Raw genomic sequence first — 72,089 nt, forward strand, 5'->3', positions numbered from 1 at the left:
ACAACCACATTAAATCATTAATTATCTAATATTCATGGGTGGGAAAGGTGGCTCTGATACCACATTGTTGGTCAAAACAACGGTCCAGGGATCAAACCATGGTTCCCTAGGGAAACCAATTATAAACCAATTAGGGTATTGCACGCCCTGGGTTATCTCATGGTGTCCCATGGGTGCTCCATTTTAATTTTAAGGTTTCCCATGGTCTCCCATGGGAACCCTGGTGCATCCCTAATAGGGTTTCTCCTTCCCTCATTTGTCCCACGCAATTATAAGATACATTAGGGACAGAGAAAATACATCTCTAGTCATCACATGGCAAGAGGGATCTATCCTATACTCGAATGCGCAGCGAAAATAAATCGATTCAAGTTTTTTTCGCATCCCATAAATATTAATAATCAATAAAATGAAGGAATTAATAAAGAACTGCTAACCTGGTGAGCCTCAAGTGTTGCTCCTCCAATAGACAGTGGTTCTTCTTCCAGTGAGCGCTCTAAGCAAATAGATCTGAACCTCCAATGGTGCTACCAAGGTTCTTCAAGTTAAACGCAAATACTCTCAAATTCTCCAGCACAGATCTAGGGTTTCACAAACCCTAACTCTCAATTGCAGTAGAGAGAAAAATAGAAAAAGAAGAGAGATCACAAGAGGGTGAGAGTGACCAAAACTCAGGAGAGAGAGGGTCAGGTTGAAACGTGGAGCATTGCCCCCTTCCTGCGTTTTCTGATCCTTTTATAGATCTAGGGTTTTAATTAAATCCTGGATGGATTACTTTAATCCCAGTGAGAGTCTGTCTCTCTCTCGCACAGTTTTGTAGTTCTGTTTAAACTCAAAGTGCTTCTAAAATGGGAAGAAGTAGAATTTAATAGGGAAAGTATTAATTAGCTACTTTATTTAATCATTAATGGATAATTACAATTAGCACTAATTCCATTAATTAAATAAAGAGCCAATTAAATTAGTAAATTCCAAATAACTCCCTATATGATAACTATTATCATATACAATCCCCCCACTAATCAACACCATCATTATGGAATCTAGGGCATGTACACATACTGCCAAACCCCAATCCATAGTACAAGTCCATATACGAGCGTCTGTGCATATGATCGGGTCCCGTAAAACTCAATAAAATACTTTGTTCAAATAATTATAAATAATGTATCATTTTATGTAAAATAGATTTTTGCAAAACCATTTCCAAAACGGCACTGGATCCAGATTCTGATCCGACCATGTACAGACAGTCTCTATCTTGGTGTTCCCCAATCGGACAGTGGTGACCGTGTTGGATAACTCCTTCACTCACAAAGTGTTCACACATTCTCAGAACATCGACTTTGATTCGTTTGAGTCTCAGTCATTGATGAACCAAAGAATGCGATCACACTTTACTGTGACAGGGTTCCCTCAGGTACAGGGTGTCGGTGACACATGTTTATCCCTTCTTACATCTGGCAGTAATACATGAGGGAATCGACAAAATAGATTCTTCGCCAATGCACACATCAAACATGTGAGCACTCGCATTCATACCCTGACATCACATGTCTAGGCATACCTAATGCGACGACCATATGATAAGGGTGCCCAACCCAAACCCTAGTCGCGACTACCATTTTAAGTATAACTTACGGACACATAATGATCAAAATGTTTATATCAGATGTGACAATATTAAACTAAAATGTATAAATGTTCAATACAAAGGTGAACCGGGTTGAACCAGACCGAACCAGGTGTGATGGACACACACTTGTCCAACAGATATCTATGCTATGTTTACTCGTTTTACTAACATTGTAAACAAGTTGAAAGGTTTAGGTAAGACTTATACAAATGGAGAAAATGTGAGAAAGATCTTGAGATCTCTTTTCAAGGAATGGAGATCCAAAACAACAGCTATCAAGGAGTCAAAGGATATCGACAAGTTGAGTCTAGATGAGCTATTGAGATCACTCCAAACTCACGAAATGGAACTCAAGCAAGACATCAAGGAAGATGAACCAAAAGAGTCTACGAAGAAGGTCGTGGCTTTCAAATCATGCTATGAAATTAGTGATGAGAACTCTCTAATGATGAAATTGCATATCTCTCAAAGAAGTTTTCAAGGTTCCTGAAGAACAAGGGCAAAACCTCATTCAACAAGAGAAGATTCTCTAAAGACCAAAAAGGTAAGAACATTTCTAAAGAAAATGTTGATTCCTCTTTAAAAGACATTGTTTGCTTTGAATGTAAAAAATCGGAACACTACTAGGGAGATTGTCCAAAAATAAAGAAATACAAAAAGGCATACAAAGTCGAACACTCATTTGACTCAAACGATGAATAAGAGGAAGACGAAGAATCTCAAGAAGAAGAGTAAACCAATTTGGCACTCATGGTTCTTGAAGATGAGGACAACCAGAACAAGGTAACCTTTACTCCTCTATTTCCAAATATTAAAGATAATATAGAATTAGAAGAAGCCTTTGAGGAACTTTATCAAAATAGCATAGTGTTAGCTACTACTAAGAAAAATCTCTTGAAAGAGATTAATTTTCTTAAAGACCAAAACATGATTTTGACTTCTTAAGTAAGCAACTTGGAAGAAGAAAAAGAGAAGTTATGTAAAGCCTTAGAATCCTTTACAAATGGCAAAAAGAACCTTGATATTTTACTTAGAACTTCATCAAAAGTATCTTTTAATAAAGAAGGGTTAGACTATGATGTGAACAAGAGTTCAAATCAAACCAAGAAGTCAAGTTCAAGTAAAATAGCAAGTAAGGGACTAAAGAAGAACAAATATTATACTCATTGCAGAAAGAAGGAACATTCTCTTGAGGAATTCTATTCCAAGAAGAAAAATTCTCAAGTCAAGAACCCCAATCCTAAAGGGAAGACTCAAAGACCAAAAATCCTTCAAAGTATTGTATGCAATAATTGCAACAAAAAGGGACATTCAATTTGGGAATGCTATCATATAAATCAAGCATTTTATTACCTTAGAAGACCTTATAATGATCAAAATAGGTGAAATCCTTCAAAGATGCAAAGGCCATCTAGAACTCCACCAAATGTGCAAAAATCATCTAAGAACCAAGGATCATATAGAGTACCCCAAAATCAAAGTCCTTGGAACCTTCAATCATACAATAATTGGTATGACAATCAAAAGGTAAATGAAAATCAAATGGTTTGGAGACCAAAAAAGATGTATGATATTAACCTTGACGGACCCAACATGAAATGGTACATCGATAGTGGTTGCTCAAAGCATATGACATCCCACCCAAAGCTATTTTTCGAGCTCAAGAAGCAAAAAGGAGGATGGGTATCCTTTGGAGACAACAACAAAAGAAGAATCATTGAAAATGGCTCAATCAAATTTGGAGGTACAGTAATCTCTAATGTTAGCTTGGTTGATAACCTAAAGTATAATCTACTTAGTGTAAGTCAATTATGCAACATTAGATATTTTATCAATTTTGATGTCTCTAAATGTGTGGTTAGAGATCATGAAAATCATGTAATTTTTGAAGAAAGTAGGAAGAACAACGTATATACTTGCATATTTAATTTAGAGTTTTATGATGCTTGTCTTATATCTAAGTTTGATGATTCTATCTTATGGCATAGAAAATTGGGACACATTAATTCTAAATTAATTAAATCTCTTTCTTCAAAGAATTTGGTGCGAAATCTTCCTCAGTTGAAATTTGACAAGCAACACATATGTAGTGCATGTCAAAGAAGTAAACTAACATAGGTTTCTCACAAGGCCTCCAACCTTGTTGTCACCTCTAGACCTTTGGAATTATTCCATCTTGACTTGTTTGGATCCATTCCTATCACAAGTCTAGGAGGAAAAAAACATACTTTTATTGTAGTAGATGACTATTCTAGATTTACTTGGACATTATTTCTTAAACACAAGAATGATGCCTTTGAGAAATTTGTATATCTTTGTAAGAAAATACAAAACAAAAAATGATACTTGATCACCACAATTAAAAGTGACTATGGTGGTGAATTTGAAAATATTAATGATTTTGAAAATTTTTGTAAAGAACAAGACATAACTCATAACTTTTCGGCCCCTAGAATACCACAATCAAATGGAGTGGTTGAAAGAAAAAATAGAACAATCCAAGAAACCGCAAGGACAATGCTCAATGAGTATTCTTTACCAAAGTATTTTTGGGTCGAAACCGTTCGTACGGCATGTTATGTGTTGAACCGAGTTTTAATAAGACCTATTCTTTTGAAAACTCCCTATGAACTCTTTCATAATAAACTTCCTAAAGTTGATTACTTTAAAATTTTTGGTTGTGTTTGTTTTATTTTAAACACAAAAGACAACTTAGAAAAATTTGAAGAAAATGCCAATGATGGTATATTCTTAGGCTATTCCACAAATAGTCGAGCTTATAGAGTATTTAATAAGAGAACTCTAATTGTGGAAGTGAATGTTAAATTCGATGAATCTATGGCCAAGGAAAAATATAAAGATTTAGAAGAAGAAGATGAAGACGAAGTACTTGAAATAAGAAACAGAATTGAAAACATTTCTGTAGAAGAATCTAATGAACAACAACTCCCAAAGGAAATAAGAATTGTCAAAGATCACCCTCTTGACCTTGTTATTGAAAACTTAGAAAAGACATACAAACTAGAAGTAAAATTCAAAATGTTTGTTCAAATATAGCCTTTATGTCTACCATTTAACCTAAAAATATAAAAGAAGCCTTATTGAATAGTAACTGGATAATTGTTATGTAAGAAGAGCTCAATCAATTTGAAAGAAATCAAGTTTGGGAAATAGTGCCAAAACTCATGAATACCAAAATAATTGGAACTAGATGGATGTTTAGAAACAAACTTGATGAAGATGGAAATATAACTAGAAACCAGGCTAGATTGGTTGCTCAAGGCTATAACCAACAAGAAGGTATTGACTTTGATGAAACATATGTACCTGTAGCTAGACTTGAATCCATTAGAATGTTACTTGCATTTGCATATCATAAGAATTTTAAATTGCATCAAATGGATCTGAAAAGTGCATTTTTGAATGGTTTCATTAATGAAGAAATACATGTTATTCAATCCCCCGGATTTGAAAATTCTAAGTATCCAAACCATGTCTACAAACTCAAGAAGGCTTTATGTGGTTTGAAACAAGCCCCAAGAGCTTGGTATGAAAGGTTGAGTAAGTTTTTTATTGATAATGGTTTTTCAATGGGTAAGATTAATACAACCTTATTTGTTAAGCATAAGAAAAATGATTTGATTATTGTTCAAATTTATGTGGATGACATTATTATTTTTTCAACTAATGAATTACTTTGTCATGAATTTAGTAAATCAATGAGTAGTGAGTTTGAAATGAGCCTCATGGGCGAACTAAACTTCTTTCTAAGACTCCAAATTAAACAAACTCCTAATGGGATCTTCATTAATCAAACTAAATATCTTAAGGAGTTTTTGAAGAAGTTTGACATCAATGGACAAAAATCCTCTAGTACTCCTATGAGTGTATCAATTAAATTATCCATAGATGAAGATGGTACTCAAATTGACTCTACAAAATATAGAGGTATGATAGGTAGTTTACTTTACTTAACACGGCTAGTAGATCGAACATAATGTTTAGCGTCTGTGCTTGTGCTAGGTTTCAAGCCAAACCTATGTATTCCCACTTAAGTGCTGTCAAAAGAATATTTAAATACTTAAAAGGGACCCCAAGCATTGGCCTTTGGTACCCAATGAATAATGACTTTGACCTTATAAGCTTCTCCGACGCCGATTTCGCCGGATGTCATGTAGATCGGAAGAGTACAAGTGGGACTTGTCACTTCCTTGGATCGTGTTTGGTTTTGTGGTTTAGCAAGAATCAAAATTCTGTGGCTTTGTCAACCACTGAGGCCAAATACATCACAGCCGATCGGTGTTGTACATAAGTGTTATGGATAAGACAAACTCTCCAAGACTTTGGAATAAAGATTGACACTTCCTCAATCCAATGCGATAACACGAGTGCTATAAATCTTAGCAAAAATCCGATTTTACACTCAAGAGCAAAACACATTGATATCCGCCATCAATTCTTACGTGATACAACTCAAAGGGGTGAAATCAGACTTGACTTTATAGAGACCGAGAAGCAACTTGCAGATATTTTTACAAAACCCCTGAGTAAGAAGAGATTTTGTATGCTAAGAAGAGAACTAGGGATATGTAACCCCTTTGAATGATTAATTGTATCTTTATTATTTTCTTTTATATTCCCGCTTTTTGATAATGCCAACGGGGGAGAGAAATGGAAAGAAAAAGTTGTTATAAAAACAAAAATAGATGCAGTTTTCTCTTTGAACTTATTATACAATTAATGTTATACATTTCTTGAATATTGCATTATTTTCGGTTAATATTTATCATCATAAAAAATGGAGAGATTGTTGAGGAAAAGTCCTCATACATAAACTCCAATCATCTATCATGATGATATAAATGTTTTGATGATAACAAATAAATCGAATTGTACTAACTCTTATTTAAGATGCATAGATAAGAGCATGTCACCAAGTGAGGGGGAGCACTCAATTCAAGAGATTGATGCTCAAAGCAAATTGAACATTTGTCCAATCTTTCAAAACATCAAAGAATCATTAAGAATGGAGAACAAGTTTTGAAGACAAAAATCAAGACAAGTTAGAGGAACTCACATTGAAGACATTCATGTAAAGAAATGAAGTTCAAGACTTAAAGAAGATTGAAAACTTAGAATTGTACTAAGTTGTAAAATCATAATTAAAGTCACAAATGATATAATGCACACACAAATGCATGCATTTATTTAGATGGACTTTAGGAGGTTAAAATTAACCCCAATCCATGTGACCAAACCCATTTGGAAATCATCCAAGTAAGTCCAACAAAGGACTTAACATATTTCAGCAGAATTGGCTGATCCGGCACACTGGATCATAAAACAGCATGCCAGATCAGATGCAATCTCAGGAAAATGAATTCAGTAGGCTTCTGGCGTGCGCCGGATTAGGATCCGGCATACCGGATCACCTTTGTCTGATTTACCCTGAACCAGCATGCCGAATCATGATCAATCATACCGAATCCATTTATGACCGTTGGGACTTGACCGTTGAGTCAGGCTATTTTAAGAAATTTGGTGATCTGGCATACTGGATTGGGAAACGGTATACCGGATTAGCTCTGTCCTTTGAATCCGATCTTAAGACAGATTCATAAATAGTTTGAGCTGCCTAGCCTATAAATAGGCACTTGTTTAAGCTCTAATTAATACTAATCACCATCATTAAGAGACTTCACTACAAGCTCTAATTGCAATAGCCTCAAGTGAGCATTCATTCAAGCATATTCTTTCACAAGCTCTTTTACTTCACTTAGCATTAAGCTTCAAGTGGAAGGTAGCATACACTACTAGGGTTGAGGTAACTCCTTCTTTATTACTCTTTATTTAAATATTAGTTTGAGTCCTTTTGCTCGAAATCAAGAGTAGTTGCATGAGTCCTCTTGCTTAGAATCAAGAGTAGTTGTAAGAGTCCTCTTGCTCCTAATCAAGATTATTTATTTAGTGGAATTCTCTCTTTGAGAGGAGTGGATGTAGGCAAGTTTTGGCCGAACCACTATAAATCTTGGTGTTATCTTTGTAATTTATTTGCCTTATATTGATAACATTTTTATTTTCGCGAAAGTTTATAATTTTCACTATGTTCACCTATTCACCCCCCTTTAGGTGAATTCACAGGATGTGCATCCGAACTAGGGCATTGTGCCTAAATGGTTCCTCAAAACTCTCTACTGCAGCCTCGTTGTCAAGATTTACCCTGAAGTGTTGAAATACTCAGGTGAGTAGCCTCCCGTAGGGTAGGATCTTCTTGCTCCAAGACTTGGCCAATACTTGTTCCATGTGTCTGAGGATGACATAGGGTAGACACACTTGCACACCCTCATAAAGAGAGTAGCCTAGAGCAGCAACCATGAGAGAAGGCTCAGTATTGTGACCCTTGATTGGGACTAGGTTGGTCTTAGCCAACATGGTCAAGATCCTCTGTGATCTGCCAAACTCGGTCAAATTCACTTGTTGGTGGAACTTCTCATTAGTGAGTGTGGCGTACAAATGTCTGTACTCTGCCTTAGGTAGGCAAGAGTTTGGGTCCATCCCTGGTGGGTGATAGACTCGATCTCCAGTGGAATCCACCCCAAGGATCACTCCTAGTTCTACTTCATCGAATGAGATGGATACTCCCTTCACAAAAGAGGTGATCTAGGGCCTTACTGCATCTTCGTGGGTGACGGATAGGTTGGAGTAGAAGTGCCTAACCAACCTGGGGTAGTAGAACATGGGAGGTGACAACATGTTGAACCACCCCAGCCTATCAAATCGTTGCCCCACCTTGAAGGCAACCAATTCTTCTGCAATAGCTTCTCTCCCCACGAGAATTTTTCTATTATGGAGGTGCTCATTGAATAGCTTCTCTGCCTCAGCAGACACAAAGAGACTGGCATCGAATGGTGCTGCTGCGGGAACCCTGTGTCCCCTTTGCCTTGGAGCCATTATGATTTACTCACCTACACACAAGTAATAGGAGACAATACACGTGTTTTGTTAGTCTAACTTTGACAAAAAATGTGTATGTAAATTTCAGCAACTAAACAAAATCTAACTAACCAAGAGTTATAAAATTTTAAACGGAAAGGAACTCCCTTGAACATGGGTTTAAGAAGAGGATCTCCAATGAGCATTACTAAGAGATCAATTAAACAATATAACCAAGCATAAATGTATATAATCAGCATGCATATGTGAAGTTTAGAAAGAGATTTAAACACATTCAAGCTTTAGGACTACTTCTTTCCCCAAAACAGTGAGAATTTGGGAGTTTTGTCCCAACCATCATCTAGGAAACCATTCGAATAATTCCACAAAGTAAGAGTGCGTCTAAACTACAGCAAATTTATGGACAAGAATTTAGAACACATCTTCAACTATAACTTGTTTTGCCCAAAACAGTAGGCAATTTTTGGTTTTGGGAAGGGTTTACCCAACCCTTGCCCTAATTGATGGGGGTAGGAATGATTGGGGTGTTCAGCCTTGATTGATAGCAATAGAATTAAGAAATCCACTGTCCCATTGCCCTTTCATGCCACTTAGTACAATAAAATGAAAAGGAAGAGAGAAAAGAAGCAAAAACCCTAGGGAAACTAAGAAAGATAACTTGGAAAACCGAGAATGGAGGGAAGAACCCTTACTTTGTGGTAGGAGGATCGATTCTTGGTTGTATGAGCCCCAAATCCACAAAGGAATGGCGGTGGAACCTCGAACGGACGAATCTGGTGCTCCCCTGCTCTGTGGTTCCGTCCTCTCCAAAAAGCCAAATGAGTTTTAAAACTCACGATTTGTTTTTTTTTTATGAAAATTTGGCGAACGGATCCACTATCGTGGTTCCGTCCGTAAATCCGTCCAACATAAAAATGTAATTTTTTTCGTTCTTTATACTATATGGAACATCGAACGGAACCACAATCAAGGGTCCGTCCGTAGTTCCATACAGCTCGGTGTTTTGTCCAAATTGGGCACCCTGAGAACGGAGTCACGAACGGATTCACGTTGTAAATCCGTCCGTCAGTCCGTCCAGCCTATTTCGGCGACGAAGTTACGAATGGAGTCACAGGATTGGTTCAGTCCATGAATCTGTCCGCGTTTTAAAGGGCTTTTGGCCTGTTTTTCTGGCTCAGTCCTACCCTTAGGGCCTTGGTTCCTCCCTTGTGTGTTACTATACACCTTGTGCACTTCTTTTATGCTGGTCCCCTCGAGGCACCTTGCTTTACTTCCTTTGTTTTTTATGTGCGAACCCTGTGAAGCATCTTATTTATGACAAGTGCTGAAACATGGTCAATACCAGCAATCGGAATCGTTCCCCTCCTAGGGATGATGCCGGTGATGTTTCTGAAGAGGCTTTGCCTGTACTGCCCCCCGTTAACAGTAATGTGGATGTTGCTGCACTATTGGGGAGCATATTGCGGGATATGCAATGGGAGCATCGAGAGGCACAACATGAGTAGCGCACTTTCATGCAGAATGTGACCAATCAGCTCCAAAATGTTGGTCGGGAAGGGCAACAAGTACCTCCCCTGGTGCACGTAGCCCCTGCTCCCGTAGTTGTTGCCGCACTTGCTATTCCTCCCCTAGCACTAGCTGCAGCTGAAGTTCCTATGGTGCAAGTAGTGCCAAATCCACCTCCCCCTGCTCCGGCTACCCCACAAGTCCAAAATGTGGCGCCAGAATGGACTGATGCCTCTAAGCTTTCAGAGAAATTCTAGAAGCATCATCCTCCTACCTTCTACAAGCTGGTGCACGATTCTATGTTTCCAGCCACCTGGATAAGGGACCTGGAGAGAATCTTTGAGGTGCTGCAGTGTAACGACACCGACAAGATTCGATGTGCCACTTTCCAACTCCGAGGCGACGTTGATGCTTTGTGGCGTTCCTCTAAGGAACACTTCTGGACCAAGTACCTAAATGCAACATGGACTCAATTCACAGAGGCCTTTCTCGAGAATTACTTTCCAAGGAATTTTCAAGATAAGAAGGAAGTCGAGTTCATGAACTTCAGCCAGGGATCCAAGTCGGTCGTTGAATATCAGTAGGCCTTTGAGGAGCACTTCTATTTTGCTCCGGAGCACATGAAGGCTGAGGGGGTTAAAGCGAGAAGGTTTGAGAGAGGGCTGGCAGCCAACTTGAATACCTCCGTGGTGCTGCATAAGTACCTACCTATGCAGAAGTGGTCCAGCCTGCTAAGATGATTGAAGATCAGCAAAGAGAGAACTACAGGGCCATACAAGATGGCAAGTGGCCCACATCATCCTATAACTCTAGGGGACCTAAGAAGTTCCAGAAGAGAGGGGCCTACACGACTGCAACTCCAATTCAGTCCCGTAAACCTGATGTGGCCTAGGGACCCAAAGCTACATCGGCTCCTTATTATGGGACCCAGACTCTCATATGTTACAACTGCAAGGAGGCCGATCATATGGTAAAAGATTGCCCACATCCACGACAGGCAGGTTCATGGCCAACAGTATCTTCTAAGGCACCCCAAGCCAAGGCAGCTGTTTGCTCACTTCTCCCTTCTCCAGCCAACAGAGCCCATGGGTGAGTGTATTCTATCATTCATGAAGAAGCCCAAGCTGACCCTAGTGTCATGATAGGTATTGCACTCAACCACTTGAATGTAACTCTTTTATGTTGAGTTTATCATGTTTGGCTGTTCGGTGTTTGTCAGGCATGATTTTTGTATGTTCTCTACCTATTAGACCGGCAAGTATGGAGCAGAAGCTGATAGTTAGTACACCGAGGGGTAGTAAGGTCAAGCTTGACCAAATCTTCAATTCTTGTCCTGTGCGGGTGAGTGACCACGGGCTGGAGGCTAGTTTGATAATTCTGCACATGAAGGACTTTGACATAATCCTGGGAATGGATTAGTTGTCCACTTACGGAGCCAGCTTGGTCTGCGCAGAGAGGAAAGTACTCTTCAAGCCAGAGGAGGGCAAGGAATTCATGTTCAAGGGCAACAAAAGTAGGAAGCCTAAAAAAACTATCATCTCAGCTCTCCAAGTCCAGAAGTTGTTAGAAGAGGGTTGCCAGTGTTACTTAGCCTCTGTGTTGGACACTGAAGCAAGGATTACACCTATGGAAGAGATAAGTGTGGTAAGAGACTTCCCTGACGTCTTCCTAGAAGACCTCACACGGTTACCACCTGACCGAGAGACAGAGTTTATGATAGACCTGGTGTCGGGTGCTGCCCTAGTGTCTAAGCCTCCTTATAGAATGGCCCCTTCGAAATTGAAGGAAACTTCAAGAGCAACTAAATGACCTGTTAAAGAAGGGCTTCATTAGGCCAAGTGTTTCCCTGTGGGGCACCCCTGTTTTATTCGTAAAGAAGGACGGTAGTATGCGTATGTGCATTGATTACCATGAACTCAACAAGCTTATGATTAAGAACTGGTACCCGCTGCCTAGGATCGACGACTTATTCGATCAGTTGCAAGACCCAAAGGTGTTCTCAAAGATCGACCTTCGTTCGGGGTACCATCAGTAGAAGATCATGGGATAGTGACATCAATAAGACAGCATTCAGATCGCGATATGGTCACTATGAGTTTCTGGTTATGTCCTTCGGACTGACCAATGCCCCGGCAACTTTTATGGAGTCAATGAATAGGGTGTTTCATGACATGCTAGATAAGTACGTTATCGTGTTTATTGATGACATTCTGGTGTACTCCAAGAGCGAAGAGGAGCACGTTGACCACCTTCGCTTCATGTTGCAACGCTTGAGGGAAAGCAACTTTACGCTAAATTCAGCAAGTGCGAGTTCTAGCTACAACAAGTGGCTTTTCTGGGTCACCTGGTTTCTGTCAAGGGTATTGAAGTTGACCCGGGCAAGGTGAAGTCCTTAGTTGACTGGGAGACACCCAAGAGTGGAGCAGATATTCACAGCTTCCTCGATCTAGCCGGCTACTACAGGAGGTTGATTGTGAATTTTTCAAGGATTTCATCCCCTATGACTCGACTGACCCAAAAGGGAGTGAAGTTCGAGTAGTCCGATGACTGTGAGAGGAGCTTCCAGGAATTGAAGCAACGTTTGGTTTCGGCTCCGGTACTCACTATTCCAAATGGTACTGGAGGGATGGTAGTCTATAGTGATGTTTCAAAGATGGGACTCGACTATGTTCTTATGCAGGATGGAAAAGTGGTAGCCTATGCTTCTCGTTAGTTGAAGGATTATGAGAAGAATCACCCAACTCACGACCTAGAGCTAGTAGTTGTGTTGCTCTGAAGATCTGGAGACACTACTTGTATGGAGAGAAGAGTGAGATCTATAGCGACCATAAAAGTCTTAAGTACGTCTTCACTTAAAAGGAACTTAACATGAGACAGAGGCAATGGTTGGAGCTCATGAAGGACTATGATTGCACCATCCACTACCATCCCAGTCAGGTAAACGTTGTGGTGGATGCTCTTAGTCGAAAGTCGTAAACTTTATCCATTGCGCCCTTGGCTGTCAGTAAGGAACTTGATGAGGATGCTAGAAGGATGGATCTGGAGTTATTGGTAAAGGGTGTTACCTTATCTCTAGCAGCCCTATCGGTGCAGTCAACCTTGGTGGAAAGGATTCAGTCTGCCCAGGCCTCCGATGAACGCTTCCAGGAGATCATTGAAGCTATTCAGGGTGATACACAGTGAGATCTGGATTTCACATTGACTGAGAGTGGTATCCTCATATTAATGGATTAGCTATGTGTTCCCAAGGATGATCAACTGAGAAAAGAAGTGTTGTCAGAAGCTCATGATTCTCCTTATTCGATCCATCCAGGTAGTACTAAGATGTACAGAGACTTGAAGGGATACTATTGGTGGAGTGGAATGAAGAGGGATGCAACTGAATTTGGGGCTAGATGTCTCACTTGTCACCAAGTGAAAGTGGATAGACAACAGCCCCATGGCCTTTTACAGTCTTTGCCTGTGCCAGAATGGAAATGGAAACATGTTACCATGGACTTCGTCACTGGGTTGTCCCATACACCCAGGGGTGTTGATGCCTTGTGAGTCATTATGGATAGGTTGACAAAGATAACTCATTTCATCCCCATCAAGGTCACCTATTCGATGGATAAGCTAGCTCACTTGTACATTGATAACGTGGTTCGCTTGCATGGAGTTCTGGTTAGCATCATCTCAGATCGGGACACCAGGTTCACATCCAAGTTCTGGGGCGGATTCCAGAAAGCTATGGGTACCTTGTTGAGTTTTAGCACTGCCTTCCATCCGTAGACGGACGGTCAGTCGAAAAGGACAATACAGACATTGGAAGATATGCTCCAAGCCTGTGCCATTGATATGCAAGGTAACTAGGATGAGTACATCTCGCTTATCGAATTCGCCTAAAACAATAGTTACCAAGCTACCATCGGTATGGCACCATTTGAAGCTCAATATGGGAAGAAGTGCCGCACTCCATTGTACTGGGACGAGGTAGGTGAACGATGCATCCTTGGGCCTGAATTGATCCAAGTGACTTATGAGAAGGTGAACTTGATCCGTGAACAGATCAAGGCTGCCCAGTCTAGGCAGAAAGGCTATGCGGACCAGAGACGTACAGATCTAGAGTTCTCTGTCAGTGATAAGGTGTTTCTCAAGGTGTCGCCCACCATGGGTGTGATGCGGTTCAGCAAGAAAGGCAAGCTAAGCTCGAGATTCATTGGGCCCTATGAAATCCTTGTGACGGTCGGACCAGTGGCTTATCGGTTGGTAATCCCACCATCTTTAGACGGTATGCATGACATCTTCCATGTGTCCATGTTATGGAAGTACGTGTATGACCCAAGCCGTGTCCTATCTCAGGAACCACCGGAGTTAGCAGCGGATATGTCTTATAAAGAACAGCCCAAGAAGATTCTGGACAGCAAGGTGGTGAATCTTTGCAATCGACCTATTCACTACGTAAAGGTGAAGTGGTGCAACCACCCGGAGGAAGAAGCGTCTTGGGAAGCCGAAATGGAGATGCGAGCGAAGTATCCTTCCTTTGGATTCTTACAAGGTACGCCAAATTTCGGGGATGAAATTTCTTGTAAGGTGGGGGGAATGTTATATCTGCACCAGGGTATACTATTTATTCATGAATCTCTTCCTTATGACGCGTAGATACTACTGCCATGTACGTCGGAGAACTGTTCTCACTGGTGGTCAAGCCCAGCTACAAGATCATTGACCAGTTCACGGGCCTGCCTGTCGAAGAGAGGTTCCTCAATAGGCTGTGGGGGAGATTTATCAATGGTGATTTCTTTGACCATCCTCCTAGCATGAGCCACCGAAGTAAAGAGTACCGGAAGGTTTTTCCTGTGTCCCCACATTTAGACATCTCGCTCAGCGATGAGCTTAGCATCGAGGTCGGAAAACTCTTCAGGATCACGAAGGACATGTCATGACGGTCGAAGGGTAAGTTATTGCCCTGAAGTATGTTAGTGTACCCTCCCCTCTATGGCCTTGAAGTGTGGGTCAATGCCCAACAACTTTTCTTGTGTTTCTGCCCTTAGGGCAGCGACGGAGTCACAAGATTGGTTCCGTCCGTGGATCCGTCCGTGCTATTTTATGCTTTTGAGTGTTTTCCTTGTGTGGGGCCCATACCCCATGCCCCAGACATTATACCTGAGCCCCCCAGGCATGGTGGACCCCATCCATGGTTCTCTTGAAGTGTGTATGTGCTATGTTGGTGGACCCACTAGCCTATGGTTGCATTTAAATGTGTTTTATTCTAAGTGCCCCAAACCAAACAGGCCCTGAGTGGGCCACTAGCTTGCTATAAATATTTAGCTTAGCCATCCATTGGCTTTTTCACTTCTCCTACCAATTAACCAAACCGTTGAAGGCTGGGAGAGCATTGAAGGAGAAGAAGGAAGTGATTGGAGGAGGGCTGGAGGTGGACTTCATCCATTGGCTCATCAAGTTTGGTGAGTGCCTTTCCCTTCTTCCCTCTCTTTCCATTTCAAATGGGAGAATCCCTCATGGATCGGATTCACTTAGGGTTTCCTTTGGGAAACCCAATGTTAATAATTTGGCCTCCTAAATGGAGACCTACTCCTTCCTTAATGCCATCCATAACCCTAGCAACCTTAGCTGCTGTTCTAAGCTTTAAGACCTTAACTTAGGAATGGAGAAACCCTAGAAGTGATTCCAACTCCTTGGATCCTCTAAGGCCCACAGTTGAACTGGGTGCTATTGACCCTAGGGAGGCTTAGGACTCTCCTCTCTAACCCTAGGAGCCATGTAACCCCAAGGATGGAAGGCTGGAGGTGGAAATCCTTCAAAATCTCGGATAGAGACTCAACGGATCCACGAATGGATCCAGCATTGTGGCTCCGTCCGTTGATCCGTTCTGTACAAGCTGTTGACTGGCTTGGATGGAGCTAGGAACAGATTCATCTATTGGTTCTGTCCGTGGTTCCGTTCCCTCTCGGGTGTGTCTCAGGGTTCAAACGGATGCACAAACGGATTCACCTAGTGGTTCCGTCCGTGAATCCGTCCCTCCTGTTTTCACTGTATGCCTGGACAGAGCCAGGAACGGACTCATTTGGTTGCCTCTGTCCCTGAGTCCGTCCGTGCCGTCTTGTGTAAAACCTAAAATTTAACTATTGGGACCCATAATGGGACCTACCTATACTCTTCTAACACTATTCTCACTCATCCCCAGAATTTATAACCTATACGGGAGAATGTGTACCGAGGTAAATCCTACTAAACACCCCAAGCGACGATCGAACAACTAGTGAGTGGGTTTTGGGTGATGATTGGGCTTATTCAATATGAATTATACAATTACTCTGATACTTGCATCATTTATGAACATGTTGCATCCTTGAATATAAAATATCTTGGTTACGATTTGATGAGATGTTGTTATGTTTGCTTTACATTATTGAATCGGGTTACGGTGTCGGGTGTGTCGGTGCCGGAACCCCAGAAATGTTCATGAGATTTATTAATTACCATGTTGCCCTGTATGTGTCGTGCCGTGCTGGTACCTGGGTACTAGATGGAATGGAACGTTGATGCACCCGGAATACCTCTTAGGACGATAGGATTTGCATGTAGTATAAATGCGGTTAGGATTCACTTCCCTATGCTACGACCCTTACCAACAGGGGTTTGGTGTTGGGTGATTGGGGCTCCTTGTTGCTTGTGGGGGAGAGAGGCCAGGTCAGGGATGACCACTGATCATCGGGGTCCGTCACTGGGTGGTCTTGGTGGCTTCGATCGGCGTAGACTCTCTGGTGATAATAAAGGTTTCATTGTGGTGATAAGTTAAGTGACCCACAATGTCTCCCAAGTTATCATAGTAGCATATACCCCAACTTAGACTGTGTGTTAGATGGAAAATCTAAAAACATTACATTCATCATGGACTATTTGTTATTGTGTGTTTGTGCATTCCCCTTCCCCTCACTGGCTCAGTGGAGCTAATCCCGCTGTGTACACATTCTTTTAGATTTTGATGCAGATGGTGGTTATCTAGCTGGTCTCGAGGCCCAGCCAGCTGATTATGTTGTTATCGGCATGGAGGAGCCCGATGCTGTGTCAGAGGAACACGGGGACGGATGCCCCTGTGACGATTGTACCTACGGGCCGTGTTGATGTTGGGGATTGTCCCCTCTTTTGGTTCTTTTGGGTCTTTGTGCCCGTTATAAACATTTGTCTGTAATACTTTATACTCTTTTTAAGTAGTTACGTCATGGTCAGTCGGCAAATAGTGTTAAACTTTATTTGTATCACCTAGCCAGCTGAACATATGGTAACTACTATCTAATCGCTTCCGCTTGTAATTACTCTATTTTGGAATGGAAATTTCCTCTTATCTCAGTAACCGTAATTATTATGTTTTACTTTGACTGTTGACTGTAGATTGAGACACTGTGTCAGTGACTTTGGTAGCGAAAGGGGATGACGCATGTCATCCTGGTCACTCCTTGACTGTACTTTATTCCTATTCGGAAATGGGGGCGTGACAGTTATACCTCTACGTTGTCCCCTACTCACATGTTAAATTTCAGTTTTATTGAGGTCTCCACATCCAAAACAGAGTTTTGAAAATCAAAACTATGGGGCAATGGAAGTTGAAATATTGTAGGCATGTATGAGATATGCATGTCAATATATGGGAGAGTATTTGATTGAATTAGGCTCCATAATTTAACACATGGCAATATTTAAAGTGGGATGTGTATGAAAAGTTCTTAACACAAGCTTGTAGGAGGAACCTTTTGTTTTTGCATAACATTTCATTTTGGGGGTGTCAGATAAACATTTTTCCACAAAAATGAAATCTTTGTCATGACACGTATTAAAAAGAGGGGAATGGGTTCCCTTTGACAATAGAATACTTATTCCGCCGATTGAAGGGCTTCCCATAACAAATTTTACATTTAGAAAAGGGCTATATAAGAGAATTCACTATTATGGGGGAACGGTGGTATGGGTGTAGGTGTGCAAAAGGGTTCCTTCTGCACACACTTTTTCTATGTTTGATTGTCAAGAAATAAAAAGAAAAAAAAAAATCAAAATAAGACAAAAACTATGATAACACAATGATTGATTTATGTGTCTATTTCTCTCCTCAAATTCAAAAAAATATATATATATATACATATAGATTAAAATTTTCTTTTCTTTTCTTGGCAACCAAACATAGCCTAATTCAATCAAATACTGGCTGTTTCAGGGCCATTGGTATTCCATGATATCTTGGTTGGAGAGGCTCTTGCAGTTCGACAAGGGTTGTTCGATCTTCACTCACAGGGTTATTTACATGTGATTGTTGAATTTGATAATAACAACCTTATCACCACTCTTATAGCAAGGGGCAATCCAACACCATTGGTGATACGGTCTATTGTTGATGATATCTTTGTATTTATCATCTTTGTTTACATCTTGCATTTTCGTTTTATTCCAAGGGAGATAAACAGTGTGGCTGACTCCCTGGCACGGAGGGCACTGTCGATTACATGCATGACAGTATGGCATATATCCACTCCTTGGTTGCGAGAGTTATGTTCACTTTCCAATCCTTGAGAAGTTTGCATGTTTCTAAATAAAGTTTCTTCTTGTTACCAAAAAAAAAAAAAACATAGCCTTAAAAAGAGGATTGCTACTATGAAACCCAAAACTGTTGTAGCTCGGTTCCTCACCATTGGATCCAAAATTTAAAATGAATTACAAGATGACCCCCAGAAAAATCAATGGCAAATTGTGGGATATCATCAGATTGTATCAAACATGGTCCATTTAAAAAAGGCCACCCCTGCACCTCTCTTATCACCACAAGGATCAAAACCACAAAACCACAACAGATGGAATGGCAATAGAAGGGCACATACAATCACAAACCCTCAATCTTATCAATTTGCTTTTCTTCTCACAAGCGACTCGTTCAATGTCTTTTGTCATTACCTCATTACCGCAAAGGAAAAACCAACACTGCCATGTCGACATACTAATCCGCTAAAATTCTAAGGAAGAGAAAAAAGAAGACAACAAAACAAAAAACAGAAATGAGACCCAAAGAAGCACAAAACTTTTAACTTTGTTTCATTTTCCTCAAACATAGCCTTTTTCTTCTTCTTCTTCTTCTTCATGCAAACCCTAAGGCCAGTAGGGTATCTAACCTCTGGCTTATTATCTTTGGTTGCTGCTTTCTGGCAATGTCGACAAATTTCGATCCCCAATCATCATCACATTCAAATCAAACAGATTCATCTTACACCGCACCGCCGGTAACTGTAACCCTCACTATTATCCTCCTTGTTTTCTTCTTTGGTGGCATCTTCTCCATCTACCTCTGTCGTTGCTTTATGGCATACCTACTCAATACATCGAATATTCGAAATTCCGGCCGTATCCCAGCCAGCAATGCTGTCCAACCAAATGCTGGTGGTGGTGGTGGTGGTGGTGGCGGAGCCGCCTCGAATGGCCTAGACCCTTCAATCATTGCTACATTCCCTACACTTGTGTATTCCATGGTGAAAGATCTCCGACAAGATAAATGTGGTCTAGAATGTGCTGTTTGCTTGGCTGAATTCGAAGACGACGATGAGCTTCGCCTTTTAACAGTTTGTAATCATGTGTTTCATCCAGACTGTATAGACTTATGGTTTGGAAACCATAACACATGCCCACTTTGTAGGAGAAGCCTCTTACCATCTGAGAAATCACAACAAGATCAGAATAATAATATTGTCACAGAATCTCAACCGACGGCAGAGAATGATCAACAGGAGAATGGGACAACAAGAGAAGATAATAATAGTGTGTCTACAAAAGATGAAGAAGAGGAAGAACGTGAAGAGGTGGTGTTGGTGGTGGTGGATAAAGGAGATAGCCATGATAAGGGTGCAACAACAAGTGCTGCTGGTGCATTAATTGTTACACAAAAGGATGGAAATGGAAAACAAAAACCTGTGAATGATATGAAAATTAACAGATTTAGGTGGCATTCTACGGGGCACTCCATCATAAATGTGGAACGAGATCCGAATGATGAACGGTATACATTGAGATTGCCGGATCATGTCAAGGAGCAAATTGTAAGAGGTCATAAATTGGCAGGAAGTTGTACTACATTTGGAGAATTATCCAACAATGCCGGCAACGGTTCCCGGTCGGTCGGTTATGCCGAACTGTCGTCAGGGTTTTCCGGCGGTGGCGATGTAACTAGAGTGTAAATTCTTCCTTTCCTCTGTGTACCATTTAATTATTTATTAATTCCTTTTTTTTTTTCTTGCGTAAAATTACAATTTTGAGCACTTACTCCTTAGGGGTCAATTCCAAAAGTTGGCCTTAATTTTTCACAATTTGGATCGTCTACGGCAGGGCAGCCGACCAGCCATTCTGCGTCCTCACACAGGCAGAGAGTGGACTCATCGAGCAAGGTGCTCGGGCAGTAGATAGGGCAGTTATTTCGCCTCTACCTGTGCGTGGGCCACACATTGGCTGCTCGGCTGCCTGACTGTAAAGGATCAAAATCATTTCATGTCATGGGTTTCCAAGGAATACGAGCTAGGAGAAGGCCCAAGCATAACCCAAAATAAAATTTTATTATGGTTTCAACATCTTTCAGGTAAAATTAAGGAATTCAGATCGCCTACGGCCCAGCTGTCCGTAAAGGCCTGTGCGGCGCAGACTGTGTCGTGTGTGCAATGACCGCCTTACCCTTATTTGGGCGAGGCGTTTGGGCAGGGATAAGGCGGTCTTTGCGTATGCGGCTCAATCTGCGCCGCACAAGCCGCTACGTACGGGCAGCGTGCCATAGAGGATCTGGATCCAAAATTACGAGCCCCTCAACCGTCTCTCTCTGTCCTTGGTGGTTTTGAAGAAGGGACAATCTAACTGGGGCTGTGGGGTAAGACAATGCGCAAAAACATAATGGGCGGTGAAAATTATGACTTTCCATGGGGGTGGAGTGATCATTTCGTGCCCACCAGTTTCTAGATGCAGGGACAAAGCGACCAGGTATCGTTCTTTTTTCCCATCTAATTATTCTTTCAAAATCCTCCAGGTTACTGTTGAAGGGACTTATTCAGAAATATTTTGGCCCAACAGGTAACAGTTAGAGCTTTGATTCCAGGCAGATGCTTATGGTCATACTAGCAAAAACTAATACACATGAACAGATAATGGTACTTTTTTGGGGGGAGGAAGAATACAAGCAGAGCTGCACAGGGATGGAGAGAGATTCGGACTAGAAAGTAAAAAAACAGCAATTTGAGATGGCCCTTAGATCTCTTGAAAGTGGAGCAAAGCATTCATTCAGTTTAGGAAAAACATAACAAGTGGGAGTCATCACAGATTCCTCTAGTAGAAAGAAAGAAAGAACCTTTGAAATGCTGTCCCTCTATGAACCTCCAGTATTATCCGACTAACTCCAAGAAACTCCGGATTTCTGTGAATTAAAATCCTCTCCAACTCACTAAAAGTGCAGCGTGGTGCAGTTCGGAGATGAGAGCTCGACACGTGCAATATGCTAAATCCAACGGTGCCAAACTCGATTGACCCAATTTTTTTTTTCTTTCTTCTCGAGCTCGGCACCGTTGGATTTAACGTCTTCCACGTGTCTAGCTATCAACCCCGAACTGCACCGCACTACACTTTTAGGGAATTGGAGAGGACTTTTTTCCCGATTTCCATAATACTAGTTGGCCTGCTCTACTTAATCACAACCTCTATCTTATTGGGATCAACTAAAATGCCATCTTCTGAAATTACATAGCCCAACCAAAACTCACACTTGCAGAGTTTGGCAAACAACTGGTGCTCCCTAAACCTCTAAAGCACCGCTTCCAGATGTGCCTTATGCTCTTCCTCGCTTTTGGAATAAACTAAGATATCATCAATAAAAACGATGCCAAACCGGTCTAAGAACTCATGGAAGACCTAGTTCATCAAGTGCATAAATGCTGCTAGGGCATTCATCAACCCAAACGACATCATTATGAACTCGTAATGTCTATAGCGGGTCTTGAATGCAATCCTCGAGATATCGTCTCTCCTGATCTTTCGTAGATGATACCTGACCTAAGGCCAATCTTGCAAAAGACCGTAGAACCTTGTAGCTGAACAAGCATGTCATCTATATGTGGCAGTAGATACTTGTTCTTGATAATAACTTTGTTCAATTCTCTGTAGTCAATGCACAATCTCATCAACCCATCCTTCTTCTTCACAAATAGTACAGGTGTTCCCCATGGAGATGAGTTGAGCCTGACAAACCCCTTACTCAGTAGCTGCTCTTTCAACTCTCTCAACTCTGCTGGTGCCATCCTATAAGGTGCCTTGGAGTAAAGATATCAATTTAGAACCAAAACCGTAACCAGCCGTTTAAGACCGAACTGAAGTAAATCAGTTCGATTTTGGTTTCCAAAGCTAGAATCTTTTCTAGGTTTGGTTCAGTTTTGGTTTCATGCCTAAAACCGTTAAACCAAACCAAATTATTTATTTTCAAACCGAATAAGGAACCACATAAAATTATATTATTTTTAAAATTTTTAATCAAATGTGGAAGATAAATTCTTTTCCATTTTAGTGTTTAGGAAAAGTTTGATAGAGTATGATCCAAACAAATAAAGGTTTTTAATTGGTGAATATGTAGAAAAGTTGTCCCAAACATTTAAAATAGGACCTAAACCAAATATGAATCCAAATTAAAACCCACTAAGAAGCTGAATACAAAACCGAATAAAAACCGAAACCGAACCAATTTAATTCGGTTTTGATTTTGAAAATGTATTCCTATTCTTGTACGGTTTGGTGTTGGTTTCTACATTTTGTTTCTTAAACTGATCCGAAACCAAACCGAAAATAACCAATTGACACCCTTACCTTGGAGATAGATGTTGTATCTGGCACATTCTCTATCGATAACTTTGTCTCCTTGTCAAGTGGTAAGACCACTAGGTCATTAGGAAATACATTTGGAAAATTCATGGCAACCTATATGTCTACTAATGCTAGTCCCTTCATTCTCTCATCCACTATGTTGGCTAAAAAATCCCGACATCCCTGGTAGATCAATCTCCTGGCCTGTAGAGCTGATATCGAGGGTAGCGACGATGCACCCAAACTCACTCCTGCATATGTAAACTTGTCCTCATCTCTAGATTTGAAGATGACCTCCTTCTCAAAGCAATGGACACTGCCATGATCGATAGACAGCTAACCAATCCATGCCAACTATCACATAAAAAATCTAACCCACTCAATGCTATAAATAATAAAATTATATTTATATGTATTGTTAGTAAACAATTTATTGGGCTGACTCGAACCAAATTGTGTCAAAACAAATCCCTTAAGCACCTATCAATCATAAAAAATCAATATTAAGTAATTTTTTTGGGTATGGGGTATAACACTCCAGACTGATATCTTATGGTGATTCCAAGCAAGCCCCACCGGGTGGATGGATCATAGGGGAGAGTTGCATCACAATTAACTTTAGAGAACCCTAGAGGAAGAGGAATCTAATTACCTTGGCCTAAAGTCGAAGGGGTGTGATTCTGATTTGGAGGTTTGACAGTAGCATCCCAAAATTCTTCAAATGCTTTGTCAACCACGGTGAAGACTTCAATAGGGGACTATTCACGTCTATTAAGCAACAAATCGTTCCTTGCAATCCAAAATAACCAGCAAGTGAGGGTGCATATATAAACTCTAGATTTCAATGGCTTGTTTCATGTTTGGAAATTGAATGCAACGAGATAGTATGGGGATCCCTTCAGTGCAAACGACGTAGGAAAGACTAATGCCGAACCATGTAGCTCTAGAGAATGGGTAGCCAAGAAGGATGTGGTCAATTGTTTCCACTTCAAGATGGATCGATTGGAAGATGTCTCTTCATCAGCCCCTCTCCCAATGCAATTCCTTCAGCATATGATCTCCATAGAAAAGCTTTAATCTTAGGAAGAGATCAGTTGTTCCATATTTTGACTGTACAATGGGGGGAATGGATTGCCATTTATGAATTCTAGATGATGATGCTTGAAAGGCAGATTTCTGAGAATTGAGAGGAGGTAATAGGTTGCTTGGATTGAAAAAACAAAAAAAAAAAACTTTACGGGCAGGCTCCCCAAATCTGGAAATCTTCTTAAGGAGTAAGGCTCAATTTAATTTTGAGGATTGCTTGCTTGTTAGATGGGTGGAAATAGTAGTCCAGCAAATCAAATCAGTTTTCCATGATGAATGGGAATGATTAATGATGTTAGCCACATATTAAATAGGGCAGTGAGATGGTTTGGGATACTGAAGATGAAAATCTGGGAGCGAGAGGACCTACTTGTCTTCTCATATCCTAACTGATTCTCCATTGCCAATTTGCTAGAGAAGAACTTTCCTCCATTCGAGAACGTTGCGCCAGGTCCGTACGGGCTTGTTTCCTTGGTCAGCATGGAGAAAATTAGTTATTGGGAAATAAACGGCCTTCATCAATTTAACCCATAAGGAGGACGGGTTTTTCCATAATCTCCAAGTCACTTTTGAAAGAAGGCCAGGCATGGTTTTGAAGGGTGGAATTGCGAAAGCTTAAGCCGCCACACCCCTTGCAAAGGTAGAGTCTTGTCAATGAAATCAAATTGGAGTTTCTTTTCGTTCTCCCTTTGGCCCCAATAGAATCTCAACATAGCCTACCAAACATGATTGTGATGAGAAGTCTGGAGAGAAAAATGGGAAGCTGTGTAATTGGACATAGAAGTGGTCATATATTTTAGGAGAACCTCCCAATCTGCATGAGAGAGGAGTTGATGTTTTCACTTAAACCATTTTCTTACATGTTTTTTCAGTAACATCTTTGAGCACTGCAACTTTAGGGACCCCCACTTCTATAGGTAATCCTAAGTATTTTGAGGGGTCGTTACCGTAGGGAACCTTGAGAATGCGAGAGAACCACTTTTTTTAATCTGTTTTGGGGTGTTCAGGTTCGATGTCAAGCTTGACTTCTTTAAATTTATGGCCTGGACGCTAGCTCTATAATATGTCTTACGGAAAACTTTGAGATGATAGATACCTTGAAGCTTGACTTTCAGAAACAATAAGCAATCATCAGTGAAAAGAAAGTGAGATACTAAAGGGGCTTTGTTCGGAACTTTGATGCCACAAACCAGATTTTATGAAATAGAGGAGATGCATTCCACGATTACGTAAAACCCATCAATTTTAAAATCCCAAACTAGGAAGAGCTTCTTTATAAAATTCCACTCCAAACGATCAAACGCTTACCGTATGTCAAGTTTGAGACCAAAAATTGTTTTTTTTTTTTGGGTTTTTTACAATTACCACCCAAAAAACTTTCATATCTACTATTACCCCCCCCAAAAAAAACTTTCAAACAACTGTTACCCTCCCCCGTTGCATACTAATAACTAAGTGACCCCCACTATTACAGACCCGTAACGAAGAGGGTTAGTAGTGATACTGTGTCGTCGTCATGAAATTTGTACGATGAAAATGCCCTTTGTCCAAAGTGAAATTTTTTACAATTACCACCCCAAAAACTTTCATATCTACTACTAACCCCCCCAAAAAAAAAAAAAAAAAAAAAAACTTTTAAACAACTGCTACCCTCCCTTGTTGCATATTAATGACTAAGTGACCCCTACCGTTACACACCCGTAACGAAGGGGGTTAGTAGTGATACCGTGCCATTGTCACGGAATTTGTAGGACAAAAATACCCTTCGTCCAAAGTGAAATAAAACAATCTTCAAAGGGTTATACCTTTACTTCCTCTTCTTCACTTCACCTATTGCAGCAAACCGGAGGAAGAAGAACTTCGTCAGCGGCTGAAACATCGCCTGCTAAAGAAGTTCATCAACGCGATCTAAACAAGCAACAATGGATTTCTCGCCAGCTAAGGAATTCCAATCCCTGGATGTGGAGAGTAATTCATCAATGGTGTCGAGGAAGGCTGAGGCATCGGCGGAAACAGACCAAATGGGCTGATCAGCCAAGACATATTGAGAGATCTGTTGATCAAGAGATTTCAGAGTCTGCTCCAAGGCAGCATAACTTCGAGGATCGTCGCTGTTGATCTTCTCAGACAACTTCTCTCTGGAGAAGCGGGCGTCGAAGGAGAAGAACAACTGAAGAATGTCATCAGCCATGGTCTCGGTCCGGCCAAGGGTCTTAGCAATGTGGCGAGCCACAACGATGAGTTTGTCTTCACCATTTTCATCCATTAACGTTATACGATTCAATCCAAATTCTCTCTCACCTAAGGCAATAACCACATCACTGAGATTGAGAATGAAAGAGGGATAAGGTTTTCTGTACAGATTTGGCTTCGAAAATGGTAATCAAGAGGAGAAAAGGTATCTGTGGCGAAGTGTTTGATATGGATAGGGAGACAAGAAGATGAAGAAGATGAGATAATAAAGGGTTTTGGTTCTCCTTCAAGGAAAGTAGTTTCAGTGAAAGAGAGTAGCTGTAGTAGTAAATCATCCTAATTCCTATAGAGGGGCAGGTCATTGAGACGAAGAAAACAAAAGAATAACCCTTTGAAGATTGTTTTATTTCACTTTGGACGAAGGGCATTTTTGTCCTACAAATTCCGTGACAACGGCACAATATCACTACTAACCCCCTCCGTTACAGGTCTATAACGGTGGGGGTCACTTAGTCATTAATATGCAACAGGGAAGGGTAGCAGTTATTTAAAAGTTTTTTTTGGGGGGGATAATAGTAGATATAAAAGTTTTTGGGGTGGTAATTGTAAAAAATTTCACTTTGGACGAAGGGCATTTTCATCCTACAAATTTTGTGACAACGACACAGTATCACTACTAACCCCCTCCGTTACGGGTTTGTAACAGTGGGGGTCACTTAGTTACTAGTATGCAACAGGGGAGGGTAATAGTTGTTTGAAAGTTTTTAGGGGGGTAATAGTAGAGATGAAAGTTTTTGGGGTGGTAATTGTAAAAAACCCTCTCTTTTTTTCGCCTTTTCTTATGATGTTTGATGTAGTGAAATAGCTCATGAGCTATAAATATATTATTAACTATCATATGATCAGGAACAAATGCTGATTGAGTAGTGCAATGATACCATAAAGAGAGTCTTTGAGCTTGTCCGCCATGATCTTGGATACCACTTTGACAGTGTTGAGCTGTATAATTGTGGATTTCATTACTGATTTCAATTGGTCTATTACAAGGTGTATAAATAGAGACTAGAGGATCCCAAGAGGATCAAATCTTCACATGTGATAATAGGAAAATATCCATATCACATGTGGCTGTATTGGGTAACAGAATATTCACAGGATCGTGAGATACATGGTAGGTGGTATACATAGAAGGTGATACAAAAGGTAATAGGATATACATGGTAGGAGCCAATATAGCACGTTCCAAGAGTGAGAACGGCTATATTGGTCAATACACCCCCTCAAGATGAAGAACCGACGTGGCAGAGCTTTAGCTTGTCTCGCATAAACTGAAATCTTGCAGTTGGCAATGCTTTGGTCAACACGTCTACTATTTGATCATGGGTGGAGATGAACTGCACCTGTAGTGCTTTGGCGGCCACTTGTTCACTCACAAAGTGAAAATCAATCTCTACGTGTTTCGTGCGTGCATGGAATACGGGATTTGCTGACAAATATGTAGCACCAATGTTGTCGCACCATAATATTGGTGCTACTGGTTGGGGAATGCCAAGCTCTTTGAATAAGGCTTGCAACCATATTAATTCAGCCGCCGCATCAGCTAGAGCCTTGTATTCGGCCTCAGTAGAAGACCGAGACACTGTTTTCTGCTTCCTGGAGTTCCATGAGATAAGATTAGGGCCCAAAAATATTGCATAAGCCCCTGTGGATCGTCGATCAATAGGGCTACCTTCCCAGTCAGCATCTGTGTATGCTTGTAGTGTCATTGAGGACGATTTTTGGAAATACAGTCCATGAGACATAGTACCCTTGAGGTACCTGAGAATACGCTTCACAAGGCTCCAATCATCATTTATTGGGGAGTGCATAAATTGACAAACTCGGTTAACCGCGAAAGCCACATCTAGTCTAGTGAGAGTGACATACTGCAAGGCCCCCACAATGGATCTGTAATTGCTTGGATCCGAATAAGATACACCCCCTGAGTCTGATGCCTTTGTAGATGTAGGCATTGGTGTAGATATGGATTTACAATCTGCCATGCCAGCACGGTCCAGGAGATCTGACACATACTGTCGTTGAGAGAGAACCAACCCATGTTGAGTCCGATGGGCTTCAATGCCCAAGAAGTAGTGTAATGGGCCCAAGTCTTTTATTGAAAATTCTTGGGCCAGGCTTGCTAGTAAAGCTGAAATATTGGACTGGGAATCACCTGTTACCAAGATATCATCTACATAGACTAGCACATATATCACCGAGCTGCCCTGGCGAGATATAAAGAGTGATGTATCAGTCTTTGATGCAATAAATCCAGTGGATAGGAGAAACCTGGATAGTCTTTGGAAACAGGCTCGAGGTGCCTGCTTAAGTCCATACAAGGACCGGTGCAGGCGGCATACATAGGCCGGGTGAGTCTTATCCTCAAAGCCTGGAGGCTGGGCCATGTAAACCTCTTCTGCCAATTCTCCATGGAGAAAGGCATTTTGTACATCAAGTTGCCTAATTGACCACCCTTTAGATACTGCCAAAGAAATTACTGTCCAAATGGTAGGTTGCTTCACAATTGGACTAAATGTTTCCCCATAGTCCACTCCTTGTTGTTGGTGGAATCCTTTGGCCACCAGCCGAGCCTTATATCTTTCAATGGACCCATCTGCCTTTCTCTTTATTCTAAACACCCACTTACAGCCCACCAAATTTTGATTGGGGGAGGGGGGTACCAAACTCCAAGTGCCATTGCGAATAAGGGCATTAAATTCTTCAGCCATGGCCTGGCGCCATTCAGGGATTTTGACAGCCTGTGAGAAGCAAGTCGGTTCAATGGGTTGAGGTGAGGATGGTAAGGTGTGTAGTGCGGCTTTGTGAGAGCGCATTCTCATGGCATGACGGGTGGGTGATGGTGATGGGTTAGTAGGAGATGGGTCGTGGTAGAGATCCATGAAGGACCGGGTACGGATAGTTGGTGAGGGTGGTCCAGACACAGGACTTTGGTCGGGACTGGTATGTCCCAAAGGTGGTGGTGATGGCGGTGAAGGTGGTGATGGTGGTGGCTGAAATGGTGGTGTGGCTGGTGATGGTGGTGGGGAGATTAGTGGCGGTGATGGAGGAATAGGTGGTACTGGCTGCGGCAATGGTGCAGCAATATTGGGCGAAACAGCCCAAGGGGTGGACACCTGTGAAGTGGTCCTAGATGCAGGGGGTACAGTTGCAAAGGGAAAAATATTTTCAGAAAAAGTTACATGTCGAAATACCTGGATACGACCAGTGGACCTATCAAGACATCGATAAGCAAGGTGAGAAGGACTGTAACCCAAGAATACATACGGGGCAGATCTATAATCCATCTTGTGCGCATTAAAGGGACGTAAAAGAGGGTAACACAGGCATCCAAACACACGAAGAAAAGAATAATTCGGAACCCGATGAAATAAAATTTGGAAGGGGGAAACCCCAGAAGAAACACGAGAGGGTAAGCGGTTAATCAAGAAAACTGCAGTTTCAAAGGCAAATGTCCAGTGAACTTGTGGAACCGAGGCATGAGCGAGCAGGGATAGTCCAGTTTCTACAATATGCCTATGCCTGCGTTCGACTGCTCCCTGCTGCTCATGGACATGGGGCGCAGAAAGCCTGTGTGACCCCACAGTTTGAAAAAACTTTGGTAGGGTCTAAAATTCCCCCCCCCAATCCGTTTGGACAGATTTGATTTTACGATCAAATTGGCGTTCTACAAGCCTTTGAAAATTTTGAAAAATTCCAAAAACCTCAGATTTGCGAATCATGGGGAAGAACCATATGAATTTAGAATAATCATCTACAAAAATAATGAAATAACGGTGTCCAGCAGGAGAAGGAGTAGGGGAAGGTCCCCACACATCACTGAAAATAAGTTCTAATGGAAACAAACTTCGTGAAAAGGTTTCGCCTAAAGATCGGCGACACGCCTTTCCCATTTGACAGGCAGTACAAGATTTATTCAATGAATTATTCAAAGAAGGTAAATTATTGATTTTCACTATTTGATGAAGTAAATCCGCATGAGGATGGCCAAGACGAGAGTGCCAGCCATCAAGAGAGGTCCTACAAGTGAGATTTGCTGATCGAGAAATGCGCACAGGAATGGTGTATAGACCACCACTACTCGGACCGGACAGGATAGTAGCTTTGGTTCTCCGATCCTTCACAAAAAAGCAAGATGGATGAAATTCGAAAAATGCATCATTATCAATAACAAATCTATTAACAGACAGAAGAGGTTTGGATATAGAAGGGACATGTAACACATCAGATAAAATGAAATTACGAGATGAAGAGTGAGATGGAATGGAAGAAGTACCAATATGTGATATGGGAACACCCTTACCATTGCCGACCTGTAGAGAATCAATACCGGTATATTGATCATAAGTGGATAAGGCATTGAGATCAGGTGTCACATGATGAGTTGCACCTGTGTCTGGGTACCATGGTAATTGGTGGTTGGGTGTGGGAAGGAGGGGTGGTGCCGATTGGGTAGGATAGTTTGTGTAGTGGGCTGCCAGGGTGGTGTTTGGCTGATATTGGAACTGAGATGATTGACGGGTTGGGAAGTTTGGTGGTGGTTTGGGTTTGCTATAACAGGAGATGGTGTCATGGGTGTCACGATTGCACCAGTGGCACCATAGGCGTGTGCCCTGAGATCGGCCACGGCCTCCACGGCCTCTCCAAGAGCCACTCCCTCGGCCAGAAGAAGGGAATCGGCTGTCAACCTAAGTGGTGCCCTTTTGAACCTGATTGGCAGAGGGAGAAGCATTAGAAGATCCGGCATCAGTCAAGGAAAGCTTGGACAGCTTCGAACCATGCAAGAATTCATGGCTGAGAAGCATTGCATGTAAATCATCATACGGCAAGGGTGTTGTTCAGGTGAGAAGGGAAGAAATAATATCATTAAAGTCTGATTTTAATCCCCTAAAGATATGGAGATTAAAGGTACTCTGTCTTAATGGATGGCTGGCTGCACTTAGTTCTTCAGAGATTGTCTTTGCATGTTGAAGAAATGCGGAGACAGATTCTTCAGGCTTTTGCTCTAACTCTTGCAAAGCCATTGTCAAGGACATGATACGGCTCTCTGAGGGTGATGAAAAGGCAGTGTGCAAGGTGTCTCAGATTTCCTTGCTAGTGCGCTTGCCAAGGATGAGAGGGAACACCTCCTCAGAGGAATAAACTTCGTAACAAGGAGTCCTGGCGACGCCAAGATGTTGCAGCGGTTGGATCAGCAGGGCATGGAGTGGTCCCATCAAGATGACCAAATTAACCTTGGCCATCAAGAAAGGGTTCAACCTGTGAGTGCCAGAACAGGTAGTTCTTGGATGTGAGCTTCACCGAAAGGTAGTGGTGAGCATGATGTAGAGAAGAAGGTCCATGGGGAAGGGAGGTAAGAACATTGCTGCTGTCCACGATATTGGTGTTTGAGTTGGCTGAATCGTCTTCTCCAGCCATGATGGAAGGAGAAAAAAAAAAAATTAAAAGGAAAGGCTAGCTAGGCTCGTTGGAGCACTTTTAGGCTCTTGATACCATGTTGAGCTGTATAATTGGGGATTTCATTACTGATTTCAATTGGTCTATTACAAGGTGTATAAATAGAGACTAGAGGATCCCAAGAGGATCAAATCTCCACATGTGATAATAAGAAAATATCCATATCACATGTGGCTGTATTGGGTAACAGAATATTCACAAGATCGTGAGATACATGGTAGGTGGTATACATAGAAGGTGATACAAAAGGTAATAGGATATACATGGTAGGAGCCAATATAGCACGTTCCAAGAGTGAGAACGGCTATATTGGTCAATAGACAGCAACACCACATAAACTTATGGGGTGGAATTGATATGAATGTTCTGGAGAGGCAACCTTCGGGATGAGGCATACGTAGGTGTTGTTCAAATCTTTGGGGAGGATATTTATGAGAAAACATTCAGAGACAAAGTGATACAAATCATCTTTGATATTATTCCAAAATTTTTAGAAGAAAATGGGAGGGAAACAGTCGGGGCCAGGGGATTTCAGGGGCTCCATTGCTGAAAGGACTTTCTACACTTCCTTCATCTGAGGAACAACGCAAAGAGAGGAGTTAATGTCTTCAGTCACAACCGAGAGCATCGTAGCAAGAGTCTGAATCAAAGATTCAATGTCAATACCTTTAGATGAGAATGTCTTATGGAAGTGAGACATAATTTCTTCATACACCTTGTACTCAGGTCAACCTCCAGATTGCTTTTTGAGTTTCAAAATAAGGTTTGATTGTCTTCGTTGGACCGTGGTGGCATAAAAAAAACGCTAAATTCTGATCACTGCTTTGAAGCCATGGAACTCTTGATTTTTGTAGCCACATAACCTCTATTTAGGTGCTCCTAATTCTGGGTATGGTCCCAAGGGGGGGGGGGGGGAGGGGACTGGAGAGATTATAGTTGAGGCTTGAGGGATTTAATTTTGAGTTGTACATGAACAAATTCTTTTCTATTCCATTTTAAAAGGGAAGATATGCAGTTTGAAAGCTTTTGATGGAAAATGGAGGCTACTGTACCTTCAGATGGGATGGAGCAGCTTTTGGACACAATGCCTTTGCAATCAGGGTGGCGAAGTCATATAATATAGCCTTGAAGCGAAAAGGGTGGGGACCTAGAGTTGTACCACCATCTGTATCGATCAAGAGAGGATTGTGGTCCGAGCCTATCACATGGAGAATGAAAACAATGGCATTCTCAAAATGAGTTCTCCAAGCTGGATTGACCAATCCATGATTCATTTGATTTTTATGTCGAGCGCTCCTCTTCTTTTATTGTTCCAAAATGAAAGTTGGGACATGAGAACCGAGGTCAATCAAGTGACATTGGTCAAACATTTTTTGAAATTGAAAGGTATCATGAGAACCTCTGTTATTCCCTCTGATTTTTTATGCCAAGCAAGGTAGGATTTGAAGTCTCCAACATAAATCCGCGGGTCATGGCAGTTAGAACCCTGCAAGATCAGGTTGTTCCATATTGCTTGCTTGTTATTATGGCCTTAATTTAAAGAGACTATAGTATCTATTAACCTGTTATCCAACTAGATAATTTGAATTTCAATGTAGTAATGCCAAAGTAAGGCCCTTCCCCTTGAAGCCCCTTGAGAATTAACCATGAAAGAGTGTTGGAACTTGAGCCTTCTTCTAATTTTCTCATTTCTGTTGGGATGGTTTTTGGATTCGATTGAGAAGATGATTTCTAGCTAGCTGTTCAAAGTTAGAGAGGTTGCAAAGGACACAAACTATTAGGGGACCCCTAGCCCCTGGCAATTGTAGGTGATAAATTTCATGATTTCCCATGGGACTGATATACCCTAGTCGACACGGGTCCAGAAAATAAAAAAGGCCCAGATTTACGTTCTGTGAGGGAGATGTCATTGTCCAAGTTCTATTCTGTGAGAGCGATATCGATGTCCATCTATTGAGGTTCTTTTTTGTTGGTATAGCAGGCTCTCTTGGTTTTGTTGACAGATCAAGATGATTTGAAAATTTGATGGGAGTGCCAAGTTTTGGGGTCTGAGGAGGAGCGGCTGCGCCTTGAGGATGGGGAGTTGGGAGGTCATTTTGCGGAGGATTGAAATGAGAGATGTGGGATCTTTATCACCCCAGTACTGGGGGCACTGCTGTGCACATCGTGCGGCGCAGCAGTGCCCATGTGTGCACAGTGGGCCCCACTGTGCACACATGGGCGCTGCTGTGTCGCACGATGCGCACAGCAGCGCCCCCAGTACTGGGGGCAATAATTTTCCGAGAGATGTGTGATTGGGGTTTGAGGTTGGGCCTAGGAGGCGTGAGTTCTGAGTATTGTGTGAGGGGTAGCCCAGGGGGAGATGCAGTATGAGTTTGAAATGTGGTGGGGGTGATGATGTATGGGCTTGTTGAGTGGTGGTGGGTGTTGGAGTATGGGCTTTTAAGGGTTGGGCTTTGTATGGGGAAGGATAAGTAATAACAAGGTGGACTTATGTATTGGTGTACGCGGGTGCATGAGGGTTTCGACTAGATAAGGAGATAGTCTCCATGTGTTGGGAGTAGGGAAATGAGAACCTCAGATTGATTGGGATATTTAATGAGGTAATCACGGATGTATGAGTGAAGGGTCAAATGTATAAGGTGAGGTGATAGAGATGGGGTAGCAGCTGGGAGGGATGTGTAGCAGATGGGAGAGAGAGTGGGGTGGGGGGGGGGGGGGGGTGGGGGGCCTCCATAAGAGCAGGAAAGGAGAACATGAATGTAGAGAGGTAAAATGCAGGATGGAGGGGCAAAATGCAGAGGAATGGAGGATACTGGGAACAAAGAGGGGTTATAAGGATGGCGTCGGTGGCTCACATAAAGTTGAGGAGAAATTCATTCTCACTAGTGGGCGAGAGAACCCGGCCCTAAAAAGCTTAACATTCATATAAATAGTAGGAATGCACTTCATCGTTAGTGCAATGTAATTTTTTCTCCCTAACATGTCTAACCAAAATATAAACTATTCTTACAAGAGTTCTTGTTGGTCAGACAACGATCCAGGGATCAAACCATGGTTCCCTGGGGAGACCAAGATATTTATTCTTAGGGTTTTGCACGCCTTAGGTTAGCCCATGGTGTCCCATGGGTGCCCCATTTTAATTTTTAGGGCTTCCCATGGTCGCCCATGGGAACCCTGGTGCATCCTTGTTAGGGTTTCTCCTTCTCTCATGTATCCCATAAAATTTATTATCACAGTAGGGACGAAGAAACTCATCCCTAGTCCATCACATGGCAAGGGGGATCCATCCCTAACTCGAACGCACAGCGGAAAAGGTCGATTCGAGTTTCTTTCTCATCCCATAAATATTAATAATCAATAAACTGAAGGAATTAATGAAGAACTACTAACCTGGTGAGCCTCAAGTGTTGCTCCTCCAATAGACAGTGGTTCTTCCTCCAGCGAGCGCTCCAAGCAAACAGATCTGAACCTCCAATGGTGCTACCAAGGTTCTACACGCCAGTCCTAGATGCCCTCAAACTCCTCAGCACAGATCTAGGGTTTCACAAACCCTAACTCTCAAACACAGGTGAGAGAAGCAAGAAGAAGAAGAGAGATCACAAGAGGGAGAGAGAGAAATCAAAAACGTAGGAGAGAGAGTGTCTGCTCCAAAAACATGGAGAGCTTCCTCTTCTGCGTTTTTTTGGTCCCCTATTTATAATAATAGGGTTTAATTAAATCCTCGATATATTTAATAGAGCCCTAGTGAGAGTCTGACTCTCTCTCTCTCAGTCTGGCAGTTCTGTTTAAACTCAAAGTGCTACACAGGTGAAGAAGCAGAATCTAATAGGGAAAGTATTAATTAGATTCTTTATTTAATTATTAATGGATAATTACAATTAGCACCAAATCCATTAATTAAATAAAGAGCCAATTAAATTAGCAAATTCCAAATAACTCCCTATATGATAACAATTTATCATATACAACCCCCCCACTAATCAACATCATCATTATGGAATCTAGGGCATGTACACATGTACTGCCAAACCCCAATCCATAGTACATGTCCATATAAGAACGTCTGTGCATCCGATCGGGTCCCGCAAAACTCGATAAAACACTTTATTTGAAATAACTATAAAAAATGTATCATTTTATGTAAAGTAAATTTTGCAAAACCATTTCCAAAACGGTACTGGATCCAGATTCTGATTCGACCATGCACAGACAGTCTCTACTTGGTGTTCCCCAATCGGGCAGTGGTGACCGTGTTGGATAACTCCTTCATTCACAAAGTGTTCATGCATTCCCAGAACATCGGCTTTGACTTGCTTGAGTCTCAGTCATTGATGAACCAAAGAATGCGATCACACTTTGCAGTGACAGGGTTCCCTCAAGTACAGGGTGTCGGTGACACATGTCGATCCCTTCCTACATCTGGCAGTAATACATGAGAGAATCGACAAAGTAGATTCTTCGCCAATTCACACATCAAACATGTGAGCACTCGCATTCGTATTCTGACATCACATGTCTAGGCATACCCAATGCGACTACCATATGATAAGGGTGCCCAGCCCAAACCCTAGTCGTGACTACCATTTTAAGTGTAACTTACAGACACATAATGCTCAAAAAGTTTATATCGCATGTGACAATATTAAACTAAAATGTATAAATGTTCAATATAAAGGTGAACCAGGTTGAACCGGACCGAACCAGGTTTGATGGACACATACTTGTCCAACAATCTCCCACTTGTACATCAAAACCAATTCCCCATACATTTTAAACCCATGCCCTCCATGTGTTTCTCAAACACACCTGGTGATAAACCCTTTGTCATGGCATCATACACATTTTTAGTTGTGTCCACTTTGGAGATACTCATGTCACCCTGCTGAATAATCTCTCTGATGAGGTGATACTTCCGCTGCACGTGCTTGTTCCTCTGATGAGCCCTAGGCTCCTTAGCTTGTGCAATGGCCCCTCTATTGTCACATAACAGGGGAATAGGACCCTTGACAAGATCAGGGACTACCTCCAAATTTGATAGAAATTTCCTCAGCCAAACACCTTCTTTTGCTGCATCACAAGCTGCAACGTATTCTGCTTCGATAGTAGAATCGGCTGTAGACTTTTGTTTCGCACTCCGCCACACAATGGCACCTCCACCCATTAGATATACCATCCCGGACATGGATTTTCTGTCATCCTTGTCAATTTAGAAATCCAAATCTGTGTATCCTAATACTGACAACTGATCAGATCCAAAAACCAAGAAATATTCCTTAGTCCTTCTCAAGTACTTGAGGATATTCTTGACAGCACTCCAATGCTCGCGTCCAGGGTTAGATTGATAACGACTTACCATACCTACTACATAGGAAATGTCCGGCCTCGTACACAACATAGCATACATAAGACTCCCTACTACTGAGGCATAGGGAATCCTCTTCATCTCTTCAATGTCTGTCTGAGACTGAGGACATTGAGATCTGGAAAGACTGACTCCATGTCTGAAGGGAACACTTCTCCTCTTGGAGTTCTCCATATTAAATCTGGCCAGGACTTTGTCTATATAGGTAGCCTGTGACAAGCCTAGCATCCTTTTCTGGCGATCTCTTACGAGTTTGATCCCAAGGATATAGCTAGCTTCACCAAGGTCTTTCATCAAAAATGTTGTGGATAACCACTATTTTACTGATGAAAGGAATCCTACATCGTTACCAATCAGCAATATGTCATCTACGTATAAAATAAGAAAACATACTGTCCTCCCACTGATCTTCTTGTAAACGCATGGTTCATCCATGTTTTGATCAAAACCAAACGATTTGATTGATTGATCAAACCTGATGTTCCAGCTCCTGGAAGCCTGCTTCAGCCCATAAATGGACCTCTGCAATTTGCACACCTTTCTTTCTTCCTCCAAGGAAGAGTACCCCTCTAGCTGTTCCATGTAGATTTTCTCTTAAAAGAACCCATGTAGAAATGCAGTCTGCACATCCATCTGCTAGATCTCATAATCAAAGTGTGCTGCGATAGCCAATAAAATCCTGATGGATTTCATCATCGCTACTGATGAAAAGGTTTCCTCATAGTCTATACCCTCTTTCTGGGTATAGCCCTTTGCTACCAATCTCGCTTTGAATCTTTCGACCTTTCCATCTACGCCCTTCTTCCTCTTGAAGATCCATTTACATCCAATCGGCTTGACGTCAAGTGGTGGATCGACTAGTGTCCAGACCTTGTTGGAATGCATCGAATCGATTTCAGAGCGCATTGCTTCCAGCCATCTAGCGACATCAGCATCCTTTAGAGCCTCAGAGTATGTCATTGAATCATCATCCGATTCAACCGATACCATGTGGAACTCTTCCACTGTTTCCTCTCCGGTTAGAAGAGTTAGCCTGGTGGGTGGTTTAATAGTCCTCCCACTGCGTCAAGGTTCCTCAGGTGTGGGTATGTCAGTTGGTCTCACTTCTGAAAGTGATGTTTCTGAGCCATCTGATAGCTCTTTTATGACTACTGGTTCGGACCTCTGGGTCATCATTTCTTCCTCAAAAAATGTGACATGTTTACTTACAATGACCTTTTGGTCAACTGGGTCATAGAAATAATAGCCTATCGTGCCTTTGGGGTAGCCTAAGAAATAGCATCTCGAAGTCCTGGATTCCAACTTGTCTGTCTATTGCTTTCGTACATGTGCTATGCAACCCCATACCCTAAGGTGTTGAATACTGGGCTTTTGCCCCTTCCACAACTCAAAGGGTGTCTTGGCTACAGACTTAGATAGAACCCTATTCAAGATATATATCGTCGTCTCTAAAGCGTAACCCCAGAAAGAAAGAGGCAGCTCACTATAAGTGAGCATCGTCCTGACCATATCCAATAGGGTCCGATTGCGTCGTTCGGATACACCATTTTGTTGTGGTGTGTCTGGATTAGTTAGCTGACTAACTATCCCTTGGGATATGAGATGTTCTTTAAACTCATCCGATAGATACTCCCCTCCACGATTTGATTGTAAGGACTTGATGCGTTTATCGAGCTGTCTTTCGATCTCGGCTTGGAATTCTTTGAATTTATCAAAGGCTTCCGATTTCCTATGCATCAAGTATATGTAACCATATCTAGAGTAATCATCGGTGAATGTGATATAGTACTCATACCCATATCTTGCTTGTATGTTTATGGGTCCACACACGTCAGTGTGTATCAACTCCAATAGATCTATGGCTCTAGCAGCTTTATTGCTAAAGGGTTTCTTGGTCATTTTGCCCTGAAGGCATGACTCACAGGTGGGGAATGGTTCCACCCTCAGACTCTCTAAGGGTCCATCCCTCACCAATCTACTGATTCGGTCCACATTTATGTGACCCAATCTTAGATGCCACAGATATGTTGAGTTCACTGGAGCTGCTTTCCATTTCAAATCAACATTTGAAACAACATTCGTTCTAATAGGGCAATCTAGAAAATACAAACCACTTTGCATATATCCGGATGCCACAAAGGAATTATTAAAACGAATAATCAATTTAGAATTAAAGGAAAAACTATATCCGTCCAAAACAAGTTTTGAAACTGAAATTATCTTCCTCTTGAAAGAGGGTACATAATAGCAATCCTTTAAAACTAAACTAGCAGAACTAAAATTTAAAATAAAAGTTCCCACAGCCAACGCCATGGTTTCAGCTCCAGTGCCCATCCGAAAACACACTTCATTTCTTTCCAGGTTCCTTGTCTCCCTGAACCCCTGCAAATCATTGCAAATGTGAACAGTGGATCCACTATCCACCAACCAAGAATTGGTCGGTTCAAAAGAGAAATTAGACTTATAAAGAACGTGAACATCACATGTACCTTCTTTAGCAGCCTCTATTTCATCTGGCTTCTTGTCTTTCAAAGTTGCCAGGTAAGCACGACAGTTTCTTTTCCAGTGACCCTTCTTCTTGCAATAGAAGCACTTGCCTTTGCCTTTATTGCCAGACTTCCCACCCTTGGCTTTCAGGGTCTTGCCCTTACTTTCCTTTTTCTTCTTCTTCCCATTTGAAGAAGGCTTTGCCTTAGTTGCATTGACCTCAGCCTTGTCCTTTTTCAAGGACGCTTCAGCCTCTACCAGCGCATTAGCAAGCTCGGTGAGCTCCATCTCCTTCTAGGACATCCTAAAAGCTGCGTAAGCAGAAGTGAGTGACGCTAAGATCACATCAGTCTTGTATCATAGGCTGAAATCAGTCCCCATGGATTCCAGTTTTTCAAACAGATTGATCATTTTCATTACATGATCCATCACTAGAGTCCCCTGGGACATCTTGGAGTTATGGATTTGACTCACCGCATCAGAATGTGCATGTGTCAACTGCCTGTTGAACAATTCAGCAAGTTTATCCATTTTACCCCCAGCAGTGCATATATCCTTGACTGAGTCTACAACTGACTTTTTCAACGATCCTAGGATATAGAGTGATGCCTTGGAATCCCTCATGAGGAACTCTTGCATCTCTTCATTTGCCACAAAATCGTTCAGGTCGGGTTGAGGAGGAACTTGTTCATCTAGAACTGTGTACAGTCCTTCAGCAATCAGGAGTAACTTAATGCTCCGGTACCAATCGACATAGTTTGTACCATTAAGTTTGTATTCGCTAATGAGTGTTAACAGGTTGGAATTAACGGCAGCCATCGTATATTAATCTACACATGCACAAGTAAATAACCACATGCTAATTAATGACCATTGAAAATAATAAATTGAGCACACACACATCAATGGTCTTTCATGATTTGGGTTTCCCTCATAACCCAAAAGATGAATTGGATACCTACAACCCTTGCATGCATAACTTACCCTATCGGGAGTCATTATACACACCATGGTAGTGTGGACTAAGCTGTCCGCCTCATGGGCTTCCAATATTTTTGGCCACCTGGGTGTCATGTCCAGATCCTATCGGCTGACATGCACCCAAGTCATGTACTTACCTATTGCATTAGTTAGAATCATGGAATCATGAAAGATGGTCCACTGTCGCAATGCCCTCTCACTATCCATACCCTAACGTATCTATATAGAGGTAAATATAGATAAATATATGACAGAGGTCTTGGCAATGTCCTGTCGGCTTATGCGGGGTCATGTCACACACTTTCTACATTTATCTTCAATAGGAGGCCATGTACATGTCTACCGATTAAGACTAGTCCATATCATACATGTATTGTGAATAAAGAGGGGTTAATTAACTCTCACATACATGGATAGATTTAAACAACATTAATTAAAAGTGATTATGGGATGGCAGCATTTGTATCAGAAGCAATTAAAGAACCCTCCCAATAAAAATAAAACTAATAACTTTGGGTGCATTTATCATGCCATGGATGCCACGCCTCGATCATCTCCTCCGCCCGATTACGTCTTCAAAGTAGGTGACTTGCATCTGTATAAGCTTTGAGCACCACATGCCCTGGGAGTCCTAACTCCTCTAAAATTACAATGGAAACTTAGGAAAAATTCTATACACTTTCCTTTCCATAATAATAAAGAAACCCCGCATGGAGAAACCAACCCACCATTTGGGCTGCCCATGGGGTGGAGTACATTTGTTTATAAAAAAGATAGGGGGAGAGAGAGAAAGAGAGAGAAGCATCACATCCACCCATAACCCCATGTATCACATACATAAACAATCCATCTGTAAGTACCGCGGTCCTTCGGGACGAAGGTTTCCTCAACCCTTTGTGGTATATGGCGACATAGGGTTTTGGGAGATGTATGTGTGTGTGTATGGATATGGATAACATTGTCAATGTATAATATTGATAAATAGGGGATTGGGATCATGCATTAAAATGTGTTAATATAATGAGAAGTCGCCACCTAGGGTTAGGGCCTAGGACCCATTAAGTGTAGCCCTATCCATGGTGAGCGAAATCGGGCTACGTGACTCCATATGGTCCGACCAAAGGTTTGGGTAAGGGGTCAGGTTACGAGTGTGGGAAGGTGTTAGGCACCCACCTCGCCCGGCCGAAGTCGATCTCTCTGTGTTAGATGCTACATAAGGACGAATGTTCTCTCTCTTTTATTACGGGGATGGGGGATATTATGAACTACATTCAGATGCTATGAATTGAACTAAAGCATAATAAATTACATTATATATATGAAAAATGCGGATTAAAATGATGAAATATGAAAGGACTACATTGGATCAACAAAAATGCAATAATTATACCTGTATGGTTGTATTCCCCTGGCTCAAGGGAGATAGACGAATGGACCGACGCTGCTTCTTTCTCGGCAGAGTAACGGCTCTTTCGAGTGATTTGGAAAAGAGTAAACAGACAGAATAACGTCTGTAACAAAGGAGTTTTGATGGTTATCCGTGCACAGACGGGATACCAACGCCAAGGAGCCAAAGCGCTCTATACTCAGAGGGACAATCGAAGGATCTGTCCGCCACAAGAAAACTTCAAGCATTCACACACTCATGAGAGAAGGAGGGGAAATGAGGGTGAAAAGGGAGGAAAAGAGGCTAGGAATCACTTAGGGAGGGTCTCTCTACCCAAAATCCCTTGGGAAATGTGGGAGGGGACCCTCCTATTTATAGGGAGGGACCCTTTCTCTCTCTTGGCCGGATAAGTCCTCCACGGCACCGTGGAGATGTCCACGGCGCCGTGGGGGACTTTTCCACGACGCCGTGGGTGATGTCAGCAGGCTGATGTCACACCCCCTCATGGGAAGGTGCCCACGGTGCCGTGGGAAGGCGTCCATTGTGCCGTGGGAAGAGTCCACGGCACCGTGGGAGCGCAGTGCCATTTTTCCTTATTTTTGGGCCTAAAATGGGTCATTTTGTGCTCAGCATGGTTCTTGGTCTTATAGGTCAGGTATCTTTGGGTCTGAAAAGAGGGAGAGTGCGTCGTCCATCGTCCATGTCCCGTTGTCATCATTTCCAATCAGGGGGTGACAAAAAATTAGCGTCTACAGTTTTCCCCTCTTTGGCCGAGGCCTGTGCCAACAGCCGAAGGGTAAAGACAAAATACCAACTAATTTTGTCACCAAGAGCATGTACTGCTGACGCTTTGCTCAAAGGCGGCAGAGTTGCTAAAAATAGGCGGTTAATCGCGATGAAATCTTTCGGTAATCCTCAAAAGAAAAGCTCGGACGAACCAAATCTTTACCTTGTGAGCATTGCTCAAACAATTTTTGAGGGTGATAAGGCACCGCTCGACCAAAGACCTAGATAAGGCACCACTCGGCCCACAAGATCGAATATGAGGGACTCCACTGGGATAGAATTTTGAGGGTGATAAGGCACCACTCGGCCCGAAGATCCAATTTAAGGGTGATAAGGCACCACTCAACCAAAAGTCAAACTTGGATGGTTATAAGGTGCCACTCGACCGAAACCATCAAGTTTGGAGGCTGATAAGGCACCACTCAACCTAAGATCTAAATAAAGCACCACTCGGCCCGAAGATCAAATTTGAGGGTGATAAGGCACCACTCAACCAAAAGTCAAACTTGGATGGTTATAAGGTGCCACTAGACCGGAACCATTAAGTTTGGAGGGTGATAAGGCACCACTCAACCAAAAGTCAAACTTGGATGGTTATAAGGTGCCACTAGACCGGAACCATTAAGTTTGGAGGGTGATAAGGCACCACTCGATCGAAGATCTAGATAAGCCACCACTCGGCCCGAAGATCCAATTTGAGGGTGATAAGGCACCACTCAACCAAAAGTCAAACTTGGATGGTTATAAGGTGCCACTCGACTGAAACCATCAAGTTTGGAGGGTGATAGGGCACCACTCAATCGAAAGTCAGTATTGAGGGATTTCACTGGGGATTTTTTTTTTCTTATTTATTTATTTATTTTTATTTTCTTTTCTTCTTTCTTCTCTATTATTTTTTTTTTTTTTTTTGGTCCACGGCCCTGTGTGCACGGCTACGTGCCAGACTTCACGGCTCCGTGGCCAAACCTCCACGGCGCCGTGGGCGCGATAGAGAATTTATAAATAGAGGGCTCCCTCCCTCATTTCTTCACTCTCATTTCTGCTGTGAAGCGCTGCTATTTTTTATTTTTGACTTCAACCCCTTTTTATCCGCTCACACCATGTCTTTCCGCCGACGAGGACGCCGGTCTCACCGGGAGCCACTACTCGGCACTACTGCTCGCGATACATGAGCTACATGGTATCTTTCGGGGGTTACCCTGGCCGACACTGCCCGCCATGGTTGCCGCTCCATATGGGGCCAGGTCAGTATTCTTACTCTTTCCCTTTTAATTTATGCATTTTATTTATATTAGCTTCATACCTCACCACATAGATTAGAGGTAACGTCCCTAGATTCTGCCCTAAGCACCTAATGGCATGCAAATCTAGGTAATGCCTCTAGATACCATCCTAGGCACCTAGTGGCATGTAAATCAAAGCGATGCCATCAGACACCATCTTAAGTGTCTTTTGACATGCAAATCTAGGTAACACCTCTAGATACCATCCTAGGCACCTAGTGGCATGCAAATCAAAGTGAGGTCATCAGACACTACCCTAAGTGTCCTTTGGCACGTAAGTCTAGGTAATGCCTCTAGATACCCTCCTAGGCACCTAGTGGCATGTAAATCAAAGCAAGGCCATTAGACACTACCATAAGTGTCTTTTGGCACACAAATCTAGGTAACGCCTCTAGATACCCTCCTAGGCACCTAGTGCCACGCAAATCAAAGTGAAGCCATCAGACACTATCCTAAGAGTCTTTTGACACGCAAATCTAGGTAATGCCTCTAGATACCCTCCTAGGCACCTAATGGCATGCAAATCAAAGCAAGGCCATCAGACACTACCCTAAGTGTCCTTTGGCATGTAAATCTAGGTAATGCCTCTAGATACCCTCCTAGGCACCTAGTGGCATGCAAATCAAAGCGAGGCCATCAGACACTATCCTACGTGTCCTTTGGCACATAAATCTAGGTAACACCTCTAGATACCCTCCTAGGCACCTAGTGGCATGTAAATCAAAGCGAGACCATCAGACACTATCCTAAGTATCTTTTGGCATGCAAATCAAGGTAACGCCTCTAGATACCCTCCTAGGCACCTAATGACACACTAATCAAAGCGAGGCCATCAGACACTACCCTAAGTGTCTTTTGGCACACAAATCAAGGAAATGCCCTTTTTTACAGCCTCTCCCTCCCTCTCTTTTTTTTTTTTAATTTAATTGTTGTCCCCATTATTTTGGCTAACCACTTGCCTTATTTTTCTTTGCAGGGTAGCTCCCTTCCTTCGCCCAAGAAGTATTATGGGCTGGAGGCTATTTCAGAGTGGTACCGCACACTTTGCCTGACGGTATACTCGCACGTAGTTCGGACCGGGCTGGGACACATTGCCTCGTCCCTAGCTCACGAGTTGGACAGTCCGACTGCGAGGGCTCTGATAGAGAGGTGGTGGTCAAGCACCCATACATTTCACCTTCCCTTTGGTGAGGCGACGGTCACCCCCCTAGATTTCTACATGATTACAGGACTACCCTTTGGTGGGTTACCCATGACACTGACTCCGGAGGAGAGGATTATAGCCTCGGAGGAGCCATTAGAGCGCCTGGAGTATTATAGGCAGCAGTTGGGGATTGCCGTTACAGGGAGAGAGATCCCCATGTCGGTCTTCAGGGGTACCTGGGATGAGAGGGTCGTTATAGACCAGTCTTCGTCCGTCCTTCAGGATCAGCAGGCTCGATGCTTCCTCCTCTTCTTGCTAGCAGAGGTGATCTTCAGCGATATGACGGGTACGGTGACAGCCGATGCCGCATATGTTTGCTTCTTTGAGCACTTTGACGTGGCCGCGGGCTACGATTGGGGGGGTTCGGCGTACGCCTACTTCCTGGATATGTTAGATTATCTGGTTGTGGGGTCACCGAACCTGATCGGATGCTGCTATGTCTTATAGGTTAGTTCTCTCAACTTTGCCTTTTTCTCTTTCCTTTTTTATTTTTATCTTATTCTTACTTTTTTGAGCTCATTTATGATTGCCTATTGTAGATGTGCAGCTATGAGATCCTTCGGTTCTGGGTCCCTACTTTCAGACCTGGGGATGACCCCGAAACCACCTTTCCTCGGACTACGCGATGGCATAAGTCCCACTTGCTCAGGAGTGGTCGCCATAAGGACCTTGGGTCCATTCGCGGCCTCCTGAACGAGCTGCAGCCTACCGAGGTAAATTTAAAGTGGTTGTTTATCTTATTTTCTCTTTTCTTCTCTTTTTTTTTTTTTTTTTTGCATTGATCTTGACTCTTACTTGACAGGCTTCTCTCCGTCCTTATTTGGGGGAGGTGATTTTAGAGCCGGACATGTTTGACAGGGCCTCAGCTCTCTCTACTCGTAGGGTCCTTTTTGAGGGCCCATGGGGGTTTGCTTTTTACTTGGGAGAGCGAGTGTCCCTGCAGTGGTCTGAGGCTCGCTTGGTGCCCTTCCCTCCTCCTGCTCGGGTCCATCAGCCAGCCTTGATGGATCGGGATGAGATCAGGCATTGGAGGGTTGGTGAGCCTGCGACTGGGCTGGTGCTAGCCGAGATGGACTATACCGACTTCCTTCTCCGAGAGACAGTCTGCGTCCCCCTCACCCGCGAGGGACCTCAGGTAAGATCTTCTCCATTTTCCCCTCTTCTCCTCAGATTGTTAATCTAGCTTTTATTCTGATGTGTTTCTCTTCTTGACAGTTTCCAGGTCGCCCCATGATTCCAGGGGTCTATGGTGGTGGGAGTTCTTCTCGTGCCTCCCGAGTAGGGGAGGTGGAGTCAGGTGTTGGGCCTTCTGGAGAGGTTCCAGCTCTACGGATTGCTGGTCCAGATGACCACATTCCAGGGTATCGTTCGTGGTTCATTCGCCACCATGAGCCTGGGATGGTTGAGGTCATCTTACCACCTCCTCGGGCTGCAGATACGGACCTAGGCCTCCCTCTTCCTTATGATGGGGTAAGCACATCCGAATTTCCTAACTTCATCCATTATTTTTCAAATTCTTGACATCTTGGGTGATTATCATGTTTAGGTGGATGCGAGCCGATACGCCGACATGAGGCGTATGATGGCAAGCATGGATGAGATGATCATCTCGCGTGTGGACGCGGGCTATAGTATGGTAATGCTTTGTCTCTTTCCCCCCCCCCCCTCTCTTCTTTCTTTTTTCTTTTTTTATTTCAATTTTTTTTTATTATTATTTTTTTTTTCTTTACTTATCTTTTGATTTTCCTCTCTCTCTCTTTCTCTCTCTTTTTTAAGAGGGTTGAGCTCGACCATTGTCGGAGAGAGATTGAGAGACTCAGGCTTACAAATGATCAACTGCAGTTCAACCTTACGCGGGTTGAGGTCGAGAGGGATGCCCTGATAGTGTCCCAAAGTGGAGAGGGGGGAGGCTTGGATGTTGACGATTACTCCCCTGAGTCATGACCACTCCTCTTTTTTTTGCTTCTTTTTTTTTTATTTGGAAGTATTGTTACAACTATGTACATTTACTCTCCTTCCCCTTTTCTTTTTTTGTTCATACATTTTGGTATGGATACTGGTGCAATTTTTATGTACACTTTTCTTCTTCTTTTTTTTTTGTACACATAAACGAATTGTTTATGAATTCATTGGATATTTTTTTTCTTTGCACATGAGACTCCATCCCTTTCCTTAGAAGCACAAATTCCATTGGTAAATGGTTCCATTACATGATCAAGGACAGAGAAATTGAGAAAAGACAGACTAAAAAGTAAAGATAGGAACATCTAATTGATATCACTTATTTGTAACATCTTTCGGATAACAAAATCACCACTTCTTATGTCACATCTTTGGGGTTATGAAATTCTCCATCTTAGGTCGTTCCTGTCTTGAAGATACTAAGTAAGGGATATAAAAACTGGTGTCAGCTAAACCCCTGAATCTCACATAATTGTACCTTGATGTTTCTGATTTTTCTATCTCGGCCTTCATCCAAGGGCAATTCCATTAGATTTCTTGGACATCTCTCTCCTCCAAATATTTCTTCGAGTCTTGGACCTTGTGGAATTCTGACTTCTCCCTTTGTATTTGATAATGCATAGGCCGGAGGTGAGGACACGAAATTGGTGTGACCAATTTTAGTTTTTCCATCAACCACATTTGGAACACTGCCGGAGATCCATGAAGGAAGTCTGTTCCGTATTTCTGAGACTGACTCATGGTATTAAACCCTTTGAATGTTTCTGCTAAAATGGTAGGAGCGATGTCGCATCCTTCTTCAATTTGCCTAACCACTTTTGCAATTATTGGAGACATGCCTTTTCCCGGAGATGCTAACAAATACCTCCCAATCATACAGAATAAGTAAGCCCACTTTCTGCGTCGGATCTGTCTTTCTTCTTCAAATCCATTGTTGTTGAAGATCTCCGCAACTTTCAACGCATCCACCCTGTCATAATTGAGAACTTGCTTTAACTCCTTCTTATTCAAGGCAAAGAAATCTCCCAATTTTTTTAAGAGTTGTTCTTTCTTCATAGTTGGGAGGAACAACTTTCCTCGAGGGGGTGACATCATGCAAGCCCAGAATTCTTCAACGGTAGGAGCCAACCAGACTTTTTCGACGCGAAACGCGTGCAATTGGGGGTTCCAGCACTTCGAAACTTTCCTTAGTAAATCACGATGGAGCTTGAAGCAACTGATCCTTCCCAATACTATCAGATGGTGATCCTCTAGAAGTGTAGGCTTGTCCACATTCATCCGGAGAGTCCACTGACGCAACTGTTCGTTGAGTCCTTCTTTCTTTGGTCCTCTCATGCTACCTGTATCAAAGATTGGGCTATCATTTTGCGACACAAAATGAATAAATCCTTTGTTAATAACCAGCTCTAGATGACTTTACTCCTAAGCTAGGTCAAGGAATGGAAGGCCAAATGGCGAGATTTACTCATATGTGCAAGGGACGCCGGCTGGCAGAATTTATGGGAGGAAACCAATACAATGCCCTCTCTCTTTTTTTTTTTTTTTTTGAGACCGTACCCGAATACATCGAGTTGCCTACGTATCCCTTTGGAGGAATCAGGTCGAACGTAGTTCAAATTGCTTCACATATCTCAGACAAAATACTTCTTTAGCTGGTCCATATTGACCAATCCCCAAAGATCTTCTCCGTCAAGATCAGAGAGTTGGACCGCCTGTCCTGCCAATATGGTCTTGACTTTGTAGGGTCCACTCCAATTGGGTCGGAACTTTCCTCTTGGGTCATGGATTGGAGCTCGCTGCTTTCTAAGGACCAAATCTCCTTCTTCAATGTTCTGAGTGCGGACACCCCTATTGAATGCCCTAGCCATTCTTTGCTGATATTTCTTGAGATTGTCCACGGCCTTCATCCTTTTCTCATCCAGGAGATTGAGCTCTTTGTATCTGGCCCTTACCCATTCCCCTTCTGGCAATTGACTATCGAGTAAGACTCGAAGAGAAGGGACCTAAATTTCTACCGGCAATACGGTTTCCATCCCATATACCAGAGAATACGGGGTAGCTCCGATAGAGGTTCGGATGGATGTCCGATATGCCCATAAGGCTAGTGGAAGTTTCTCTGCCCAGTCATTGTGTGTATCTTCCATCTTTTGCAATATGACCTTCATATTCTTGTTGGCTGCTTCTATTGCTCCATTAGTCTGTGGTCGGTAAGTAGTAGACTTATGCCTCTTAATGCCAAATTGGTTATAGAGTTCTTCCACTTTTCCCCTGAAATGCAGGCCCTAATCTGAAATCAACTGTTGCAGCACACCGTATCTGCAAATGAGATTCTCTTTTATGAACTTTGCCACCTTTGCGAAAGTTAGAACTGCATAAAGTTGAGCCTCCACCCATTTTGTGAAATAGTCGATAGTGACTAACACGAATTGATGTCCCATCCTGAGAATTTTCTTGGCCAGCATCCTTGCATTCATGTGTGGTCCACATATTCCTTGATGGATTTCTTCCATAATGATTTGAGCCTGATCCTCATCTACACATAATAGTTGGATACCATCATAAGACCTCTTATACAACAAGTTTCCTTGGAGGATGAATTGAGTAGCGTATTTTCGCAAATGCCTCTTCTCTCTTTCTGAAAACTCTTCAGGATATCTCCTTTCCTTGATGTAGTCGACCACTGGAGCATACCAAGGTCTTCCATCCTCGGTGAGCGTATTGACTGGTTCTCCATATGCTGGGCAGGTCCTTCTTTCTATTAGGAAGGGCTGGATCTTGTCCTGAGTATCACATTCTACCATGGACGCCAAAGTGGCTAAAGCATCGGCGAACTAATTGCTATCCCTGGGCAGATACTCAAAAGAAACTTCCTTGAAGCATTGCGTCAGTTGTTCTAGATAGACTTGGTAAGGCTTCAACTTCTCATCCTTAGTCTTCCACTTTCCTTGTGTTTGACAGATCACCACAGAGGAATCTCCGTAAACTTTAATTTTGTCAACTCCTACAGACAGAGCCATTTCTAACCCAATAGCACAAGCTTCATACTCTGCTATGTTATTGGTACAACTAAATTCCAATCTGAAGGCCATTGGCAAGTAAAAGTCCTCTGGGGTTATCAATAACACCCTTGCGCCAAATCCTTTTTGATTGGCGGCTCCATCAAAGTACAGTTGCCACCCCCTAGTTGGTCCGGCTTCTATGGAGTGCAAATCTTCATCTGGGAAGAGGTCCTCTGTTGCTCGGGAATCATCCTCTGAGGGAAATGCTGCTAGATGGTCAGAGATTGCTCGCCCTTTCATAGACTTTTGACTGACATAAGTTATGTCGAATTCTGATAATAGCAACAACCACCTAGCCATCCTCCTTGTCAATGCTGGTTGCTCAAAGAGGTACTTAATTGGATCCATACGAGAGATCAACCTGATGGGATGTGACACCATGTAGTGCCTCAGGCGCTTAGTTACCCAAACCAGAGATGTACATGTCTTTTCTACTGGGGCATATCGAGTTTCATACTCGATGAATTTCTTGCTTAAATAGTAGATTACATGCTCTTCTCCATCTGCCTTGCCAACTTGGGCCATCATTGATCCGATCGCTGTTTCTCCTACTAACAAATATAGGAGCAAAGGTTCACCGAACACTGGAGGGACAAGTATAGGAGGAGAAAGTAGATACTCTTTGATTTTCATAAAGGCATCTTGACATTTCTCATTCCATTCTTTCGGCTCTTTCTTCCTTAGGAGTTTGAAGATAGGTTCACAAGTGGATGTCAACCGAAATATGAATCTGCTGATGTACTGAATGCGGCCCAAAAACCCTCGTACCTCTTTTTCTATCCGGGGTGGTGGCATTTTCGTGATGGCTTTTATCTTGTCAGAGTCCACTTCTATCCCTCTTTCGCTAACAAGAAATCCCAGTAATTTTTCTGCTTTGGCCCCAAACACACACTTCTGACGGTTCAGCCTTAGCTTGTATTCTTTGATTCTTTCAAAAAACTTTCTGAGATCTGCAAAATGGCCTTGTCGGTCAATAGATTTGACTATCATATCATCGACATATACCTCTACTTCTTTGTGTATCATGTCGTGTAGGATAGCCGTGGCCGCTCTTTGATATGTTGCCCCAGCATTTTTCAACCCAAAAGGCATTACTTTGTAACAAAACGTGCCCCAGGGTGTGGTGAAGGCAGTTTTCTCTCTGTCCTCCGGGCACATACTAATTTGGTTATATCCTGAGAAACCATCCATGAAGGACAGTAGAGCATGGCCCGCAGTGTTGTCTACCAAAATGTCAATATGGGGTAACGAAAAATCATCCTTCGGGCTGACCCTGTTTAGGTCACGAAAATCCACACACATTCTGACCTTCCCATCTTTCTTAGGGACTGGGATAATATTGGACAACCATTGAGGGTACTGGGTTACTTGAAGAAATCCTGCATTCCATTGTTTGATTACTTCTTCCCCTGATCTTCTCACTCCATTCCGGCCGCATCCTTCTTAACCACGCTTGGTAGGCGAACCTCCGGATATGTTGGTAATTCATGTTGTACAATCTTTGGATCGATGCCGGGCATATCCTTGTAGGACCAAGCGAAGACTTCCTCAAATTCCTTGAGGAGAGAGATCATTTGGGATGTTTCGTTATTGTTGAGAAAAGCACCAATTTTGATTATTCGAGGGCATTGATCGGTCCCTATATTTACGGGGTGGGTATCCTTTCGGACGGGTTGAGCTCTTCTTTGCTCCAATCGTTCTAACAGATTATGATGTTCTAAGACATTATCATCATCAGAAGAATAGGAAGAAGAAGAAGAAACATACTCAGAATCAACAATTTCATTCATGATAAGGGGAAGAGTACAGACAGACCCAATGGACTGGACATTTCCACCGGACTCAGATACAGACTCAGAGACAGACTTAGACAGGACTATGCTAGAGCTGGTTACAACTTCAGACTCATTAATATGGAAATCTTCCATCATTCTTGCCCAATTCGCTATGGATCCTTAGAGAGGTTGTATGAGAAGATATGGTGTCGGTCCTTCTTCTTCTTCTTCAATGATCACCGCTACTACGAACAGTTCGCCGATCCCTTGATCCCTTATGACTTCCTTCTTGCTGGCTTGATCCAATTCCATGGCTATCCAGTCTACTTCGTTCTTAAAGAATATTTCAAGTCTTGGTAGACGTTCGCCCTGTTCTTGATTGAACCATGGTTCTGGATTTCCACAGTAAGGGAAGTCTTCTCCCTCTTTTACGAAGTACCCGTTCAGAGTCTTGAAATATGGCTCACCATTTGCCGTACTATTCTTTTGTCCTGTGGCTTTCTTCCTTGGGTTCTTCAGGTTAAACCCTAATCCACAACGGTTGGCATTGGCTGGTATCTCCGGGAACGTCGGTACCCCCTGTTGGTTTTTACCTAATCCTAATCCAGGGAAATATTTCATCTTTCTCATAATCTTTACAGAGGCCTCGCTCCACATTGTTAGGAATTTCTCTAGACTCTAGTCTTCTTCACTTGCAGAGGTAGTACAAATGTGGTCGATTTCAAACCCCCCCAGCTACACTTCCTGCGAAGATGAACCGCCTACTTCAATGTTGGCCAAAGTGTGTACCATTTCTGGGTCTCCAAAGATGGTAATTACTTTCTGGTCATATATGAATTTCAGCTTTTGATGAAGACTTGATGCGAGGGCTCCCATTGAATGCAGCCATGGTCTTCCAAGCAACATATTAAAGGATGCTTGAATGTCAATGACTTGGAAGTCTATGGTAAAGCAGGCTGGTCCAATCTTGACACTGGTGGTAAGAATCCCAATTACCTCCCTTCTGGAATTGTCGTATGCCCTGATGGTTTAACTGGACGACTTCATTTTGTCTAGAGATAAACCCATGCATCTGGCTGCTTTGAGGGGCATCACATTGAGGGCAGACCCATTATCTATCAGAACCTGGGGGACCTGATTCTTGTTATATTCCACCGTAATGTAAAGTGCCCGGTTGTGATTCTTTCCTCTTGGGGGTAAATCCTCTTCGGAGAAAAAGAGTGACTGAATGGCATAAGTGGCCCCCACTATGTGAGATAATTCCTCAGGCCCCATTTCTACGGGCACTTGAACTTGGTAAGAGCTTTCAAAACAGCTTCTCGGTGGGTTGGTGACGCCATTAATAATCCCCAGATTGAGATGTTGGCTTGGGCTTTCTTCAATTGGTCTAGTACTCGATTTTCTGGCTCAACAATCGCCGTTGATTGGCTAGACCGATATTTTTCCACTGTCAACTCTTTATTCTTGAAGTTTCGGCCACTCCTGGTTTTTGCCACCTCTGACTCTCTTTCTTTAATGACCAACCGGATTGGGCAAAAGTCCCCATCTTCTTTGTCACTATCAGTGATGATAAGAGGACCCTTGGGACAAATTCGGGTTTTACCTCCTTCATCAGACAAGGCCATGATAGACTTCTGGGCTTGATTTAGGATTCCTGACAGGGTTTCTCGCTTTTCAGCAACCTGCTGGACTGTATGGGATTCTTCTGGTATCAATTGGCCAATGGAATGAAAGGCTTCCGAAGCCGTTTGGTACATCTTTCTTGCTTCCACCAATGACTTATAGAAGCTACGATCCTTCTTTTCTCCTTGAGAAACTGAACTTTCGAACCTCTTTTCTGGGGTTGAAATAACTGGGTGGATATTCCCTGTTGGGTCATTTACTGCTTCTCCCTCATTGACATGACACATATAGAAATCATCATGTGCTCTTGCCCACGCACGGTACTCTCTGTTACCCTGATATGGAGACGGGGGAGGAGTCCCACATAGGTCTTGTGCCAAGGCCAAAGTTAGCTTTACAGAGTTTTCCAAATGGCGAATCGCTTGAGGGAGCGCCCACTGTTCTCTAACAGGTTCCAGCTGTTGAAGCTCTTCCTGGTACTTATCATCCAAGACCATTGTCCTCATGAGTGTTTCCTAGATTTTATCTACATCCCGATGGATCTTGTTCATCTGGAATGATAATTCCCATGGTGTGGGTCCGCAAATGTTCTCATACTTCTCCAGACGCATCCTTGGTTGCCAAGGTTCCTCATCCTCCGTTTCTTCTTCCCCTTCGGTCACTTCAACATTGGATTCCTCTGATGCAGATTCTTGCTCACTTTCATCTTCTTCAGATGATTGTTCTTCTTCCAATGGCTCTTCCCCTTCATCATCGATGTCCATAGGAAAGATACCTCCAGTGGGGTCAATCTGAAATTCCCCAAGGCTGATATCATTGATCCATGTGTCCCATGTTTCACTTCTTCGGGGTGGATCCGGATAGGAGAATGAATTTGAATACAAGACTAGGTCTTCTGGACGAGTTCCGAACAGATCACAGGCCAAAGCATTGACTAACCAAGTCATATTTTTCAGCTCATTGAGGGTTCGAGCGAGTACATCGCTCTCATTTGGCATCACCAAGCTCTCACAACGTGCTGCGAAGTTACTACACACCAGATCTGGAAATAGAGAAGTAGCCTTGTACAGGATCTCTTGAGTATTGGTGGAAACATCGAGTATATCTGCGACCTGGTAAAAGGCGCTCATGCTCCAACGCTCGAAATCTTCTCTGGACACCGTCCAATCGCCTCTGGGAACCTCTGGAGATGATATCTCCTCATCATCTCTGCTTTCATACTCATGATACGGGTTGAATAAGGCTGGTAGGGTCATTGTTATCATCGCTTTCGATGTTATTTACCCAATCCATCGCTTCTACTCCTTCGTCCTCCATCGTTGGACTTTGCCCAGCATACTCTATCCATCCCTCGTGGATTTCTTGGTCGTCTTTCTCATCTGAGCTATTGTCAGGATTCCCCCTTATATGGACAAGAGAGACTTCTTTGGTTAGAGCCTGTCCAATAGCTAGTGCTGAGACTGCTTTAAGGAGCTGAGGTGTGACTCTGGTGATTTCAGTCCCTTCTTCTTCTTTAGGAACCAGGTGACATATTTCGGATGATGAGAAACCATACTTGCACAATGGTGTCATTATCTTGAGACCCTCTAATCTATACTCCAAGAAGTCCAACTTTTGAAGCCGGTTGATGGATGCTATACCTCTGCCTTGGTCACATGGTTGCCCACCTGTTCAGATATTCCCATCACAGTTGGTTTGGGCGCAATAAATGCAAACTTGTATCCTTTCTGCCCGTGCTTGCCGTGACTGCTCATCTCTTCCTGAATACCACGGGATGGGCTGGATCAATGTAGTAGGATCTTGGAATGGTGTCTCTTCCTGTAGCATGTTTACTGATCCTGTAGATGACTCTGGGGAATAGGTCCCCTGCACCAGTGGTTGTGAGATTTTCCATGCAGGTATCTGGTATTCTACCCATGTGGCACCTTCTGACTTTGGATGATAGAAAGGGGAATCAGGACGATCCACTTCCTGAGACACCTCTTGTCGAATCTGTGGTTCTTTTTCCTCCTTAAGTTTCTTGGTCAACATTGCTATATAGACGTGTGCCTTCATTGGCTTCCTCTTCCCGACTGGATGAATCAAGATGGTAGGATCTGCTTGCTCGGCATCCTCTTGAAGCATGTTTACTCCATGGTTAGGTAGAGGATTTATGGTGACATTTGGCGGTTGCTTCTTCTGAAGTTCAATTTTGCCCTCGTCAATCAAGTCCTGGATCGCATGGATCTATCTGTATGATGGCCTTGTTGGTCGTGGTAATGACAGTACAGATTGGGCTTATACCAGGTAGGTGGATTGTTCAAATCCACAGGCCTAGGAGGAATTGAATTGATCATTCCCTGTTTCTTGAGCTTGGTAAATAACAATGAGAGTGTCATTCCTTCAAAGTTGAAATTCCTCCTGGATGCTTCAGATTCAGTTTGGATCACAAGAGGGGTGGATCTTGTGGCTACCACCTGGACTTCTGCCGCCTGGCTGCTTGTCCCTATAGCATTTTCTCCTTTGGCTCTTGGGCTTTTCCTTGCCGAATAGCTTCTTGATGCTTCACGGGTCATACCCTGATTCTGCCTTTCTTTAAAGGTCTTATCTTCAATCTTCTTCCCAATTGTCATAAGAGGATCAAATGTTTTGATGTGCTGGTAGTATATCTTCTCACAGTACTCCCCATATAGATTTTCTAACAATATCTTGACCTGCTCCTCCTCAGTAGGGCGGTTCCACATATTTGCGGCCTTCTCCCTGAACCTTATGATGTAGTTTGAGAACTCTTCACTTGGTTCTTGCCTCAAGGTTTCCAATTTTCTTCGAGTAATATCCATCTCGGTGTTGTATGAATATTGCTTAGTGAAGGCTTTAACCACAGAGGCCCATGACTGGGTTTGAGTATGATTAAGCTAGGTTAACCACCTCAAAGCAGATCCGGCCAAAGAATACAAGAATGCCTGTCCCATTTGGTTTTCAGAAGGTCCCCATGATCTGGCAATGGTGGCAAAAATCTTGAGATGAGCCCTAGGATCTCCCGATCCGTCGAACTTATCCAATTTCCATTTGAAATCTTCGGGGATTTTCCCTTCGGGAAAGAACACCAGGTCTTCTTCATCTTTTTCTTTGACTTTGCCCTTGACAACCACTTCCAACTCGGCTACTTTTTCTCTCATTTTCTTCTCCCTTTCAGTCTCAGGAGGGTCCATAGGGTGGCTATCTTCCCCTTCTTCTACTGGTATGATGATTGGAGTCTTGAGGGTTGCGGGGTTAGTTTTTTGGACTTCTTGCTCTGCTGGTCCAGCTATGGATCCGCCCCTAGATAGTTCATTGACTGACTAAACTAGTTGTGCCATGAGTTGCCGCATTTAGGCCATGTCTACTTGTAGCCTATCCACTCGATCTTCGACGTGACTTTCAGACAGGTGATCCTCCGGAGGATTCATGTTACTCACAAGTGATATCTCAGAAGATGAACTAGAAGAATGAGAAGGAATCAAGGATCTTGAGGAGAATGGTGGGCTGGCTCGAGTCAACCTTCCGTTGCGTCGGACCCAGATGGATAAGGACGAAATCGTGCTTCTATGAAAGAGAGAAGAATACCTAGTTTAGACCCTAAGAAGGCTAAAGAAGAATTTGATTTTATTTATTTATTTATTTATTTATTTATTTATTTATTTTTCCTTTTGAGTTTTTTATGATTTTTTTTTGGTATTTTACAATATTTGTTTCATATTATTTATTATTTTATTCGACTCAAGTAATCGGAGTGGTCATCAGAGTTTCAGCAGACTCCTACTGAGACCAGGCTTCGAATGCCGTCATTGCCCAAGCATTTTCGAACACAACAACAAAAAACAAACAAAAGAAAGATCCTAGTTACCGGGTTATTGATGATTATGTCTGGAGTCAAGATGAGATGCCTTCTTTTTTTTCTCGAGGGACATGTAAGGTTCCATTATATGGAAGTGGGCTTCCATTTTTCTTTGAGGGACCATTGTGGGACTATGGAATTCCTTATCTTTGGTGGCATCTCATATCAAAACCAGGTTAATCGTCAAATGACCCTAAACTCGGTCTTTCTTACAGCTAACAAAGGTTAGTTTGTGTCGTACCCTAATCATATGTGGTCTATTTTCCTACATGATGCATGTAAGGGGTAGGCTTCCATAGGACAGAACAAGGCCACCCTTGACAGAACCGATATACCTATCGCTCGTGGTCGCGAATTGTAGGCACGTGGTTCTTTTGATATACCTAGAGAATAGGTCACACAAACTCAGAATAATCGAGCTAGTGCCTTTTTTGAGTGGCAAAGCACTCCATAGCACACTAGTGAATACCCTCACTGGTGATTCTAAACTCGTACAGTAAATATCAAGGGGTGTAGCCTTGCCACGAATTACCCATGACTACTCATGGGGTCCAACGACTAACTACGGGGGTAAGAGGGGTTCCCATGCAGTGTATGTGTGCAAGAAAGTGGTACAAGAAGCGGCTATCATCCGATCTCAGAGTACTTAGTATGACGTGCCTCACCTCCCCGGGGGTAAAGGCACGACAGGGAGTACCCTCGCCGTTTGATTTCACTTCGAGTACTATGCATGATGCGGTTAGTACACACAAGGGTTAGCCAGACAAACATATTATGGTATTTATTTATTCATTTATTTATTTTTTTGTATTTTGTTTTGTATTTTTTTTATTATATTCTTTTATTATTATTTTTTCTTTCTTTCTTTTTTTTATAAAAGTTTAGAGAGAACATTTTGTCATTTACTGATAGCACCTATTTAGAGAGTTTGACCTCGGGTGGACCTTTGTCCACCACATCCCCAGTGAAGTCGCCACTGTAAGTACCGTGGTCCTTCGGGACGAAGGTTTCCTCAGTCCTTTGTGGTATATGGTGACATAGGGTTTTGGGAGATGTATGTGTGTGTGTATGGATATGGATAACATTGTCAATGTATAATATTGATAAATAGGGGATTGGGATCATGCATTAAAATATGTTAATATAATGAGAAGTCGCCACCTAGGGTTAGGGCCTAGGACCCATTAAGTGTAGCCCTATCCGTGGTGAGCGGAATCAGGCTACGTGACTCCATATGGTCCGACCAAAGGTTCGGGTAAGGGGTCAGGTTACGAGTGTGGGAAGGTGTTAGGCACCCACCTCGCCCGGCCGAAGTCGGTCTCTCTGTGTTAGATGCTACATAAGGACGAATGTTCTCTCTCTTTTATTACGGGGATGGGGGATATTATGAACTACATTCAGATGCTATGAATTGAACTAAAGCATAATAAACTACATTATATTTATGAAAAATGCGGAATAAAATGATTAAATATGAAAGGACTACATTGGATCAACAAAAATGCAATAATTATACCTGTATAGTTGTATTCCCCTGGCTCAGGGGAGATAGACGAATGGATCGACGCTGCTTCTTTCTCGGCAGAGTAACGGCTCTTTCAAGTGATTTTGAAAAGAGTAAACAGACAGAATAACGTCTGTAACAAAGGAGTTTCGATGGTTATCCGTGCACAGACAGGATACCAACGCCAAGGAGCCAAAGCGCTCTATACTCAGAGGGACAATCGAAGGATCTGTCCGCCACAAGAAAACTTCAAGCACTCACACACTAATGAGAGAAGGAGGGGAAATGAGGGTGAAAAGGGAGAAAAAGAGGCTAGGAATCACTTGGGGAGGGTCTCTCTACCCAAAATTCCTTGGGAAATGTGGGAGGGGACCCTCCTATTTATAGGGAGGGACCCTTTCTCTCTCCTGGCAGGATAAGTCCTCCACGGCGCCGTGGGGGACTTTTCCACGACGCCGTGGGTGACGTCAGCAGGTTGAGGTCACACCCCCTCATGGCACTGTGGAAATCAGGTACACATCCCCACGGTGTCGTGGGAAGGCGTCCACGGCGTCGTGGGAAGAGTCCAAGGCGCCGTGGGAGCGCAGTGCCATTTTTCCTTATTTTTGGGCCTAAAATGGGCCATTTTGTGCTCAGCATGGTTCTTGGACTTATGGGTCAGGTATCTTTGGGTCTGAAAAGAGGGAGAGTGCGTCGTCCATCGTCCATGTCCCGTTGTCATCATTGCCAATCAGGGGGTGACAAAAAATCAGCGTCTACACCATCCATTTATTAGAATGTCATTCCCATAATCACATCATAATATAATTTCATGCATGGGCATTAAAGTAAGTAAACCAAAAATTAAAACATGGATTCCTTCAATTATTGAACCACCACATCACATGTGATAACATGCATCCAAGCCCATAAAATTAAAATCGCATTTTAATTGTAAGTGGGTAAAGAGGGAATCTCTTCACCCATCATCATCCTCCAAAAAACAAAACAAAATAATAAAGTTCTGTTTTGAAAAAAAAAACTTTTTATTTTTTTGTTAAACTGGAGGGAAAACAAGGGGGGTGCATGCAGCCCACATGCGCAGGCTGCAGGCACTCCCTGCTCAGCCCATAGGCGCAAGGCCCACGGACAGCAGCCTTGGACTGCAGGCCGTAGGCCTGCTGCCCGTAGGCTAAAGCCCACGGACAGTAGCCTACAGGCCCGCAGCCTGCAAGGGGATGCGCACATAGGCTGGCAATAGGGGGAGTGCGTGTGCAGAGGCTTGGCAGCGTGGGCTCCCCCCCCCCCCCTCCCCCACGTATAAATCATGATTAAAAATTTAAATTAATAAAATTAATAATCACCCCTTATCCAAATTTAAATTAATAAAATTAATAATCACCCCTTAATTGGATACATGCTTCAACAATTGGAATAAATAAAACAAACCAAATCCATCATCACATGGGTAGGTTGTTACACTAACAACCTTGTAACTACCCATGTGCACATGGGAAGGTTGTTACAACAACCATAATTTTGACCACCCATGTGCCAACTTGCATCCCACTCATGATAATCATATTAACCATTAATTATTCGATATTCATGGGTGGGAAAAGTGGCTCTGATACCACACTGTTGGTCAAACAACGGTCTAGGGATCAAACCATGGTTCCCTGGGGAGACCAAGATATTTATTCTTAGGGTTTTGCAAGCCCTGGGTTAGTCCATGGTGTCCCATGGGTGCCCCATTTTAATTTTTAGGGCTTCCCATGGTCGCCCATGGGAACCCTGGTGCATCCCTGTTAGGGTTTCTCCTTCCCTCATGTGTCCCATAAAATTTATTATCACAGTAGGGACGAAGAAACTCATCCCTAGTCCATCACATGGCAAGGGGGATCCATCCCTAACTCGAATGCGCAGCGGAAAAGGTCGATTCGAGTTTCTTTTTCATCCTATAAATATTAATAATCAATAAACTGAAGGAATTAATGAAGAACTGCTAACCTGGTGAGCCTCAAGTGTTGCTCCTCCAATAGACAGTGGTTCTTCCTCCAGCGAGCGCTCCAAGCAAACAGATCTGAACCTCCAATGGTGCTACCAAGGTTCTACGCGCCAGTCCCAGATGCCCTCAAACTCCTCAGCACAGATCTAGGGTTTCACAAACCCTAACTCTCAAACACAGGTGAGAGAAGCAAGAAGAAGAAGAGAGATCACAAGAGGGAGAGAGAGAAATAAAAAATGTAGGAGAGAGAGTGTCTGCTCCAAAAATGTGGAGAGCTTCATCTTCTGCGATTTTTTGGTCCCCTATTTATAATAATAGGGTTTAATTAAATCCTCGATAGATTTAATAGAGCCCTAGTGAGAGTCTGACTCTCTCTCTCTCAGTCTGGCAGTTCTGTTTAAACTCAAAGTGCTACACAGGTGAAGAAGCAGAATCTAATAGGGAAAGTATTAATTAGATTCTTTATTTAATTATTAATGGATAATTACAATTAGCACCAAATCCATTAATTAAATAAAGAGCCAATTAAATTAGCAAATTCCAAATAACTCCCTATATGATAACAATTTATCATATACAACCCCCCCACTAATCAACACCATCATTATGGAATCTAGGGCATGTACACATGTACTACCATACCCCAATCCATAGTACATGTCCATATAAGAACGTCTGTGCATCCGATTGGGTCGCGCAAAACTCGATAAAACACTTTATTTGAAATAACTATAAATAATGTATCATTTTATGTAAAATAAATTTTGCAAAACCATTTCCAAAACGGTACTGGATCCAGATTATAATTCGACCATGCACAGACAATCTCTATCTTGGTGTTCCCCAATCGGGCAGTGGTGACCGTGTTGGATAACTCCTTCACTCACAAAGTGTTCACGCATTCCCAGAACACCGGCTTTGACTCGCTTGAGTCTCAGTCATTGATGAACCAAAGAATGCGATCACACTTTGCAGTGACAGGGTTTCCTCAGGTACAGGGTGTCGGTGACACATGTCTATCCCTTCCTACATCTGGCAGTAATACATGAGGGAATCGACAAAGTAGATTCTTCGCCAATGCACACATCAAACATGTGAGCACTCGCATTCGTATCCTGACATCACATGTCTAGGCATACCCAATGCAACGACCATATGATAAGGGTGCCCAGCCCAAACCCTAGTCGTGACTACCATTTTAAGTATAACTTACGGACACATAATGCTCAAAAAGTTTATATCGCATGTGACAATATTAAACTAAAATGTATAAATGTTCAATATAAAGGTGAATCGGGTTGAACCGGATCGAACCGGGTTTGATGGACACACACTTGTCCAACACCTCTATCCTCCTTAGTTATATTTACATTTATAAGAGAGTTCATAGTATCAACACCATCAGTTAGCAAAACAAAAAACTCCCATGGCCATCCACTCTTGGTCCCTTGGGGTAAGCCAAATAGTTGCACATGAACAATCAATCCAGATGTCTACCTCAGTCCAGTTCTGTCTTTATGCTTCGTGTAATCCTTTTATGGTGCCTCGGACCTCTGCACCCTATGCGCTCCTATCTCCATCAGTTAGCAAAACAAAAAGCTCCCATGACCATCCACCCTGGGTCCCTTAGGTAAGCTAACTAGTTGCATCTGAACAATCTGTCCAAATGGCTGCCTCTATCCAGCCTGTCTTTACGCTTTGTGAAATCTTTGTATGATGCCTCGGACCTCCACATCCTGTGTGCCCCCTGAAAATCTAAGTTCACCCACAATAACCCGCTGATTCAAACAAATTAAATAGAAAGAGAAAGATAAAAACAGAGTGGTGAAGACAAGCATAAAAGATTTTAATATTTTGTTGGGTCATTCTAATTTGAAAGGTAGGAGATTGGCTGCATATTTGAAGAGGTTGAACCAATTACAAGCCATCTAATTAAAAATCAGGGAGAGGGTTCTCTGAGAAAGTGGTATACTGAATACACCAATTAGGTGTGACAGAATAATTTTGTACATAGGGGGTAGCCAGGTCATTTCATGTGAAGAGAGATAGAAATAGAGGGTGCGAGTGTACCCTCCCGGGCGGCTCAAAGAGACTTGATGATCCCAGGTTGACACTGAGAGGGGGGTGAATCAGGGTCACTATAAAAATTTTTCAAACTTGAATGATAGTTCTCTATCACTGCTCTCTGAAACACAAACACTGCAATCCCTGTATCTCTGTTTTATTGCCCTGTGCACACACCGACCGGCTTGGAGCACCCCAATTTGACCAATCTACAGTTCGTGTGTTACCTTGCCTCACAACCAATGAATTGGCTAGGCCTCCCAAGTAAACACACCCATTCTGCAGTCAGATAACACTCCAATACACATATATAAAAATAGCAAAGAAGAGACACAGTATTTAACGTGGTTCAACAGTGTGCCTACATCCACGGTGCAATACCCTAATCAAGGTTTCGTATATTGCACGATACTCAAATAATTTTAGTGACTACAATCACTCAGGAACTCCAATCCCTGCTTCGGTTTGTGCAACCACACAAACGAGGGCAACAACCCCAATCTCTAGGCAAGCCCCCACTTGATAGAGTTACAATAGCATAAAAAAATTCAACAATGTAAATCCCTTCCCAAAAATTTTGCCAACAAGGCTTACAAAGGTTCCATAGGCTTTCAACTCAAAGACAATAATCAAGAACAATAAATTGGGATTTACTAATGAAGATTACCTTTTTCATGGTAATAGCACAGCAAGCACCTCCTCTAGAACGTCCTCAAAAAATCGCACGACTCACAACAAGCACGAAACTCGTGAAAACACCACCTTCTTGCTTATTCGTGCACACCTCTCCACATGAGCAATTTTTTATTTATTTATTTTTTCTTACAGAGACGTTCTCCTCCTCTCTGTGAATCCAACGCATTTTGCAGCACCCAAATTCGAGTTCGGATGGTCGAGATATGCCTTTCCGAAAATGGATGCTCCGAATTAAGAAATAGATGTCAAATCCGTAAATAAGAGGATTTTTCGTGACAAACAGAACATAACGAAGCCCATTTTGACGTTGCTGGAGCATTATTTTCTCTCGATGATGTCATGCTGATGTCAACACATTTTTGAAAAACGCATTTTTACTTTATTGCAAAGATTGTGCTTATAACTTGAACCACTTAGAATGTACTAAATGGAATCTCCATCACATGTGAACCATTTGAATCTTACACTGGAGTAGAACCTTGCACATACACCAAAACTTAAATCACTATGGTGTGACAATGTGACGCACGTGAATAATAAACCATGTGCCAAACCACTAAAAAGTCAGGCGCAAGCATCTCTAGCGCCAACCCATCTTTGCCCAACTATATGCCTTTAAATTGGAATCCAACCCATAGATCTTGATCCAACGGTCCGAAACATTCTAGAACTTCACCAAATTAAAGGAAAAATACTGTTCACAGTATACCACTTCAAAAAATAAGCCAAAATTTTGGCTAAGTATGGGAAAATCGTCCTTCTCCAGATTTGCTCCATTTTCACACAACAACGTAAAAACCCATGTAACGTCCTTATACAACATCCAAATGATACGAGATCAGTTGCATTAGAACCGTAACTCGACAAACTACAAATCTTATGAAGAGTCCTTCACCCAGTTCTGCCATTATCACTTCCAAAAATAGCTTCAAAGTGGACCCCAGTCCACGATCCTATGATTTTACAACTTTTGGTGCACGAGGCCTTCACCTGCTGCTTCGGTCCTTTGCCAAACACTATATAAGGACCATATATACTACCAATAGTCATCCTACATGCTTGGATACCGTTGTAATTCTATCAAAAGACCAAACTACCCTTGATACTGTGTAGAAGCCCGTTTAACCATTCCAACTCTACCAAACCACCAATAGTTGTTGCCACAATACCAATATGACTGAATACGTTGCCAACAATGGCAACAACACTCCACACACTTCAGTGGACCAACAAGTCTTTTTCCCAAAAAAATAATATCAGTAGCGGCTTAGTTGGGAGGAAGCTAAATGATTAGAATGGACTACTTTGACATTTCCTTTAGCATCTCAGAATACCACCAAGGGGTTCAATGCCCGACAAACCCAAGCCCACCTAAGCCGCCATGAACTTGGCAGAGCCTGGGTTGGAAATTTTCAGCCTGTGGTCTAGGCTAGTTTGAGCTTTTTATGCCGGAGCTTGGGTTAGGCTTGGGCTGAGTGAGGCCTTGATCTACACCCGACTCTATTTATATAGTTATATATTTATTTAGGGAAAATGTTTTGTACAACACCAGTTCAAAAATGAAATTGCACACCCCCTCACATATCAGTGTTCATGTGAGAGGGTGATATGTAATTAATGCCCCTGTCGCTTTTGTCAGATTTCAAAGGGGGTTCCTTTGTTTTCCCAAAACTGCACTAGGTAGTATAGGGAACCCTCTCCCATTTATTTATAATATATTACATATGAAATAAAACCTATCTTTTATACCTTATTTCTTCTTCTTCTTCGCCTTCTTAGATAGGGTTTTGTAGGTAATTGGCGATGCATCCATTACACGTGTGATCTATTAACGAGAAACTTAAAGAGAGCTTTGGGGGAAGTTCATACATCAAAACTTTGTTGTTTTTTTGTTTTTTTTTCCCGCTCTAATACTAGTGCATCTCCTCTCTGCAACAACAAATCTTTTTGGTTCCCTTTTTTCATGCTCTTCGGTTACAATTGCTTATTTGTCGCCATGAACCGAAGCTCGAAGGATTCCTTCACTAATGGGAGAAGTGTCCTTAGGGGGAGGAGTTTCTCAAGAGTGACAAGGGACACAGACAAGAACTTGGATCTATTCTCTAGGAATAATTGGAGCTTGTCTATCGCATCATCCAAAGGTTCTGAAAGAATTTTTTTTTTTTATTTTTATGAATAAAAAATATATCAAAAGAAGAAAAAGAAGAATACAACAGCCAAGCAAGGTAGGAGGACCCCAATCAAAACATATAAAAAACAATCGAAAGGAACAAAGCTAACAATAGGCCAAGCACGTTTCTATGGGAAACAAAACATCAGGTTTTCCAATCAGCTGTTTGTAGATAGAACATGGAGAACCTAATGCGCTGACTCCGTCTCGTTGAAAAACACTATAGTCCTTTGAAACACCAGCTTTTTCAGGAACAATCACACCAACCTTTGTGAGGCAGGCTAAAGATGAAGGTTGCCGCTCAGTAATATGGAGTGTAAAACGTTAATGGGCTTTGGGCCCAACTTGATCGCCCACATTTGGGGGCTGATCGCAGGCCCAAGACTAGAGAGGGAGGAACGATCACTTATGTGATCGATTCCTTCCCCCCCTTCTTATCCCTTGGATTAGATTCCCAGAGGGAATCGGATTAGTGGGGGAGCCCTAAGGGTTTAGCCTATAAATATGTTATTTGGCTCAAACCCTAAGTGAGGAACACAATTAGAAACTCTCTCCCTCTCTTTCAAGTTCTGTGTTATTCTTAGGGTTTCCATCGTTGCCTAGGGTTTTGTGGTGTGGAGTTCTTCTTCGTGGAGAAACCTTTCGAGATTGTTCGAGATCGTGATCTGCTCGTAACTGCAAGCCGCATTCGATCATCCCTTCCGCTACGATTCCATTCGATTTAGGTAATCCCTAAACCTCTGCAATTAATGGAATGCTAATATGCTAACAGTGGCATCAGAGCCAGTTAGGACTTGTTATTCGCAATTTTTTTTTTTCTCTTCCCCTTCGGCTATCGATCGACCCTCCTTGACAGCGGCCTTGGCCCACGGTGCGACAGCAGCACGCGGCTGTTGTTGTTGCCATGTGCAAGGTGCACTGAAGCCAGGCTGTTTTTTTTTTCTTGCTGCAAGTTTTTTTTATTACAAAAAAAAAAAGTGTTGAGTGGGCAGCCGCCATGCTTGGCCGTTCCCTGGCTGTGTTTTTTTCCTGGCTTTTTTCCTGGCAGTAGGTTGTTTAAAAAAAACAAAAAATATGATGAAAGGTGGCAGTAGCCATGCTCGGCAGTGGCCAAGCGCGGCTGCTGCAATCGTTCTAAAAGTGAAGAGGAAGAGGAAGGAATAAGATACAGGAATTTTATATAAACATGATGTCACGGTGAGATGGGTATTGAATTCATGATGAAATCATGATGATCTATAATTGGTGATGTCACCGTGAGATGGGTATTGAAATCATGATGTTTTTTAATAAAAAAAAATTATTAAATGTCATGATTGAAAGGTTTTTCTCTTTTTTTTTTTTTGGCTCTTTCCGTGATGTGCTTGTGCGCACAGTTGAGGCCACAGCCTGTCGCGGCTGTGTGCCACAAGCAACTGGCATGGTGGTCTGCCCATGGAAAATAAAAAAAGGAAGAAGAAAGAGGAAAAGAAATAAAAAAAAAAAACCTAATGTTCTATATGATTTGTTTTTTTTATTTTTTTTATAAATCAGTTTGCATTTATGATTAGTATTTTTGGAAATATATGGATGATTTGGGGTTTTTTGGTTATAACAAAAATGCATGTGATATGTTTTTGGCTAGTTACAATTATATGCATATGCTTTATTTTTGTTATGCATGCATTGGGGTTTGTCCATGATATGTTATTCATGTGGTTTCTTTATTGAAACATGTCGTGTATTTGTGATTTGTTCTTGTGGTCCCTAACAAATTTTGGGGATTTCCTCTGTAGAGTTTCTCATTTTTGGGGGGTATTTTATTTATGTCATATGCACCTCCCATTAGCGAAAAATCATTTTGTGAGATCTATGGGAAAAACATGGGAGATAGGGTGTTGCCCCAAATTATCCCATATTTTTTCCATGTGTATTGGAGATCGTCCAAGGCCACTTTGTTAATAAAGATACATATGATTCCCCCCATTGCGGTACGGACCGGTTTGACGCTATCATTAGGGTATCGCTGTCAAACACCCCATCCCATGCAACCATGTGTTTTATTATTTATTTCTCATGGGATGGATTTGGTACTTGTCAAGTGATGTGTTTATTGGATGGATGTGCGTTAGAGTTAGTGCCTAGAAGTGATACAAAGTGCAGTGCTTGCCGGTAGTTTGTAGTAGGATCTTGAATGTAAAGAGCCGGTTGTAATTTTAATATTTTTTGAGAAGCCATGTAATGGGAGCTACTGCACTGCGTATCACAACCCCGTACCTACTCGGCATATCACTTCAAGTAACAAACTTGGGTCTCTTGTGTGAGTCCCTTGCACACCCGTGTGTATGATGCATTAAACTGTGGTTAGGAGATTCTTATTTTTTCTCCTACATTTGTTCGAAATCAATTAAAGTTATACGTCCCCAGACCCACACATTGTGAGATTTGATTACCAGCTTAGCAAAGTTTTTAGTCTCACCGTGTGGGGAAGGATACCATTAATTTTAATTAGGGTTTCTTGAACAAATTTATGGATTTATGGATGTATATTAAATGTCCTCCCTTACACATTATAGTGATGGCCTCGAAAAGTGTTATTGCTGACCTTAACCAAGGCAACAAGTTGGATGGCACCAACTATGACATGTGGCAACGAAAGGCCAAGTTCTTGCTTAATGAGCAAGATTACCTAGACCTCCTGACTACTGAGATGGCCCCACCCGAAGTGGGTACTACCGCCCACCACCGTCAAGAAAAAGAGGTTTACGACAATTGGTTTAAGAGAGATCGTAGTGCGCGCTTTCTTATATTTAGCACAATGCACGATGATCTTATAGGCCAGTATGAGCAGTGCGAGACTGCCAAATCCATGTGGGACCAGGTAAGGCTCGACTGTGGCGGTACATCCACGACCAGACTTAGGTCCATGACCTTGAAGTTTGAGATGTCCCGTAAGGACCCCAAGCACACTATGGTTGAACACCTCAGGGTCGTGAAAGACATGATCCAAAAATTGGATGATGCTGGGGTACACCTTACCGATGAATAGCAAGTACAGGCCATCATTAGAACGTTGCCTGATTCCTGGGAGCAGATGAAAATAGTTCTGACACATAATGATACTATCAAGACGTTTAATGACATTGCCGCTCATGTGGAACTAGAGGCGGAGGGCCTAGAGGCGACCCAATCACATGCCCTTGTCACCCAAGCAGGGCAGCGTAAGAATGGGTCTAAGCGCAAGAGACAAAGGACCACTAGGAATCAAGATCAAGCTTAGAAAGCTGCGCCAACTGGGCGTAAGACCACCAAGCGCCAACGTGGCAAGCGAGGTGGAAAGAAAGATATCACCAAGGTCAAGTGCTATAACTGCCAGAAGATGGAGCACTTCGCTCGTGACTGCACTGAAGCGAAGCAGGTACCATTTTTGCCTCTCTCTCCTTGTACTTTTGTATGTACACAAGTTTTGGTTGCCCAAACCTAATCTGATTGGATTGTGGATACAGGTGCAATAAGACACATAGCGCGAGATCGAGGAGGGTTCGTAGATTATAGAAAGATTTCGGATGGCGCCCAAAGTATCTACATGGGGAATGGCACAAGTGAAGCAGTCCGAGGACTTGGTACCTACCAGCTCACCTTGCGCACTGGGCGCATCTTGCTACTTCATGATGTGCTATACGCACCAGAAATCTAGCATTCAGTTACTGCATTATTGACTTTAGGATATTCATTTATTTTTTATGGTGACTCTTTTGAGATACGATTGGATAGTAGTAGTTTTGGACATTGTAGGCTTGAGAATGATTTTATTAAATTAGATTTGATAATTCCTATTGTTTCATCTTTATCTTTTGTAGTTGATTCTAATATTAGTCCAGATTCAATTACTTGGCATACTAGACTAGGATACATAGGTCGAGATAGGATGGGACAGCTAGCTCGAGAAGGCCTTCTTAGCTCACTCGCTAAAGTCAACCTACCGACATGTGAGGCCTGTTTAGCAGGTAAGGCCCACCGAAAGCCTTTTGGAAAGGCTAAACGGACAACCCAGACCCTAGAGCTTGTCCATTCAGACATCTGTGGACCAATGAACGTGAAGGCATGTCATGGTGTTTCTTATTTTCTCACCTTTATCGATGATTATTCGCGATATGGTTATGTGTATCTGATCGCTCACCGCTACGAAGTGCTAGATTGCTTCAAACGCTTTGTAGCAGAGGTTGAGAATCAGCAAGGCAAGAGGTTAAAAACTCTGCGCACTGACCGAGGATGCGAGTATCTGTCCGATCAATTTAAAGAGATGTGTGAGGAAAAATAAATCACTAGGCAGCTGACTATTCTCCACATTCCACAGCAAAATGGTGTTGCAGAGCGGAGGAATAGGACGCTTTTAGATATGGTTAGATCGATGATGGCACAGGCCAACCTCCTAATATCCTTCTGGGGGGATGCTATGTTGACCGCTACCTACGTCCTTAATCGCATACCATCACAGTCAGTTCCCTCCACTCTCTATGAATTGTGGAAAGGTGCAAAGCCCACTTTAGGGCATATGCGACCATGGGGATGTGCAGGATATGTTCATAGTACCTCCCATAAGTTTGGGAAACTTGGCCCTAGAGCTAAAAAGAGTATCTTTATAAGATATTTCAATACCTCGAAAGGCTATGTAGTGTATGGTGAACATCAAGATGGAGGAATGACAGAGAGTGAGTCCCGCGATGTAGATTTTTTAGAGATCGATTCCCCTAACATTAGTGAAGCCAGCAGAGACATTGATCTCTTTGAGATAGAGACTGATGAAAGCGTCTCACCTACTCTTGGCGAGGGTGAGGAATTAAACACTCATCATGAGATCGCCAGAGAGGGTGAGAGTGATCATCAGCCCAGTGGGAGTGCGCTACCTAGTAAAAGTGCACAACCCGCGGGTCAAGAACCCTCTGCGTGTAAGAGCGCACGTGGACACATTCCCCGATGTCATTTTGAGATTGAAGGGGGCGCTGCCCTCATCTGTGTCCCTAGGGATGAGGATGAGCCAGCCTTAGTGAGTGAAGCGCTCTCTTCTCCAGATAAGGAAATGTGGCAAGCTGCTATGGAAGATGAGTTGAGTTCTATGAGTAAGAACCAAGCCTGGGAGTTAGTTGATCTTTCACCTGGACGCAAGGCCATCGGGAACAAGTGGGTCCTGAAGGTCAAGTGAAAGGCAGATGGATCAATTGACAAGTATAAGGCACGCCTTGTGGCGAAGGGATTTACCCAAAAGGAGGGTATAGACTAGGATGAGACGTTCTCCCCTGTGGTGAGAATGGCTTCAATACGCCTCATTCTAGCCATTGTCGCAAAGTTGGATTTGGAGCTCTACCAAATGGACTTTAAAACTGCTTTTCTCAATGGAGAACTGGACGAGGAGATCTTTATGGCTCAGCCTGTGGGCTTTGAGAAGAAGGGACATGAGCGCAAAGTATGCCATCTCAAACGTTCCATCTATGGCCTTAAGCAATCGTCCAGGCAGTGGTACATTAGATTTCAACATGCCATTACCACTGAGGGTTTTGATATGATTGAAGAGGACCATTGTGTGTATGTTAAACGGTCCAAGACAGGGTTTCTTATCCTATCATTGTATGTTGACGACATCTTGCTAGCTAGGAATGACATTGAAATGATTGTCGCCATTAAAGAGTGATTGTCCTCTACTTTTGAGATGAAGGACATGGATGAGGCCAACTTTGTGTTAGGCGTGAAGATTGTGAGGGATCGCACTAGGAGACTTCTTAGTTTGTCTCAAGAGACTTACATAAAGAAAGTCCTGGAGCGGTTCCATATGAGCAACTCAAAACCCATTGAACTGCTATGGATAAGGCAGGCACTTTGAGCCTAGACCAATGCCCTAAGAGTGATGAAGAGAGAAACCAAATGTTCAAAATACCCTATGCAGTGGCAGTAGACAGTCTGATGTATGCGATGATGTGCACGCGTTCAGATATTTGCTTTGTTGTTGGCATGGTGAGCCGTTACCAGAGTAACCCAGGGCCAGCTCATTGGCAGGCAATAAAGAGGATACTTCGATACCTACGTGGCACTGCAGACCTCTTGCTCACCTTCGGTGGTTCAGACTTGAGACTGAGAGGCTACAGTGATGTTGATTGGGCTAGTGATAGAGAC

At 42.6% G+C, this 72,089-nt stretch overlaps 2 protein-coding genes and 1 long non-coding RNA gene across 3 annotated transcripts; all 3 read left to right on the forward strand.

Moving 5' to 3' along the window:
• The first annotated feature begins 14,008 nt into the window (after window positions 1–14,008).
• Window positions 14,009–17,224, forward strand: LOC122665533. Its single transcript, XM_043861687.1, has 2 exons — window positions 14,009–14,633; window positions 17,079–17,224. The coding sequence occupies exons 1-2, from the start codon at window positions 14,009–14,011 to the stop codon at window positions 17,222–17,224; spliced, it is 771 nt and encodes a 256-aa protein (XP_043717622.1).
• A 2,044-nt stretch (window positions 17,225–19,268) lies between these two features.
• LOC122665534 (RING-H2 finger protein ATL29-like) lies at window positions 19,269–20,310 on the forward strand. Its single transcript, XM_043861688.1, has one exon. The coding sequence runs from the start codon at window positions 19,291–19,293 to the stop codon at window positions 20,308–20,310; it is 1,020 nt and encodes a 339-aa protein (XP_043717623.1). The 5' UTR covers window positions 19,269–19,290.
• A 5,633-nt stretch (window positions 20,311–25,943) lies between these two features.
• Window positions 25,944–51,103, forward strand: LOC122666262. Its single transcript, XR_006333520.1, has 4 exons — window positions 25,944–26,316; window positions 32,517–32,524; window positions 44,156–44,162; window positions 51,091–51,103. It is a non-coding gene; the product is annotated as an uncharacterized LOC122666262 (long non-coding RNA).
• The last annotated feature ends 20,986 nt before the right edge of the window (window positions 51,104–72,089 follow it).

This window comes from Telopea speciosissima, chromosome 6, assembly GCF_018873765.1.
Source record: "Telopea speciosissima isolate NSW1024214 ecotype Mountain lineage chromosome 6, Tspe_v1, whole genome shotgun sequence".
NCBI classification, from domain to species: Eukaryota; Viridiplantae; Streptophyta; class Magnoliopsida; order Proteales; family Proteaceae; genus Telopea; species Telopea speciosissima.

Excerpts from the sequence above, each read along its gene's own strand:
- LOC122665533 (XM_043861687.1), top strand. The coding sequence starts at position 14,009 with ATGGCACCATTTGAAGCTCAATATGGGAAGAAGTGCCGCACTCCATTG. Across the intron at positions 14,634-17,078 it reads TTCCTTTGGATTCTTACAAG|ATTTTGATGCAGATGGTGGT; the intron begins GTACGCCAAATT and ends ACATTCTTTTAG.
- LOC122665534 (XM_043861688.1), top strand. The coding sequence starts at position 19,291 with ATGTCGACAAATTTCGATCCCCAATCATCATCACATTCAAATCAAACA.